General features: G+C 39.0%; 2 protein-coding genes and 1 long non-coding RNA gene across 5 annotated transcripts in view; 2 read left to right on the forward strand and 1 right to left on the reverse strand.

Moving 5' to 3' along the window:
• Positions 1–29101: 29101 nt before the first annotated feature.
• On the reverse strand, positions 29102–44147 carry fam204a (family with sequence similarity 204 member A). Of its 3 annotated transcripts, XM_080869241.1 has the most exons (8): positions 43796–44147; positions 43411–43504; positions 42516–42546; positions 42160–42265; positions 40553–40642; positions 30158–30267; positions 29876–29976; positions 29102–29837 (listed from the first exon to the last, which is right to left on the reverse strand). In XM_080869241.1, exons 1-7 carry the CDS (start codon positions 44009–44011, stop codon positions 29925–29927), a joined length of 699 nt encoding a protein of 232 aa, XP_080725367.1. In that variant the 5' UTR covers positions 44012–44147; the 3' UTR covers positions 29102–29837; positions 29876–29924. The 3 variants fall into 3 exon arrangements, with proteins under 3 accessions (XP_080725367.1, XP_080725368.1, XP_080725366.1); XM_080869242.1 differs by having other exon boundaries at positions 29102–29976; positions 42160–42262; XM_080869240.1 differs by having other exon boundaries at positions 29102–29976.
• A 100-nt stretch (positions 44148–44247) lies between these two features.
• Positions 44248–50051, forward strand: LOC308388220. Its single transcript, XR_013970064.1, has 3 exons — positions 44248–44412; positions 47723–47812; positions 48986–50051. It is a non-coding gene; the product is annotated as an uncharacterized lncRNA (long non-coding RNA).
• A 12821-nt stretch (positions 50052–62872) lies between these two features.
• pik3ap1 (phosphoinositide-3-kinase adaptor protein 1) overlaps positions 62873–72089 on the forward strand; it is an 11479-nt gene continuing 2262 nt past the window's right edge. Inside the window, exons 1-16 of the mRNA XM_080869324.1 lie at positions 62873–63407; positions 64196–64621; positions 64926–65170; positions 65380–65524; positions 65617–65759; positions 65855–65987; positions 66464–66660; positions 66751–66928; positions 67039–67101; positions 67193–67447; positions 67538–67594; positions 68731–68924; positions 69019–69091; positions 69274–69441; positions 70817–70884; positions 71707–71807. Coding sequence (XP_080725450.1) covers positions 63377–63407; positions 64196–64621; positions 64926–65170; positions 65380–65524; positions 65617–65759; positions 65855–65987; positions 66464–66660; positions 66751–66928; positions 67039–67101; positions 67193–67447; positions 67538–67594; positions 68731–68924; positions 69019–69091; positions 69274–69441; positions 70817–70884; positions 71707–71807 — 2477 coding nt within the window. The 5' untranslated portion in view covers positions 62873–63376. The remainder of the gene's footprint in view (positions 63408–64195; positions 64622–64925; positions 65171–65379; positions 65525–65616; positions 65760–65854; positions 65988–66463; positions 66661–66750; positions 66929–67038; positions 67102–67192; positions 67448–67537; positions 67595–68730; positions 68925–69018; positions 69092–69273; positions 69442–70816; positions 70885–71706; positions 71808–72089) is intronic.

Here is a 72089-nt window from a genome sequence, read left to right on the forward strand (position 1 = left end):
GCGTTGATGCCGGGCTGGCCTGAGCTTCACGGGCTCATCAATCTGGAGCGGCGTGTTCGCTGCTCGGGGGACACTTTATTGGTCTGAGACCTTCGCTCGGTCGTTACGCAGCTCCGCAGCTCTCCTCTCAAGCAGAGCATCCAGTCAAAACACATTCGGTAGACCTGGAAACAATAACAAATGGTCCAGATGCTCTAGCTTACTATCACTCTACTTTCCACTTTGAAGATGTTTGTAAGAGAGGATTGCACCCATGTACATTCAGCCACAGATGTGTGTGTATGTGTGTGTGTGGATGTGGCCAGCCCTTATGAAGACATTTTATTTTGTGCATGTTTCAGAACACTTAGGAAAATATTTTTTTTACATGATCACTTTTATAGTTTATAGTTAAAACAAGTTTTTTTTTGTATGTTTGAAATAATATTAGCATGTTAATAGCAGCACAGCTATACACATGCGTACCTAAGTGCACAGACACACACAGTCACACACACACACACGTCTCTCAACATGAAAGGCCGGGCATAGGAATAGTAAAAGCCCTCTTATGGAATGTTAGCGAGGCCTGTTGAAGTACTGATCCACAGCGGCAAACCGGCTCTTTTCTTCTGCTTCAGACTCAAGTGTTGTCCAGACTCCAGAGAATAGTCCCGTATGGTCTGAAGGGCTACATTTTCCTAACCTCCAAGGCCACCGCCGTGAAGGCGCCTCAAGAGAGCCTCTTTCGTGTCAAAGGGGGAAAGCCATTCAACTCGAGAACGGCCTCTGGCTTTTGATCAGTTCACAAGTTACAGTTTTACAGGGGAACTTTTTTTTCATGCAAATGGGAAATCTTCAAACACTGTGCGGAAATACATCTCTTTCGGATGTACCTTAATAGGTAGTGCTTTTAACATGGGAACTTTCACAGCCAAGGACTTGCTTGAAAGCCTCCTCGGAGTAGTGAAAAGCACGCTCATCGCCCAGGTGTAGATGGTCCCCTTTAAGAGCTTTTCTCCGTCCTGATTTTCCTCCAGCCAGCGGCTTTGTATGTTCACCGGAGACCCACATTGACTCCCAATTAAGGGATTAGGATAAAGATTATCGGAACCATTTTCAAAACACATAACATTTACTGGCTTTCCCACAGCACTTTGGATCACCACTCTCGTTTTGGCACACTTTAACTTTATTGTTATAGACGGAGCAGCTGTTTCAGAGCCCAGCGCGTTATTAAAACTGTTGATCTAATACTTGCAGCATCCAGGATAAACTGTTTTCATTCAATTTTGACCAGATTCTGTTTTTTATCAGCTTGTGTTTGTGCATAAATTATGTATGCCCTTTTACTCTTTTAGAATCCATACATAATCCTAATTTGAGACGCTCGTTATAGTGTGGGGTTGTGTAAATACAGTATGTGAGGGCTTTCCTAAGTGGGTTCACATTCAAAGGTGTTGGAATGTCAGGCTTCTATTAAAGTTCATGTTGCTGGAATATTGGGAAGAAGGGGGGGGGGGGGACTAAACTCTCGTCAAGGTCATGTTCCAGTGGAAAGAGCCAACAATGCCAGTGCTAATCCCTCCTCCTCCACCACGCTCTGACCCCATCCCATGGCTTGTAGGACTCTGTGGTGGGAGAGGACAAGAGGCCCAGTTTGTTCCTATACTCAGCCCAGCATTAGGCAGCCCAGAGCTCCTGGATTATCTGCCAATTAGCACCAATTGTGCCGGACGGCATTAATGTAATGTTCTATATTTTTTAATACCGTTTAATTTTTGCTCCTCTTCTCTCCCCTCCTTCTCTTTGGCCTAATCAAGATTGTCAGCACTCTCTTTTGCCTTTTCTCATTTAAAATAAAAGAGTTGGGGTTTAATTTGGCATTAAAGAGCGTAGAATATGCCTTGCCAGCAGAGCGTTTGTTGGAGGGGAGCGAGTTAGCCCAGGAAAGGGGGAGAGAGCGCGAGAGAAAGAAGGGAGAAAATCATTTTATGGGAGATACTGTGAAGGACTTGTTTGAACAGGCCGTGAGCCGCAGTGTCCTGCTATATTAGCGGGGAAGTCAGCTTTGTGCTGGAATAACGTGTTGCCTCACTATTGTGCCCCCTACGGTGGAAGGGTTTGGTGGGTTTGGATTAGGAGACTCCATTACATTACCCTAATAACTGGATAAAGCCGCCTCATCCAGTGCAACTGATCCTCAAGTATTAGCACTCACGGCTCGTTACAGCATTTCAGCAGCTGATCTGCAAGACAGTTGATTTCTCATTATAACCGACTGATAGAAACACACAGCTGCAAAAGATGGTGTCTGAGCGTGCCATGGTGTGCAACTTTCTTTCAAAGCAAATCGGTTATTTTTTTCTTTTATAGGAGAATTCCAGGGGACTATTACAGTCATTTTTCCACTGATTCAGATTGGCGTGGCAATAAACAAAGTCAACAAACCTCCCTTCAATTTAAGAGGTTAAATGATAATCTTTAGCCTGCTATGAGGGAATTTCCACAGAGAGGAATTTTATTGCCACAAAAAATGTTTTATAGTTTACACATAATTGACTCTATACTGCCTATAAAAGTAACTAATCATTATAAAGCAAGGTACTTTCACACAGCTTAATTATAAAGCTATTGCAGGTGTTAGGACATGTCTGAGGCTCGATTATGAGACAGGGTGTATTTTTATTGTCATCCTTTTTTTTTCTTTCAGAATAGTCTCATTTACCTGCCTTATATAAGCCGAGTTGTTTTCACACACACACACGATGAAAGAGGAAAAATAAAGACGAGAAGGCAGGGGGGGTGAAAATGAAAAAGTGAGAAAAAGAGGGTGTAAGGCGACGGCAAAACTGAGCGGTGAAAGACGGAATGAGGGAATTTTTATTAAAATGCTAAATTTTTTGTCATTTTTAGATCAAAGTGAATTGATGGAGAATGACCTTCATTACAACGTTTGAACATATAAAAAAAAAAAAAGTGCCAGCACGAGAATGTGGCAGAGGAGCGAACAGATTACATATAAAGCCCAGCTTCTTTGATGTTAACTGTCCAGCCCAATTAAGCCCGAGGACATGTGTGAATCCTGACGCTTTCATGGATGGATTCAGGTTGACCGTCTGTGTGCTGCAACCATACACCAACCTATCCCAGACATGCCGTATAAATTAAATCACTTTTTTTTAACCTGAATTTTTAAAACGTAAAAATAATTTTTTATCTCATTATTATTCAGGTAGTTTATGTCGGTTTCTAGTTAGAGAACATGGAATTATTAAATTAAAAGTAATAAACATTTAATAGGCGTCTAATTTAAGAATCCAAGCGGTTAGGATTTCCTTACGTGCACTCACTGTGTGTCCAGAGATCTAGCTGCTGCTGCGTGGGAGGAGCTCAGGTGAGGCCAGAGGCCACTGGTCATTAGCAATCCAGCTTCCCATCATAGTGTTAATATGGGGTCAGGCTGTGGACTAGAAATCCACAACCACAGCTGGCACATTCAGGAGCTTCACGGTTGCTGTTTTCACTACCCGAGTGAAAACAATCCTCCTGCTGTTCCCCCCTCAGTCTGCCGGGCTGACCTTGCCCTTGGGCCACACCACCGTACAACACCCCAGCTGTTGTCACTCTGCAGCCACAGAAAAAAGCCCCGCTACTTCGCCTGCCCTTCTCGCTGGGACGTTTTTCTTTGCTGTGGGCCCTTCCTGCAGGTGTGCTAAGGTCCTACCTCCCCCTGTTTGATTACAGCGCAGGCCAAACACCAGGGCTGTCCTCCGCCCCGGTCCTGCGGGTTTGATTCAGGGCCTCCAAATGCCTTTTAGATCCCTAATCCTAAACACTTAAGCCCTTCCTGATGGGTTCAGCTCCAGGTCCCGGCGATTTAACCAATCCAAATAGTGAGAGCACTGAGGGGTCGAGTTCGGCCGAGTTGCCTTTTGCCCTTTTTTTCTTTTAATTCAGTGTATTAACCCTTTCCCACTGATTGAAGATCAAGTGATGCAGTTGTAAAAACACAAGTGCCATTATTATATTTTTTGAAACTGTCACAGGCCGCCACACTTATTGTAGCACCAATGCTGCTCCTTGAATTCTCACAATTAAATCTCCTTTTTCCGCACTTCTTATTCAGTCAGAGTTGCTCTAAAGTATGAACACAGAAGAAACAGCTTCTTTAGCGAGCCTTGAAAAGACCCGTTTCTGAGCTCACCGAATTTTTTAAAAAGATATTAATGAATCTTGCGTCAGCCACAATGCAGCATAAACATGACCAAAACGAGCCACAGTAAATGTCTGAGTCCAAACGTTGGTTGAATCTTTCCATTTTCTCCAGTTTTCCTTTTGCTGTTTGAGTAAACAGGGCTGTCTGGGCCTCCACCTGTTTCAGGGTGCTTGAGAAATGGACTTTTCCTGAAAAGTCTATGACCTTTGACCCATCCATAGCAGGAAGAGGCTGCCAGCAGGCATATGCCCTCCTGTGTGGCCAACTGCCATTTAACCCCATAATTGTTACAAGGCAGCTCCTGCCTCGTCCAAAACTTGGTTTCCGGAAATCGCTCTTAAACAATCAAATAAATGCACATGCGGAGAATTTGCTGTGCCTAAGGCATTCAAATGGAGCTTGTAAAGCAGTGATTTCAGATTTGCTGGTTGGACTTGACACCTTTGAAAAGACACAAAACACTGATGAAAAATATCTTGGTGTTAATGAGTCAGAAATGTATATTTTAAAAAAGGAGATTTTGAATGTATTATTATTTCAGCCGCAGCAGTCATAATAAACTGAAGAAGAATTTGTTTTCTAAGTAAAAAAACTCGGGATTGTAATTTTATTTATGCAAACTAATACATTAATACAGTTCTTAAAGTGGGGAAATCTTTTCTTTTAGCAGGCAATTCACCAGTTAAGATCATTCCATTTTTGTTTGCTGTTGAATCACACTCAGCCCCAGGCTGTGTTGTAGATACAATATCCACTTTACCTTTATCATGCAGTGCTCTGGCCCATCAGGCTTCTATGTGGTTGGCTGCACTCGGTTATTTTTTCCATCCCTGCACATTTGCTTTTTGCTCGGCGCTCACCTCCAGACTCGGGCTTAGAGTGTTTCCCCCAGCAGCCTTTCTGATAGCGGTGCGCTCGGTGATTGCTTCCCAGGATCAGAGCGGCATGCAGCACGAGCAGGCGGCTCAGCATACCACACATGCTGCGAGATCAAAGGTCATTCTTGGAAGCCCGGGATTATGGGGGAGGTAAAATCATATTTTTTATCCCATCGTTTTGTTTTTGATCGCTCTATCTGACCCACCTCAACCCGCACTCCCATGTCACCTCTCACCATGGCCCTTGCACTCAGGTGTTAGTTTTCAAGAGGGGCTCCAGGTTGAAGGAGGGCTGAGGTTTGCTAATGTAGAAAACTACAGACAGATTGGATGCAACCTTGAGTAGCGGGTTTGGAAAGGGCTCTAAAGAGACTCCAAGGTCAGTGGATGTGGGAACTGCTGCTAGTCCCCTGGGTCTGATGGAAAAAGTGACCAAATCAAAGACGGCTCATGAGTGATCCGTTTACTGAGGTCATATCTATTTATTACAGCAGTGGGAGAGTATCATATGAGCAGCAGGTCTTTAAGGGAAGGACCAGTAATGACACCTGAGGTATGTCATCAGCAGGTGTGAATGACTTGTCATCTTGGAACTTGTTATCCAAGTGACTACAGATTACACAACTGACTTAAGACCCGTATTTACCTGTGTGTGTTTACACAGCACTACCGTCACATTACTTTGAGCGTGTGTGTGTGTGTGTATTTGTAAAGCAGTAGTCGCACTTCTTTTATTTTGGTATCAGCACACAGGACCTCCTCTAACTTTTAACTACAGAGAGCTGCAGCTCATTTGTGCGGCGCAGGGTGTGAAATTAACACAGAAAGCATTCCATTGTATTAATGTCAAATATGTTCAAATTTGTAAACAAATAAAGCAAATACACGGTGCGAGTGTGTCATTGACTCAGTCTAGTAATTTCAAGGCTATTGTAATAAATGTCATGGTGTTTTCCACCATTGTAAGGACACCCAACATCAAACACTTACAAAAAGAAGGTGTCTATTTAATTATTAAATCACAAAAATATTAGCCTATGTGTCACATAATGTCTCTGGGGTGTATTTGTTTTCTAAGCACTTTTTGAAATAATGTGTCTTCTACCCTGCATGCACTCATTCATCTTGCTGAATTAATTGTAATGTTTAGTAAATGCTGGATTTAAATATTTTACATTTGGGAGGTAAGAATTTATTTAAACACATTTATAGAGTATAGAAGAAAGTGAAGAGGAGTGAATATTAAAAAGTATTCTAGTTTACCTGCATCTTAGAATTAGAGTGAATAATCCAAAATACACCTAATGCAAACACAATAAGTGCATTTGAAACATTTAAATAAAAGTTCAAACATGTAAACAGAATTCAATGTTAAAAATAAAAACTTAAATAATGTGTATGAGAAAAATTAGTTAAATTTATTCAGTTAAGGAACTTACATTCAATTGTAAAAGGTTGTTATTTAGGCATAAATACACATATAAAAGGTTTCTGCTTAAAAAAAATTAATTAGAGGTTCAGAATGCCATAAAATGCACATTTGTTGTAGAAAGTAGCATATCTTTGTTTATTGTATATATTGAGGCAGCAGCTTAAGCTTAGTCAACTTTTTTCCTTTTACTTGAGACGTCTGATATTTGAAATTTTAAATACTTTTGCTTGGGAAAATGAGTGGAAGGAAAATTAAAAACAGGTTATAGCTAAAGGCGCTGGAAACACACGCAGTAGAGAGAATGACATTTTGGATTTTGCACTTATGCTACAAATAAGCATATTTCACCACAGTTCCCCTAACAAAATTAACAGACATGTCCTCTCAGCGGATCTTGTAATATTACTGTAAACTCACATAATGGGTGTCATTTTAATCTCTCAGAGCAGTTGTAAAATTCTGTGGATGAAAGAGGCGAGCTGAATGAGTAGTGGATGAAGAGACCCTGTGGAGAGCAAGCCGCTGCCCTCCATGTGATTCAAAATGCTCTGACAGAGTGGGAGAGGACCATTAAGTGGTGTGTTATTTACACATCATAAGCCAGTCTATTATATTGACACCCAGACGACCTAGTCCGCCAGTGTTCTGCGAGCGCCGCAGCCTCGCTCTGTGTTTGCTCTCAACACCAGCATGCTGATGGGGTGATTTTCTGATATGACATTCCAATGCTCTGGATTATGTGCAAGATCTTTTCGTCTGAAATAGTCCGAAAGCATTCATTACCCGCCGAGAAATGAGACAAAAGGTCAAGAAAGCGGTGCGACGGGGTGGAGCCACGTGAAGTGGAGGTGGGGTCTACAATCCAATTGGGGATTAAGTTATCTCTTATATCTCTTACTTACAATAAATCCACACGTCTCCATCAGAAATGTCTTGTTTAAACTGTAGAAGAGCATGAAGCAAATGTTTGACTTTATTTAAAATTCATTGTTCAGTATTACATTGCCGGCTGGGGTGAGTCCTGAGATTGCAGAGGTGAGCAGACGGGCTGCATATTTTTTATTCTGATCCAGGAATTGCAGAATTGCCATCCAGTTGTTGTCCTCCACACCGTTTTGCCATTTACCAATGGCATCAAAATATTTGACATCCTATAATGGGATCACATCCAGAGTAATTCCTGTAACTACTGTTGACATAGGTGCCCCAAGTAAAATAAATCTATTTTGTCCATTGATGTGAATGAACTCTCTGTGAACCATTTAAAGCATTAATGCAGATAAGGGAGAATACGTTCCCTTTAGCTCATTAGAATATGGCTACCACAGAGTTATTATTCTTGTAGGCGCCGCTGTGAGTGTTTTCAGATTTCAGTAACATCTCAATAAAACTGTAGGGACAGTGAAACAATTATCTGCTCAGGAATATATAGTTCAAAGCTTTCCTCGATAGGATATAAAAAGTGATTTAAAGACACTTTTGCAGAATATCAGAGGTATTGCAAGAGTTCTGCAAAGCCCGGTGACTGGCAAGAGAAATTATAGCTTCAATTTGTCTGCAATGATTTACAGAGCTCAAGAAAATAAGATTGCTGTTTATAGTCTTCACCGATCTCTCCCTCTCTGTCACACACACACTAGTCCAATACAGTAGCCTTTAAAAGTCGTCCTCACAGTCACTAGCGAGATGCAATTACGAGAGATTTTTTTTAACCCCCAAAATATTTGTTTAGTCATTTTCAGGACTGCAGGCACAAATTAGTGTACATCAGCACGAAATTCAAGAGAGATGGTGTTTTTAAAAACATGCATGCTTTCAATTTATGATCAGAGTAAGCCAGTCTTTTTCTTCTTCTTTTGAACAAATCATTACTGATTGTTAGCAGCGTGGCGCTGACTGTGTAATAATGCAAAGGAGGGAGAGCCTGTAATAATCAACTGCATTCAACTACATTTATTTATTTTCTTTTGCATTTTTTTTTACATTTTTTTGTTCCTTTCTTTCTTCTTTTTTTACAAACTGTAGGTTTGGAGATAATGGAGCAAAAACTCAGGAGTCAATCATGAGTAAAATAATAAGTCCTTGTTGTAGTGGATATCCCTGAGAGCCCAACAGAGTTTATGAGCCCCAGACTGCTGCACTGTAGACCAGAAGTGTGACAAGCATCCCAGTTCAGTCGGTGAACAAATTGCTAACCATAACAGATGAATAGCACTAATTGTTATTGTCATAAACGTCAAAAAAACAGGGTTTAAAATACACATTTTGATCCATTTGATTTAATTTGTTTTCATATGACAGATAGCTGACTTTTTTAAGTTTTAAAAAGTAAATGCAAAGTTGGTTTTTAAGGTTTATTCCCCTGCTATAGATTTCACTGTGCATGAATCAGGTCATGATCCTGGCAAGGTAGAGAGCTGTGGCACGGCAGCCCGTCTGTGTGTTTGTGTGATGTGTATATTAAATAAAAGGTGCACACCGACCAAAACTGAGCACAGGATTCAGCCTAAATTATAGCACATCTAAGTTGTACATTTAAGTAAATGATCACACCTGGTTAGGAAGTTCCTGAATCAAGCTTATTAAGTCATTTTGAGCTGGGTTTCTTTCCTTCATAAATCTACTGAAACATGTAATTTAGTGCCATTTATTGCTTTAGACTGTCTAAAACTTGAAGCTTAAAATATCAGTCATACACACACACACACAAAATAAGCCAAAAACTGGAGCGCTAAATTGCAAAACTATGTAGATAATTCATTATGCCCATTAAAATGCACAGCTACTGGAAACTGAGCTGAACTGAGCAACAGCACCAGCGGATGCTTTTCCAGCTGAACTTTTACTGCTGCTTTCCACGTCTAATATGTACCTAAGCATATGAGAAAAACATTAAATCCTGTTTGAGAATTATGCGGGCTGTAAAGAAACAGTAAAAACTAATGAGAAGTTGATAGGAATCTGTGGTAAACTTGGCAGACAATTTCCTCTCCTCGCCTCTGCCAGGAGTAGCGGCGGCAGCACCCATCAGAGCTGGAGGCATCCCACTGGGAAAGCCTCTCTGTGGTTATCATACCCCATCTAGTGGCTGCAGTGGGTTAAAGGAGAGAGGGGGAGGAGGAGGACAGTGTCAGCAGCATGTTTTAGATCTCAGCTAGCTGCACTCTCCGATAGATAGATGGATGAGTGGATGGACGGAAGATACAAAACAGTTCTGCTTTGATTGGAACTTATCTTTGATGCACTGCGCTGTAAAATTAAAAGAAAACAGGGACATAATTTGATTCGATTTGATTATATGACTGAGTATCTCATTAAGAAGAGCTTCAGTGTGGTCTAACAATATAGTAGTACGGCTCATAACCGTCCCGGGTGCAAATTGAATTTGATTTCGGGAACAAAAACGGCTTATAGAGGTGTTGAGACTGAAGCAGTACATGGTTCGTGTTACAGAGATATGAAACCATAAGAATGTGTGAAAGCAATGTCCTCTAGATCCCCCTCTTTTCACAAGCCTATTATCCAATTGAAAACTGATCTTCAGCGAACTCCCATTGTGTGCCTCTCTCAGAGAATAAATGCACCAAAATTGATCTCAGGTCTCTGAAGTGGGCCCGCGAAGCTGGAGTTTACAGATGGGACCATTTTATTCACTTCTGGTGGCAATTTCCAAACATGCAAAACTGAGAGCTCTCCACCACAACCTGCAAGCCAAATGCAGGAGTTCCACCTGCTTGATAACCTTGTTGGGGCACAATTTTCTCCCATGTGGAAAAAAAAAAAGGAGGAAAGAAAGAAAATGTAACAATGAAAACGTCAAACAATGTGTGTTCACAATTCGAGTCAGTACAGAGGGATCGTCTCGCCGAACAAGCAGCCGGCTCGAGGATCTGCTAATGTATTGTGACTCCTGCTGTCAGCAGTTCAGCTCTACGCTCTCTTCCTGTAATTTTCAGCCATCTCCACTGCACTGATACCATTTCAAGAGCCGTCTCACTATCACTCACAGTGAAGCTGTGGGGGCTGTTAACTGTTTGCTCTGGTTTTGATGTTTTACATTGTATGAAAGCAAAGAGAGATGCTTTTAAAAACACCTGTGTGGCCCAGCTGAATTAAAGATATTCATGTTGAAAGACTGTTTTGTGCTATATTTAATGTCTCCTCCATCCAGGCTCAATAATTAAAGGTACAGCCTGGGAATCCTTAACCCTGTCATGACTTTGTTTTTCAGTTGAAACATTGAGAAAGCTTCTATACATCACAGAAAGACATTTTCTTAAAAAGAAAAGCAATTATGTACTATATGTGCAATCAGAACCTGACTATACAGTATGTTTGTGAAGATGTGACCGTGAGCAATAAAAAGAAAAGGTCAAAACAACACCTTTGAGTAACCCAAAAAAATAGAATAGCATCTTAGGTTTAAAATGAAAACTGAAAAAGTGAGTAAAGCGTAAGAGAAAAGCACATGTGTAATACACGTTACAGCACACAGAAGGTTATTTTAAGCTTTTATTAATATCGTTTTGCATCAGTTTGAACTCTTAGCAGCTTATCTAACAACAGACACTGCAAATATATTAGCCTGCATACAAGTATTCGTTTCCACAAGTATAAGTAAATATCCTGAATATTACAAGACTTTTAAAGTCGATGACACTAGAATAGCATATAATGAATTAGTGACTCCACAAGGATCTATACTGGAACCCTTTATTGATTTATATAGGTCATTATGTTCCTGATTATTTAGTTTAGAAATTATTTTCTGATTATGCCAATAAAATTACCAATGTGAAAATGTGGACTACAGATTAGGTAAGGATGACTTCATCAATTAAAAAGTTGATTGATCTACCAACATCTTTGCTTTTACATGTGTGGATTGTGTTTATAATTTGTTTATAACTAAACTAAACAAAGCATTTGAGTTGTTTTCTTTTTTTTTTTAACTTATTGTATGAATTATCCTTATCAGATTTTGATCTATAATAATATTGTTTCATACCACATATACTTCTCTAACCTTCATAAAATTCATTTAATACTATATTTAAATAGATTATATAAAAGATTATATAATCATCTTTTGTAATCAAATACTATATAATATAACATAATGCATTGTTTTCTGTCAGGGTCTTATTTCATGCCATGCACTTGTCATGTGTCATGAGACACATGCATGACATCATATGTAGACTTCCCCTACTGTCTGACAAATTCAGAGTACCTTCCTTTTAGCAAAATAAAATTACTTGTTTAAAATGACACTTCTAATTATTCAAGCAAAATGTTATCCTATGTTCCACCTTCTCATGATAGCATTTGAAATAATCATCAGTCTGATTTAATCAGGATTGGGCTGAACAGTTGCTCTGATAGGTGAAAAGCTGTTGCAAGCCCTATTATATTAGCCTGTTTCAACCTATTTCCTGAGCATCCTTTTAATCAGGCCACTGCCTAACCACCATTTCATTTGTTCATCCAGCGGGTGATGCAATCCCTGAAGCCAAAGCTCTCTATTCATTAGATTGTTTTAATGTGCCTGAAAGCAGTTGTGCAAATAAACAATCCGTTACAGTGAAAAGAGAGGAATCCCTGCGTCTGCGCATTAACCCAGGAGGGACTACAATTCCAACTTGTGCCTTTTATCGTATTAATCCCAAGCAACGTCATTTTGCAGGTCCCAGAAAAGGACTTATAAATTGCACCTAATAGGCTTCAAATCAAGCACTAATTAAAACTGCATTAACCTTAATGAATCAGAAAAATTGAGACCCCAATTTATTGGAGTTGTGTTTATACAAGAGCTGGTTTCAATAATACATGACGCAAGCGCCTGTGTGGGATGAGCCTGTCTTCCTAATGCGAACCTCCTGTGAGTGTGTGCCTATGTGCGTGTGCATGCATCAGTGTGGTGGGTTTTGGCCCTCGTCATCATTACAGGCCTCGTTAGAGGTTAACTTTAGCAACATTCGGGCGTCTTTAGCGCCGCGGAAGGAGCCCGAGCCGCATGGTGCCAATCAGCGTCACAGGTGTTCATAATTGTCTGTCTAATTGCTTCATTACTGTTGAGGAGGCCTGAGCCCCGTCTGTGCTTCCATCACATCTGGATTTTGGGAAGCCCTCTCCAGCTCAAATGAGAAGCCTCTCCTGTGTTTTAACATGTATCTGCTTGTTGCTGTGATTTCCCAGGAGCTCGTCATTTATTTGTACGCCGATTCTGACTCAAGCGCCTTTAATGGAAATTCCCTTGGCTGGCGGAGTGGAGTGCTTATGGCAATTTGTTGACAGGGGAAACTCATTTGTTTTGAATGTATGTGAAAAATGTAAAGGAAAAGTAAAGCATGCAAATGATGCCTGTTGTAGTCTTTTGCGCCAGTGAAACACGAGGCGCTTTTTCCGTCCTCTTTGGAGTGTTTTTGTGTGTTATTCCAGTCAACTGTATGCTTAGAAGACCCCTGAGATTTCCCTCAAGAGACCTGCTGTCTTAATGAATCAAGCCTCTCCAACATGGGAAGGACCTGAGGGGGAAATCTGTGACTCTTTATTAGTGAGACTTCTGCAAACCTGCCAAACTCACCAAAGATCCTGCCACACTTGTCTTATGTCAGATTATTGACTAAAATTGAAAAAAACATTGTTTAACCTTTAAATAATCAAAATCACTCCATGTCTTTTTAGTTACTGGCTTTCTAAAGACTACAATCCTTCTCCCCGTAAGGAAACGGGCGATAGATTAGGGTGAGGTCACTGGCGTTAATGAGACATTTAACATGCCATTTGCAGGAAATCTTGCCGCAGATTTCCTCTCTGTCTCGCTCTCAGATAAGCTCTGGGACGCCCATGTGAAACAGTACGAGATGAAACCAAGTGTTGACCTCAAACCTCAAGCCACCTTTGCCCAACGACACAGGCTGTTATGTATCCAGCTCACATCAAGCCCGGGCCTGCACTGGCCAATTAACTTCCAGCCATATGGATTTCAACTGTGGCTTTTGGCAGATGTTTGTCCAACCCATCACTCAATTTGGTTCACGGGGGATTTGCTGTCACCTTTTGGGAATTTCGGAGAATTCTACCAGATTTTGATTATCAGTCTTCATCAGGTGGATTGGTGTTTTCCCAAAGGTGGAATTACGGCCCAGTGTGGCTATTATTTATGCATGAAAGTGAACTCAGTTGCCTGCAGTGCCAGCGATCACTCCTGGGAGTCCTTGCCTATGCTTACCTGTAAAATTTGTGTTCAGATTAGAAGAATATTTGTGAACTGATTGAATTATCTATTCAAATATATAAAGATTATTACCTATAAAGCATTTTAATGCCACAGTCTGTCTGTGACTACTGTCAGATGCATATGGGCATGCCATGACTTGATTTTCCCCGACAACAGTGCTAAAGGCTGCTGCTTCTTCACTCAGGCATGCTGAAGTCCTCAGAGAGCTTGCTGGTTTTTCATGTCACACTAAACACAACAAACCAGCCTTGATTTGTATCATGCTCCACTTCTTGCTGATGTTTTGTGATTACACACCAGAATCCAGCTTTTATGATGTAATTAGATGTGACATAATGGCTAACAATGAACAACTTATGTATACAGTCGTCTATCAGCCTCCTTTGTTGCTTATAATTCTTCAGCAAGACAAAAATATCCGTCAGTTCGCTCTTACAGGCCGTACGGTTTCCACCACCCCCCCAGCTACATCCTAGAGTCAACATTTCCTGCCACCGTCTGCTCCAAATTGACTCCACAGTGAGTATTTCAAGTACAAGTGGTGAAATGTTTCATGTTCTTTGCAGCTTATGTGCAACAGACTTGGCAGCAGCACAATAGCTATGGGAAGTGATTTATTTTCTTAAAGTAATTAAATGCCTACTTGATCATTTTTTCAGAGAAAATGTGAGAATGTGGCAAACAAATTAAAGGAGCACTCCATGACTAAACCTATCCCTAGGATTGGTGGAAACATCACAAGCGAAACAGGAGCCAAACCTTCTTAATCTACGTAGCTACATTTGGGAGTTTCTGAGGAAACAATTCAGAAACATGCATTCTATTTCTGTTTGCACCCGATTATTAATTTCAATTTATGTAACCCCACTTACTCCCACAGTTTAATTAATGATGCTTGTTATCAGCTGTGTTTAAGAGGTAATGGACAATGCTGAATTTTGAGTGTTTACAGCGCTGGAGAAAAAATCCTGCTTTACCCCTTTGTAATGGACTGCCAGCAAACAAGAGATTAACAGTGTTTGTCACTCTTCCTGCAGCTGTGTTATAATGCAAACCTAGGAGGGGGAGCAAGGCATTAAGCACATAACTTTGAAATAGTGACATGAAATACCTACCATGGTCAGAAGAACTGGCATGCCCCTCATTCACCTAATCCATACCATAATTCCTGATCTAATTAGAGGAAGGCTCAGTGCTAGCCCTGCCATAAAAGAACGAAGTACACAGACAGACTGTGTGCCCAGAGAAGGGAAGCCATGAGACATTAGTAAAGTAGAAAGAGAAAGGAGTATGGGTGGCAAAGAGGACAAACAAGCACACGTAGTTAACTGAACAGGTAACTCCAATTTAAAGTGTTGCTAATCTTCTTAAACTTTTACAGTAAAAGCTGTACAGAGATGCAAAACTATGTAAGCCTCTGTAAATTTCATTAATGATGGTAAAGAGCTTTTAGCCATAGAATTGTGCCAATAAGGAAACTGGATGGTAGAGCTAACGTTCTTGAGGTGCTAATGTCTTTATGAGCTAACAAACCTAGAAACAAAAAAAAGAAAAGAAAAATTAGGGTTTTTTTTGTTTGTTTTTTGTTTTTTTAAACTGTTAATCTACCGAAAAGTTCAACTAAATAAAATCTGGGTTTCTTTTTGTTTGTTTGTTTGTTTTTAGAATTTTCTTTATGACATAAAGAGGAGAAATACTTGTACTCATTTGTGCATTTACTGAGGAATTCCTGACCACTGGTTTTTCTAAAGCTTAATTTAGCTTTTGCATACCTGCGCTGGGCTACCTCAATTTCTCAATAATTTTACTAAAAAAACCACTAATCTCTTTGAGTTGTTATTCTCTCGCAGTCAATTCGAGAAAAATAAAGTTGCCAACCCCCATTCCCCCCCCCCCCCCAAAAAAAAAAAAACCAAGGAGCTGGAGCTGGATATGAGGAAAAAGCAGAACTGAACAGGTCAGTCAGATAACCCTAACCCTATCCCAGTCACATCTTTGTCAACATAACCCTAACCCCCTATTGCTAGCTGTGTTCACGCAATATGTTGTTGAGTTTCAAGGGAGGTGCATGTTAGATATTGGGTTTGTGGTTATGCAGTACCAACAGCATACATTTGACGCAACACTTCACTGTTAGGAGCTAAGTTAAGTAAGAGTCTCAGCAGGAAACTCAGGGGCTTAAAAATGAAGCCATTGCTGAAATCCCTTGATCGATGGCCACTTGACGCTGGCTCCAAAGGCAAGCCAAGATTCTGATGTTAAAATGCTAAATGTTATAGCAAATACAAACATGCTAATGGTACAAAAATGACTTTGGTAAATATAGATTATTGTTCCCTTTTTGACAACTGTATTGCTGGCATTGATTTTTCAACTCACTCATTTAAGTTATGTTAAGGCCTAAATTCAGCGACAAAGAAGTGTATCCGTAGCCTGTGCAGGTAGCTAGCTATCTGCTAGTGTTACATTATTCACGTCACTGTAAATTAAAGCTCTAAACTATTCTTTTAAAGCATTTTAATGCAATTATCAGGGAAATAATATGGATGCTATGTTTTTAATTAAGCCAACAGTAAGTATGTCCTCAATGAGTAAAATATAGAGCTAATTAGCAATAATCAAAGCCAGTTTGAGTTAGCCATATAGTCAACGGGTGCAGCTTGCTAACCAAGATAAGTAGTGTTAGCTCAAAACTTAGCACGCTCGGTTCAGAATCAAAATTGCATTTTATGTCAAGTTTGCACACAAACAAGGAATCTGTCTCCGTGTAATGGAGCAAAAAACAGAAACAGTGGTACAGAAATAGAATGCAAAATATATCATATTTACAGTATATATAATATATGCATCTCTATAGAAATATTAATATAATATAAAGTTAAAAATAAATACACATTAGAAATTATGGTTTCAAAAAAAAAACAAGATGGTGAGAGCGAAAATACCCAGACTGTTTTTGACAAATCAGCAGGTTATGTTACGATGGCTACATCAACATTAGACCCTGTCAACACGCACAAGAAACTTATGATTACTGATTACTGTCTTGTAACATCAAGGGTCTGTAACCTTTTCTAATTTTTTTTTGCATCAGTCTGTCCACTTTGTTACTTTTGTATGCTTCGAATTGGCCAACATTTTTTTATACACCTAGGGTTATATCACCACCTGTTCCTTTGGCTTGCTCTTGACAGCACCTAGCATTGTTTTTATTTGAGTTTTTTTTGTCGTTTTCACGTGTGTAATACACATCAGGTATCAGTATTGTTCATGTCATGCGTGCAAATGAGGAAGTAATAATGTAAACATAAACGTTTGTTTATATACAGGAAAAATTTATAGGGCAACTTAAATAAATAGTAAAATCAAATGAGTACAAAAGTACAACATATAAGAACAATGTTAATTATTCACTATACTAGTATTAGTGAATAATAATAGTAATAATAATAGTGAATAATTAAAAGTTAATGCAAATGTTTCCAATGGTGAAGAAAACTATTAACTATTAAGGATGCAAATTTAAATCGATTCTCTTTAAAGTTGATTAGCTGTCAGTGTGTAGTTTGTACTACACTCTAATAAATGTGTGACTGTAGTTCCACATTAGTATAGGTAAACTGATAAAGGGACAAAGACGTGTATAATGACTGGAGGAACAGCCTAAAAAGTATATTTACTAATTAACCCCATTTTTTCCCTCACATGACTGCAGTAGACAAAGTAATACAGTTCTGTTGTGACTGCTCCAGAAACCATATTTCTCAGTGCAGATTACTAATTAAATGGCGGACATTTCTAATTTGTACTCGTCATCTCACTCCTACAGGGCTCTGCGGACTATTACTCATACAGTAAAAAGTCCAGCTAAAAGTCAAACTGTTGCAAAGAGCATGACAACATAACACACGTGCTCAATCTTTGTTCGTGATGCCGAAACCGGCCCTGCTTGGCTTCAAAGTGTCTTTTTGAGGTCTCGGGCTGGACACTTGCTGCAGGTGCAGTGTTGGAAACACTGATGCAACACCAGAAATGGTCGACCCTGTTCCATACAGGAGGGGTGATGAGCAGCAAAGGACCAAAGTGAAGTCGCTGCTTCGTGTGTCTACCTGGTCAGACTAAATTCAAATTTCCAACATTTGTAGACCTTTCAAAACCAAACTGCATAAAACCAAGTGGTGAGATAAGATGCCTCCCCTGGGTACACGGGGGAAAGTAATAAAAATCACTCTGCTGGTCTGCCAGATACAGTAGGGCTACAATAAGTTAGCTGGGGATTACGCTGTTAAATAGCCGGAGGCTGTGCGTGTATCATCAGTCTGGATAACTGCACTATTGCATACTACACAATCGTGCATTGCCAGTAATGTAGTCTGTACTCTGAATTACATTCATGGGGATGTCAGTAAACTCCCCTGTGATGTATCTTTGTGTGTTAAGAAATGAAATACACTGATCCAGTAGTAAGATAGATGCGCTTACCAAGGTCAAGGAGGCTCCCCAGCGTAATTACACGACTACCAAACACAAAGGGCATTGTTATTGGACAAGTATAATGCCGCACATTACCAGAGCAACACAGCTGTTTCTATCAGCCAACACTAGCTCGGGAAGACATAGGGCGGGCATCAATTTAGCCTACTTATCTAAAGTCTCTAATTACTTGGTTTATTTGATAAACAGAACAAGGAGAATCCTTAAATGATTCTGCAAGATCCAAAGGGGATTAATTTCTTACTCCTTGAAAAAACAAATCACTGGTAGAATCCCTTATTTCACTCTTTAATCACGCATTAATTAGGAGCAATAGGGCACCAGTTACACTTGGCATTTGGTGAGATTGCAGGGGAAAAAAGAGCCTGCATTAGCCTCTCCAGAGGAGGAGGCAAGCACATCAGGCTAAGACAAAGATGACACAATCAGACAGAACAGCGGGAAGCGTAAGTTGGGAAAATGGGGATCTGAGCTTCTCAAGCCCCATTCCCACACAAACCACCCTTTCCTCAGGCAGAAACACTCACTGTATACTCGTCTGACGGTTAAGATTAAATAATTATGCCACTGTATTGTTTTGATTCAGATTTTTTTCACAATGTTGCTACTAAACATAACTGTTCTGATTGAATATTACCATTCACTGTAAAAGCAAGCATTGTTAAGTGTGAAGAAAACAACGTTGCATATCCCTACTGACCTTTAGTGGTAAGTTCTGTTGTTTTAGGCAAAACACCTTCTGATGTGAAATGGAAAAACACACAAAGGTGGTTCACACGTGAGTTTCAGGAAAGAAAAGCGAGAAATGAAAGATGAGAAACGATTTAGCCAGCTGTGGAATAACTGAAAAATTAACGCTGTTAAATAAGCCATTAAAAGCAATTAGAACATGTGACTAAACATGCAACGCCAAGTCACCGGAATGAGACACAGCAGTGCATGAACTTAACGTAAACGTCTGTAAGGGCATTAAAAATGTCTGGTTCTGAGCGTGTGGAAAGCGGTGAGGGTTAATCACGGGAGGCTTAAACTCTGGGAGGTTTAGCAGCAAAAGAATCGCACTCAAGGAGAAAAGACGGAATGCACTGTATGAAGCAGGGGCTAAACACCTCCGCTATGTTTACACGCATGGATTGACTTAATGAACGTCCAATTAAGGTCTGTTTGAGCTATGTTATTTACAACCAGCTGGCAAAAACAAAGCCACTATGTACCTGTTTAACTGCACTGGTTCCTAAACAGAACAAATCAAGTCTTCTTCTGCAGGTAATGGCAGTAAAAGCATTTATTTTTCTCTATTTTAAATGTAAAACACAGAAACTGATCTAAGTATTAAGTTATCTTTTGGATATGTGCGGCACGTCACAACAGACTTATGCAACAAGCAAGCGAGTATGTCCGTCTTCATGCAGCTCTTTAGTTCTTTAACATTTTGTCATTTTAAAAATTTGTTGGTTGGCAGAATGTTTGTAATGAATTATTTAGACTGAATGAACCAATTGTTGCAGTTTGTAAGGCTTAATATGTTCACACTCTTTTTTGATATAGGACTTCAGATGCTCTTCAGTGTTGGACTTCTTTTGTTGTATCTGTTTTTTTCCCTTTTTTGTATAATTAGAACAGTGTTTCCCAACCACTATGTGCCGCGAGAAATGATCAGGTGTGCCGTGGAAGATTATCTGGTTCCGTCTGATTAGTACTCTAAGTGACCAGCGTGAGAAACGGGCAGAACAATTACATTCTCTTCCACTAGAGGGCAGTGCAACTATCTGCTCTAATTAAATTGGTTGCTAACTGCCAGTAAAACAGAAGAAGACGAAGAAGAAATTACATAATAGTCATGCTGTGAGTGAGACAACACAGTGCTATAAATAGATAAATATTTGAAAAGAAAAAGTAGTCAATCTGACCCAGATGAAGGCCCTAGCATGAGAAGAAAGCAAAAAAGGTATACTGGGAACAAACCGAGCCAATTCCGCTGTACCTGGTCCATGGTGGAAAATTATCAGTATGCTTTTTGTGACATTTTTGTTTGGTGGTGTGCCGTTTGATTTTTCTAAAGTGAAATACATGCTGTGGCTTCAAAAGTTTGGGAACACTGAGCTAGGAAATGTTTCAGAGCCATGTTGTTGCAAAACATGGAGAATGTCGTTTAGCATGGTCTTGCTAAAATAAGCAAGAAAAACTATTTTCTGCATGATACATGTTGTTCCAAAGGCCAAGTTTCCTTTTTGTTTCTTAAATGGGCTCGGGCCCAGAGAAGGTCGTGGCATTTCTGAATATTGTTTGTTTTTGGGGTTTTTTTATTGCACTGTAGACTTTTAACTTTTACGATTTCATAGATGCAGTATAGTCGTGGCCATGATACTAAATATGCAGATGATGACGTCTTTATCAAAATTCTTTTCAGGGTGTACCCAATCATGCTAATGAAATCACACCAGGTATTTTTAAGCCTATTAAAAATACAGACTGTGAAAGTCTATATTACAGTGCTAGAAGCATTAGGTTTGCAAAGTGCAGGTTGGCTTTCTGTTGTTATGCCAAAACAACATACTTTGTTGGTCTAAAACAGCCTATAAAACTAGAGTAAGATTAACTAGATTACTGAACATGCCTCCTTAACAGCCGCAAACCTTTACATGTTGGCTTTGCACAACATGCTTATCCAGAAACCAAAGGCTGACAAAAAATTACATTCAAATCCCTGAACTTCTTACGCTGCAGCACCTCAACCAAACTGCTATTAAATGGCAATTATGTCTTCGCTTACATTTTTTTGACAACTCCTTATCTAAGATGAAAACCGTATCAAACTCAATGAACAAAATGGGGTGTAAAATGCATTTTGAAACCATTATGCTCTCACCCTGTTTTCGTATTTCACGAGCTTAAATAAAGAGGTAGCTTCTCAAGCAATCTCGGCCTTGTTTGTTTAACGTAATTACTACTTGTCCTCCCATCCTGCCGGCCCAGATGATGCATGAAAATTACCATTCCCCTACTTCAATCAAAGCAGGAAAAAGAAAAGGGAGAAAGGGGGGAACAGAGGCGAGCAGATGGGAGGGGGAGGCAGTGAGAGAGGAACTCTGTGAGACACACAGAGCTCCCTCCCTGCATGACAAGAAAGGGCACTGTCTCTGATTAATTAGCTGGAGTTGGTAATCAGTTTAATAAGACTGAAGTTGATGGTGAGAGGTCCCCTTTGGCAGAGCCACGCTAAGCTTAGCACTCTGTTCAGGGCCCTCGCTTTCTTCCACCAAGTAAACACGCAATGTCTATTTACATAAACAGTTGTTTCTTTTTTGTGGGGGGCTGTTTTTCCTTCCAAACCGCCTGAAAGCCCAACACCACCGCTTAAGTCATTCACAACAATGGCAGCGGGGATAGCAGACAAATTCATGAATTTTTCACCATATGAGAACTAATTAAATTGAGGCCTTTTTGAAATGAATATAGTGTGAGGTACTCACTAGCCCTACGCACACAAAGAGGCTATAATTCAGTGATTGAATTCTGGCTTGATAGCATTCAGTCTTTTACTATAGTGAGCTATACAGATGGCTGGGGTCCTTTTCATTCTTTTCTTTCTTAATGGCAAATCTCATTATGGCAGTTATCACTGTATGGAGAACAAGACGGGAACGATGGGCCACGAAGCTACACGGTGGAGGAATTTGGTACCTGTCTGCTGTTGAACATGATACTTAACTGTTAGGTCACTTAATGATGAGCATTTCAAATCAGAAATTGAAATTCATTAACAATATATGCAAAATACGTATTGTTAAAGCACATATGAACTGCTGTTAGACTTTTGTCCTTAATCATGTCAATAGGACATAAAAGCTAACACAGGTTATATCTACTGACCCTGAAGCAAAATTCAACATGTGCTTTTGTTTTTAGAGAATGATATTGCTGTCATACTAAATGAAAGCTGGCAGCAGGGCAACATAAATACCCCATTAGGCTCCAGGCACACAATCTCAGAGACCAGTTAGTAACCATCTTGCAACCACTTGCTGGCAGTTGCTGTGAAATCGATTTTTAAACACCCAGTCAAACCAGCCCAAAGACCTGTCAAGTGACACCCTGGCATCTGCTGGTTGCTAGGGAAAAGTCACTGATTGTGGGATGTGTCTGCAAACACTTACCACGTGCCAAGTGGTAGTGAAAATGTGACGAGAGCAATACAAACTGTAAACAGATTTGGTTTGCCTTCAAAGTAAAAGTTGCACCTTTTGAACTGTGTTGGTTGCAGCAGTAAAGTACAGCTTTTATTTTGAAGGTGAATGTTCTCTGCTTCTGGTGTGTGTCAAATTTCCAAGTTTCACTACAACATGGAGAATAAACTGCAGAATGTTTGCAGACAAGTCGGCACCTTTCATGCAACTGCAGCAGTCTGTTTTCAACCTAAGCAATCACAAGGAGGTTTTTAGGATGGCACTGTTTTTGCAACTCATCCAGTAACTGTTTACTGTTTGAGTTTGATACACTTTTTCCCCTAGCAACCATGTGTGACTGGGGTCATATACATATACAGAGGCAGTCCTGATGTTTCAGCATTTTCAGTCTTCATGCTAGCTTAAAACAATCTTGGCTTTAGTCTCAGAATGGACAGGCAAAGGAGTATTTTTGAGCTTCTTATCTCACCCTCAGCAAGAAAGTAAATAAGCCAACAATACTTTACATATACTTCTCTATGACTCTCAGATCCAACTGATCTTTCCCCCTCTGAAGATGTAAATCTTTAAAGATGTAATTCAACAATTCAGTTTACTGCAAACGTTACACGAAACGGGGTAAATAGTGAATTTGTTGGGGACTATTTTCAGTGGTGGACTAATCTGGATTTGGTGCTTTAGTGAGTATTTTTCAGCAGCAGGAAGGTGTATGCAGAGTACCCAAAATATACTATAGAGTATGTTTATTGTAATGAAGGAACAGTGTGGCTCACTGATGTATTTTTAATGGAGCACAGTGGAGCTCTGTGGCACAGAGGAATGAAGCCCTCGCTAGCAGCGTTAATTCATTGTTAGCTTTGCTGTTTGTGGGATTTGTTATTAGTGTGCAAATTTCACCTTCAGCAAAGTTTGGGTGAAATTTATGGAGAAAATTAAGAAGATTCCACAACATCTGTTGTGGAACAGTTCAGCGACATAAACTGAACCCCAGATGTAAACACGTTCCTCTATTAGTTCAACACGCGTTATCTTTCCACATTAATGTCAGTTTGAGATTAATAAAATCACTTGAAGCGAGATTGCCTTTATTTCTGAGTTCCTCAGTCAGTAGTGTTTTTTTATCCTCCCCTGCTCTCTGCACCTCATTCCTGCTGTCATGATTAAGACTGTTCTTTTCCCGTCCATTTGAAAATGTTTAAGATAAATTAATCATATGAAGCCTCTCACATGACATAACCTCTTTCAAAGTATAATTTTACTTTCTGAATTGTTCACTCTGTTACACTTAAATCTAATAAGTCATGACTTAGACAAGTCTTGGAATAAAAAACAAGCTGTTGCTGTCATGGCCCAGCAGTTTCTATCTAAAGTAAACTCTGAGGACCGAGCCTGTGATAAGCGAGCACCACATCACCCTGTGGCGTTAATGATCGTCCGCTGTTACAACACAAAGACAGTCAAGTAGCAGATAGAGCACAGAAATAATTTAAGCAGTGCTAAGTGGTCTATTGTCATTCAAATGATAAATTATGCTTGGCAGAGGTTTTAAAGTCACTTTTACAAAGCGTTGCTATTGTTTGTGTCGAGACAAGGTTTTAACGAGTCGGAATAAAGGGAATTACTTGGGAGAGTTTGGAGTTCCTTGGGGTTTGGACGCAAATTGGTTCCCTGCTCATCGGGCCTGCCCGGACTGTTAGACAAGCCTCCAACATGACAACACTGGTGCTCATAAAACACTGCACCGATGAGACAACAGTGCATAAATGAGGATCTGGAGTCAACATGACAGCTCGGGTTAGTCTTAAAGCTAGAGGTGACGAAAAGTTAAGGTGGAATTTGCCATAATGGGGGGGGGGGGAATGATTATTTTCACTAAAATGCACAGTGTACATTTTAGGCTATACTTGCAGTATTTTGTGAGCCATAACTCAGCTGTTATTAGCATCAGTTTTTAGATTACTATAATGGATATCTAATACAAGGAAGTAATTATACCGCTTTTTTTTAGTTCTACCACCAAACTGCTGTTTTACATGTTTAACAGTAAAGAGCTCTTCTAAAATATGTCACTACTAAACTAATCTATATTATGCTGTTCTGGTTTATTGTTGGCTATGCTAGATTGCTATATGTCATGTTATATGCTATACTATGCGGTAATTTTACTACTGTATATGCTATGCATAAATGCTACCTACTAACGTCATTAGTTACACCATGCTAGTACCATGCTGGACTCCTCACAACTGCCTAATTTCTTTGTGGCATAGATTCAGCTAGGTGCTGGTAACCTAACTTAGAGATTTTGGTCCAAATTGACATGATAGCATCCTGCAGTTGCTGCCAGATGATTTGAACCTCCACCACATCCCAAACATGCTGTGACTGAGTACAGTGACAGTGAGCACAATGAACTCATTGTCATGTTCAAAAAAACCAGATTGAGATCATTTGAGTTTTGTGACATAGCACGTTATTCTGCTGGCATCCATCAGAAGATGGGTACTCTGTGGTCATAAAGGGATGCACATGGTCAGATAGGCTGTGGTGCTTAAGTGATGCTCAGTTGGTACTTAGGGGCCCAAAGTATGCCAAGAAAACATCCCCCACATCACCAGCAGCCTGAACCTTTGATACAAGGAATGATGGATCCACACTTTCATTTTGTTTATGTCGAATTTGAGACTCATCAGATCAGGGAACATTTTTCCAATTTGCTATTGTACAGGATTGATGACCCATCTGAATTGTAGCTTCAGTTTCTTGTTTTTAGCTGACAGGAGTGGCCTTTACTACTGTAGCCTACGAACTGTAGAGAAAAGGAATGGTTATTCAAGTTACTGTTACTTCCTTTCAGCTCAAAACAGTCTGTCCATTGTCCTCTGACACCAACAAGGCATTTCTGTCTAGAGAGCTTCCACTCGCTGGATGTTGTCTCTTTCTCAGGCCATTATCAGTACACCCTAAAGACGGTTCATAGTAGATCAACAGCTTCTGAAATACTAATTTTTAACTCTCATTCTGACGCTCAGTTTGAAAATCAGCAGGCCGTCTTGACCACGTGTACAGGCCTAAATGGATTGAGTTGCTGCACAGTGATTGGCTGATTTCATTAATGGATAGTTTAACAGGTGTACCTAATAAAGTCAGTGAATGTATGCCAGGGGTGTCAAACTCACTGTAATTCATGGGCCACATATATGTAGAATCCAATTCAACCACACATAGGCGGGACCATATATATATATATATATATATATATATATATATATATTTTTTTTTTTTTAAACAAAAACAAAAAAGCGTTATTTCCATTCTTTTGGTGTAAAACGTTCACATGACTTCTGTGTATAAGGGTTAACTCTGCTGCTGTCTTGTGTTACTACAGTGTTACCAGTGTTAATTGATCACTAACAAGTTCAGAGTAGTTTAGAGTAGTAGTCCTCTAATCAAGCCTATGTTTGTAATTACCTGCTGTACTGTAGGTGCGTGTTCTTCATATAGGAATTCAGTAATAAATTACCACACAAACTGGAGCTAGTGAGGCCTTTCCTGAGACAAATCAAGGTAACGTTAATTACACCATTAACTTCATTTTCTCAGTTTAAATCCCCTCCGGCTGCTTTAGATCATGCTGTATCCTTTGTTAGGTCAGTGCAAGTTATACATTAAAGGCAAATTTATACACAATGACTTAAGGGGGAGTGTTGAATCACCACATGCTCACTGTTAAAATCAGACTACAATAAAAGCTTTTAACAGGTCAATATATCTGTATATGTTGCATGACATAACCTAACTGGTCAAAAACATAATTTCCTCCCCATTTTTCCAGGTACTTGTTCTGCTTAAGATGTCATTACCTCTGTTGGGACTGTTAAATGGTTCCATAAAGAAAAATGAAATATTCATTAACTTGGTTAATAATTCATTCAGATAAAATGCAATATGTGGTTTGCAGAATGAAGATGAATACGTAATGAGTGCATGCTCAGCATATTTGTGCGTGGGAATGTTTTTATTTCGCGATAGCAAAGGGAGAAAATTAATTGAAAGTTCACTTTCATTCTTTTGTTCTACAAGTCAGGCTAAATGATAAAATAGATGCTTTCGAAGCAGTTTTGAACTAAGAAACAATTAAGAGGGTGTATATGTAACCCACATAATATAGAATAGTTTTTAATTAGTGCAGAGTAAGTGCATTTAAACAGTTTTTATAAATCATAACTGTTAGCCTGACCTAATTCACACACTTTGAGAGAACTGTGCAGAGAACTTTGTTCTTTGCTGCCTGAAAATCGGAACCATAACCTCTGCTTATCATGTGACACGAGCCTGCAGAATGAAACAGCGCATTGATAATTTCATGAAAAGTTTGGTCACAGCTGAAAATTTTCCAGTCGCTACTCCAGATGTCACATCCAGCCTCCTTACTCTCCCGTCCACAAACAGCGGTTAAGTGTGTGCACGCTGCCTCGGTTAACAGGAGAGTGGTGAAGTGTTCCCACACCGCCTCACTGCAGTGTAAACACCGCTCATCCAAACACTGTCAAACTAATTTCCTCACACCACAGAGGTTCATTTTGGCTTTCGGATGAATCAATTCTTCCTCTAATTATCAATTGTGACACCCATAATCACTCTAAGAGTGTAGCGCTGAATAAATGGCATGTCTTTTGTGTTATAATTCTGTGCATCTTGACAAACATGACCCATTAAACAACCCTGTGGCCTTTTTCGAGAGCGACGATTACACTAATTAAAACTGCAAAACATCTGAGAGGGCTGCCGACGTGCCAGAATTAAGCAGGTCATTAAATCAGCCAAGGAATATGTCAACATCCACGCTGTCTGTCACTCCCACTGTGTTACTTTGGGAATAAGGTGTTGGGGAAAGGGGGGGCTTGTGTGCAAGAATACAATCATAACTGACGTGATATCAAATATAAAACCTGACACGTTACAGCTCTTCTGCTTTGGCTCAAGGCACAAAACAAAATAGGACATGAGGCACTAATAAACTAAAAAACAAAACACATCACACTTTGATAATAAAGATGTAAAACTCTTGGTTTGTTTGGTTTTTTTCCTTTTATGAAATGCCAAAGTGGTGTTTTGGCTCTCAGCTCCACTCCGTTTGGAAACTAATGGTTTCCAAATGGAGCTGAACTTTAAAAAAAATAAAAAAAATGTGTGAAACAAATCCCCCCAAAAACCGCTGCAGCTAAAATTTGATGTGAAAACAATTAACAACACACAAACAAAGCCGCCTTCCTCTGAGCTACACCGCGCTCTAGGTGTGAAGTGTTTTTCAGCGTGGCTAGCCTTTATCAGCAGCATCTCGGAGATCTCTCCTCCGAGTTAATCCTCTTCCAGCCGGCGATAGCAGCAAGCGATAGTCTTGTTACCAGCAACATATGTTCCCTTTCATACAACAGCAGCTTTCCAACCATTTAATGGGATTGTTGTTGTTGAGGGGTTTTTTTTTCTTTTCTTTCAAAGCCGGCTTTACACAACAGTTTTCCTAGAAGTGGTTCGACATGTGCCCAAGGAATTTGTCTCTGCGTTTCGCGACAAATCAGCCCAGGTCAGGGGCTAAGATTGGCCTCCAGTAAGAGACTACTGAAAACACCTCCTCAACATGATGGGAAAGTGGATTTTCCAGCTTAAAAGCAGACTCATCTCTGCTCAGGGCATTATGCTGCGTTCAAAGAGATTAATAAGTGAGATGCTATTGATACGTCGCTGCGCTGCTCTTGGATCAGCACCGGTCATGTTCACTGACATCAACTAGTTTTAAAATAAGGCTACATGAATACAAGTCCACGTACTGTGATGGTTTTTTGTTCTATAATCCTGTAGCAGCAAAAAAGGAGGCCGGTTTTCTTGGAGCGCTCTTATCTCTGGAAAGTTCTGCAATGTTTGTGAAATACGCAATAATCAGACCTGCATCCAGTAATTCCCTGTAATAAATGTCTCGCGCTTAAGCACTTATCCAAAAACTTTCAAAGGCCATACATTTTTTTTTTCTTCCTTCCTAATTCTGCTGCCGTTAATGAAGCATCTCTGATGTTTCCTCACTCTTCAGTCAAGATATATTTTTCATAGCATTCATCAAAGTGAAGAAATCCCATGTTGTACTTTGATGTGCTTAACACAGTTTTAACTTGTGTCTCATTACAGAGATAATTAATAGTTTAATTAGCACCAATTCCCGCCAACTGACAGCTTCTCTGACACAGTCACGTGACATGAGAGGATACAAAACAGTTGCCTGTTTTTTTAAAGTTCACCAAGTTCTCTCGAGCTCATATTTGGTTTTCTTTAGCTCAGGTGTTTTGCGTCATAATGACCTAAAAACTTTTATTGCTGATGTTTTGTTAAATTTACTCCATACCGATGCAGTGAGCCTATGAGAACGCGCCTCACCAGGGGACAAAGTGCTCAAATATGTGAAATGCAAACAACTTAGGTGGATTAATTTTTAATTCTCATTACCTTGAAGCAAAGCAGTCTTTTTTTTTCTTTTAAAGTGGTTTGGTTAAAAAAAAATAAAAAAAAATCAAGCTTTATGACTAAAAGTAATTATCTTTCTTCAGCTTTTTATTGTGCTTGCTGGTTGCAATTAACACTTCCTGGAATCTGAATGAGCATTTCAGAAGTGTTGAGTAGCTGCGGAGGCAAGCGCTGCAGATCAAAAAAAAAAAAAAAAAAAGCAGAAGAAGAAGAAGAAAAAAGATCAAAGTAAGAGGGAGAGGAACGGTTTTTAGACGAGTTTACAGATGCTGAAGAGAGCTCATCACACAATGAGCAGTGAGTGTATGCTTCGAGAAACAGCGTGCGCCTCTTGTTCAGGCTCCGAAACAATAGCGAGTCTCCCAGCATGGGCGAGGGCCAGCAGCAAAGCCTCTGCTTCGAACTTCCAGTTTACGACTGCTCACAACAGTTTACAGCAGCCAAATTTCATTTTCTACTCCCAAATCCTATCGCACATTATCCTGTACATTGCATTAGAGCTCTAATCTTTCCTTTCTCTTCCTCAGAAGAAGAAAAGAGCGCCTTCATGATTAACCCACTTTACAGCAATAAATAAACGCATCATCCAGTAATGTACACCAGATTTAATTTGAAGGGGGGGGGGGGCAGAACGCTCAAATCACTGAAATGTAATGAAAAATAACACAATGCAGACACCAGTGGGTGCCTTAGGAATTAATTTGAATGCTCCATCATTTTTTCCTCCTTTTTACTCTTTGGATTGGGTTTTTTTTTCATCTCAGCCAACTGCTGACTTTTCTCCTCTCCCATGCTGCTGCTGTAAAATCTTCAAAATATACAAAAAATTATAAGAAGAAACATGATCAGTCTGCCACACACACACACATATATATATATATGTATATATACACACACACACACACACACACACACACACACACACACACACACACACACACACACATAAAGTCTTGTTCTTCTTCCTCCGTGTTTTTCACATGTAGCCCATGTTGCTTTTGGTTTCCCACCGCCTCTTCGCCTCAAAGCTGCAAAACAGAAAAAAAAAAACTTTGAAGCTCTTATGAATACATTTTAGCCATCAACTTCAATCACACTAGCTAATTCAGGCTTCGGCAGCTCTATCTTAACTGTACTTGAACCCAGAGTGGTCGCGCATGGCAGAAATGATGGCAAGCATAAACATGAGACCAGAGACAGACGTCATACCCCCAGGCTATTTGCTTCTTCCTTTTCTGCGCTGCCCTCAAAGCTTCCTCTTCCTGTTTGCCTTGCACAAAGTCACGGCAATCAGCAGCTTGAGCGATTTTCACGGCCATCTATTTGGAGGCAGACAGAGGAGAGGCTCATTAGAGAATGAAAATCAGTCTGTGGCAAGAAAAAAGCCCCTTCTGACTGATGTGTGAGGGTGGCTTCTTGTCGAAGTCTCTGCTGCCTGCGATGCCTCCTCCACACCACAGCAAAACTGTCATTAAACCAAACGACACGTGAATGCCGTACAATCCTGCAGTCTAGCAAGTCTGGCGATATGTGACGTCAGGACTGAGTGCAACATATTTGACAGAATGTGACCACGAAAGCCTACATTATATATTTCATTCAGTAGGAATAAATGCTATTTTACATGTATGCAACAATAATTCTGCAGCAAACACCTGCTTATTTCTATGAATGAGATGTACAATATCTTACAAGTCATGAAGCATTTAAAAGAAAAAAAACTAAAAAATGAAGTCAATATGTGAGCAGCTCTTTTTAAAAGGTACATGGCAGACAGGTTGCCCCATCATAATGGAGAAAATCTGCTTCAACGTGTTCTGTTTTTATATATTATCCCAAAGCCTGCGTAGTCAGGTCTGTAGCAGGACTCGATGTTCCTGTTTTTACTGAGGATTTGAACCTTCCTTGATGTATCTGAGCAGCTAAAGCTTCTTACACACTTTCTAAATGGATGCTAAACTTGGAAGTAGGGACAACACCTGCTTAGATTACAAAGAAAAGTGGAAAAAATATCAATATCTGCTTGTTTTCTTTGTATTTTGTCAAAGAGTAGCGAATAAAGTCACTCGGCTCTCTCACATTTTAGATGATAGATTAAATGTGACATTTTTTCTTCGAGGACTGCAAAGAATTTTTAGATGTTGTAGAGAACTAAAAGCTGAATATTATGCACAGGTCTCTACAAATATTAACAAAAAGTGTAGTTTTATTTTTTTTGAACATGAGCACTGTTTCAATAAAATTCTCATCACTATATATTTGATGTATTTTAAGAGCTGTGTTTTTCAGCTTAGAGTTTACAGTCTTTCCCCCTCCATCCTCTCAATGCTGTTTCTTTTAGATCCTTTTTTTAATGTGCAAATGAAATACTAAACAAACAATGACAGACGATGTCAGCTGTGCTGCCTCCCCCCCTCCACTTCAAAAATGTTGCAAAGGCGTTTTCCACTCGTCTCCAATTGTAAAAGAGACTTTTTTTTTGGAGCAATGCAGGCAGTCCCTGAAATCAGAAGTGAAGAGAATGACCGTGACTGTAAGAGGCAAACATTCAAATCCCAGGGAAGGCATATGTGTGTATTGTGAAGCAGAATAATCCCAATAACCCCAGTCACACAGAAGCACAGGAAACAAAGGGAAAAATCCTGCCCCCTCTTTCACTCCTGAGATAGGTTTATTATTCAAGCAAAGGCAAACTTTGATAAACAACTTGGAACAATTTCACCAAACCTTTGGGTAATTCTTTGTAATATTCAGAGTACAATCAAGGGGGAAAGAAAGTCTTAAGGTAATGAAGAAATGTGCCACCACTGCGCCACTTGAAAAAAAAAAAAGACCTGCTGGAAAAAAATGTTTCAATTATAATTAAGTGGGATAAACTTTATTAGAAAGACTGAAACTAAAATATCTCCTAATGCATGCTGGGATTAAGCAGGTCAGAGCGAGCAGGCAGGAAAAATTAAACTCTAAAGGCTTTTTATCACCATATTTCAGGAACCAAGGGTGTAAAATGTTCTAATTTGGGATACATTAAAAGCCATAAAGGTCTTTCAAAAAGATTAATGGTACTTTGCTTGGATTTAAGATAAGGGCTCCGGCTGGCTGCAAGTACTGGGCTCCGGCTGGGCCCTCAAGGCATTCATCTATACAGTCACTGGAAGATTTGTGAGAGCGTCTGCATAACCTGAAGCGTACATACTATGACAGTTCTCCAGTTCTTTGCCATTTTTATAGGTTTTAAATTCCTCTAATCATGTTTTCTCCTCTTTTCTCCTCCCCTCTCCTCTTTAAGAGAGTTATAACAAGGAGGGGGGACGGTTGCTCAAACATTTGCAGTAGATTTGCGAGCAGATAAAACCACTTCAGGGTGTTCCCTGCTTCTTGGCAGAGCAGCGTAGGTGCTAAATGCTTCTGAGTGGCTCTGATGCATGCTGAGATTATAAACCACACATTTATTAAATTGTTGACAAATCTGAGAACAGCTCTTGCTCTCTGTGTTTGTAAAGGAAAAATAAAAAAGAAAGCCACACTGGCTCATTCTGGGAGCAAATCAAACGAAACTGCATGATGCTAAATGGTTTAATTTGGAGATTTACTGACAGAGCTTTTTCTTTTTGCCTACACGAGGATTACCCACATTAACCTGCTCTCCTGTGGGGTTGCATTTGAAATGCAAAAGGTCTTGAAAACACGCCTTCCTGAACATTCCAAAAGCAAAATTAAAACCCACTTCCATGGCCCTCATTTCCCCCTCTTTTAAATTCACAACACAGCTTTTACTACATTTAAAGCATTAAAGGTCTTTAATATTTTCCCTGTTTCTTTTTTTATATCTGTTTAGTCTACACTCCCTGATTGTCTTTGCTGGGGCTCAACATTAATGTCAACCAAGTTACCTAGGAGACAGAACAGATCAAAGAGACAAAAAAAAACCCCCTCAAATGTCTGATTAATCAAGCCTGCAAACAGCTTATTTCTTTTAGCCTGCATGCAAGTATGAAAATGAGATTCCGAGAGCAGTACATTGTGCAGATTTGTTCATTCTTATCTGAACAAAGCCAGCGGCAGCTTATTTCATGGATCACTGGCACTGTCAGCGCTGTGGCGCCGAGCAGGTGACGGCTCCTCTTTCTGTGGCGAGAACAAAATTAGCAAAAAGTCGGCACAAATTAGCCTCTCATATTTTCAGTAATATGACATTATTTTTCATTTACTTTTTTGATCCACTTTTCAGGATTTTTTCCTCCCCCCTCCCCTTGCGTGCATCTTAGTGCCAAATCCTTTCACATCACAGGCTGGGGAAAAATAAGAATGGAAGTACAAAGCGGGAATAAAGGCAGGAGACAGGAAAACCTCCTGCATTCTTTGTTTATGTGGCTCCTAAAAGGCAATTCTTCCCACTCCACCACATATTAATGTACAATTAAATGTCCATCACATGCATGTTTCCCGTGCCTCGTTTCTCTCTCCCTCTCTCTCCTGTGTGGCCTGTGTGCAGCCCTGCTAAAAACAAGGTTTATTCAGAGGATTAATTCTCTGACCTTTGGAAGATTTGAAGGCAAAAAATTCAGCCTGCACAATGCTGGCACTGCAGCAGCAGCAGCAGCAGCTTAAGGCCACTAGGAGGGTTAAGTCAATAGTGCCGTTTTCTGTTCATCCATGTTTGGGTCGTCATGGAGATTCAAGCAGAGACCCAAACATGGGGCCTTGATACAAAAAATAAATACGTCAAAATTTGCATTGCGTGTGTGGAAATCACGCACAAAGTTGCTCATAATAACGCTTTCACACTTTGTTTTCATTTGTGTGTCTGTTTTACGCTGCGTCCCTCCTTTTGTAGCACAGGGATCATAAAAACACTGTGGCAATTAACCAGCCAGTGCAAAAAGACAATAGCTGAATGGGAGATGAGAAAAATACGTCTCCATGTGGATAAAGTGTTAAAGCTCCTATTAACAATATGAAATAAATGATGGCTTTAAGGAAGAAATGGCCTTAAATCCATTCATAAATTTCCTATCCAGGAAGCCTCTTCCAATTAAAACGTGTGAGAGGTGGATTAACAAGGGCTATATGGCTTTGCCTCACTAAATCACCTCCCCGAGCTGCTCTGCTGCATTTGACGTGTAAACGATTAATGACCAGCCTAATTCCCTTATCACACTACCTTAATGCCTAAATAATGTGGCCTTAGTCAACTTTGGAAAGCAGGGCTATATAAGAAAGGAATGAATATCAGATTAGGCAGCTTGTGTGTTATTTCAGCATAATTTCTTAGGACTGAGGTGGAAGGGGGAAGAAATACGTGTCTCTGGCTTCTTAGCCTCAGCGTTGCAGCAGGACAGGGAAGGTCAAAAGATCGAGGGGTCAATCAGCACCACCCATATCGTATTCAAAAGAAAAGATTTTACGAGATTTTATTTAGTTAGTCCGTTATTTAAATCTCCAAGGTGAAACAATAGGTTGAGGTAAAATAAAAAATCCGACCCTAGAATCAGAGGTGCTCTCTTGCTGCTGTTTTTATTATCAAGTCGTCTACAGATTATTTACATGATTCACAGTAAGTCTAACTTGTACTAGGCCTTTGGAGGGCCAGGTCAACACCCAATGATAGTCAGTTTATTGTTACAGAACACAAAGGAAAAGATACTGTCATTATTTCTGAAAATGACTCAAAGTGATACAAATGACTTACACAAACTAAGATTTTTTTTTTCCAATATAAGAAATCAAATGTTACATAAGGAAATATAGCTTTTTATTATTAAAGATGCATCGAGTCTTTGCTCTACAGCTGCACTTTGTTAAAAAGGATACATTTGTTCATACCTGCTGGTTTGACTCCTGAAACAAATGATTATTTTGTTGATGTAAAAGACTGTTTTGTCCATCACTTGTCTTCAAATTGATTTCGTCCAACATAAAGCCAAAGGGCTGCTAATTGTACATACTGCTGAGCAGTTTAATCTATCAATACATTAGATTTTATAAAAAGAACTAGTGCAATGTGGAATTAGTTATCACCAATAAAAGATCTTTTGGCCATTTTTTGTTATTTGGGGTTTTCATTTACTTAGTTCAGAAAAACTCTGTGGTGAAGCCAGACTATAAAGTTGAAGGAAATTAAAATAATAGAGTAAAATATCTAATTTTTTTAATGTAAGCAGAATATGTTGTTACTGTTTTCCAATAGCAAACAAAGTAATTATGTAATGGACAAACTGCCATAGCTTTTCTTAGGAGCTTAACAGTGATCGTAGAAAAGGTAAATCACTGATTGTCAATGTCTAATAATGAAGGATAAACAATTACAATGTGTCACTGTTTTCATTATAATACAGTCAGAATATCATAGCACGCACCTTCATGCTGTTATATTCCCACTACAGTGTCAGTTTTCTTTGGGGCAGCCTCATTAGAGCTTTTTGTCATCTTGCCTCCTCTTTGACAAACAGAATTACACGGAAAGCTAAAAACAATGGCACTTCAGGGAAGGCACAGGAGAACAGCAATGTCTCCATTTCCTTTTCTAGTAATCTGATCCTAGATACATACAAGATGTCATCTTTAGGGAATAGACAAAAAAAAAAAATCTCTGAAAGTTCGTCTGCTTTGTGCCATTTCATTATCTCGCCTCCTCTGAGTAGGGTAGGCTTATTAGCAAGCTTTGAACTCACACTTAGAATAATATGCCATCAACAGTTTTATAAGCTAATTAGAAAAAAAACTGTTTAATTAATGAGTGACTGGCAATAAAATGGCAATCATGAAAAAAGAAACCAAGGGTGCTAAGCTTCCACTACCACCAATTAAGGCCTAATTACAAACAAATTATATATGTGTTTTGCTGTGGGCTTTAATTTAAAAAAAATGGCTTTAATTAAAAGAGAAAACATGCTAATTAATTAAACAGCACACAAATCTACATTGAAAAGTATGCTTTGTCTATCAAGTAATTAATGAAATACAATAATCCAAATGAGATTCCCAGGCATTTGATAAAAGCTTAGTACCCATTTCAAAATCCATTTCAAAATTAATGGGCGAAAATTTAATGTGAGTCATCCAGAGATACAATAAAAGTTCATTCAGTGATAAATTGCTTATGCTGAAGGAAAAATGAACAAAGAGGAGAGTTTCCCTGAACTCTCTGCGAGGTGGCCTGGGGGGGCTCGCAGGGGAGACGGAGTCAGACTCCTTCTCTGATGTGGGGCGGGGAAAGTCAAAATCTGATAAACCCTACTTTCCACAAAAGCGCCGCTCATTAATTTTTTGATTACAAACACAGGGCATGGCGGGGGGAAGGTGGCGAGAAGAAAAAAGGTGTTAAATAACATAAATATCATGAAACACTCTTAGTTCAGCTCTTTGTTTCAACTAAGCCACCATGTCTCCTCTGACAAAATGCCGCGCCACCTTTGTTTCACAGCGTTTAAGCGAGGCTTTCCAAAGGGTAGATTTCAAGGACAGTGGGGCTTTTCCTTTCAGCAGCTGCACTATTGAAATGCAAGCTAGAACATAATGAGGGATGTTATAACCATCCGCATGTTCAAAAGCTACAGAAACTATAAATGGCTCCAGTTAATACATATTCATATGGCTAATTACAATACAATCTATTAGGAGGGATTCATTTTTAAACAGTTTGGATGTAGCACGTTATTATTACTCAAAGTGGCATAACAAGAAAGCTCCACGACAAAAGGTCAATCCGGACTACATGTAGCAGTTCCGATATCCAATTAAATCACCAAATACCAGTATAGGCCTTAAAAGTTCAATGCCGGTCAGCCTCTGGTCTAAAACATACTGGGCCGTGCATAGTTTGTTGTTGGTGGTGGTTTTTCTGTTGCAGGGCATAGGCTGAAAAGAAAAACTGTCTTTTAAGACACCTTCTTTGTACTTGTGGCCATGTACATGGGGCTGCTTCCATCCTGATGGTGAGGCCAGCAGCAATGCAACATAGTTTTTCATTTTTCATATCCTTAAGCTCCTGCAAGTCATGAAATACACCCGACATCCATGTTTGTGGCAGACTACAGAGAGTTTCTGTTTTGAAATGTTAATGCCACTCTAATAACTGTGATGACAGCCATGGGGCAATAAAAGGCTAACACAACATGATGGTCTTTTGTAAAGAAATATACCCACTTACTGTATATGAAGCAAATGTACGGATACATTCAAAAACAGATCAGCGGCTCTGTTTAATAAAATAGATATTTCATTTTTCCTGTTGATTGAAGTACTACAATGAGAATGTGGATTAGTGCAACAAAGACAGTAGTTTACATTAGTGTCCGATTTAGAGTACAGTCATTATAGAATAAGTAGTCATTGTTCCGAAAATTGCATGGTTCTAATAACCCTTCAAAGGACTTAGAATAATTTGTAATAGTAAGCTGGCTACATGTCGAGAGGTGTGCCTGTCTCCCAACGAATGACACGCAGCATAGGTTCCAGGCTCCCACCCCTGCGGCCCTGAATTGAATCGTTAACAAGTAGGGTGGATAGAAAAGATGGATGGATATAAAATTTTTGAGTGTGATAACCTGATAGCTTAAATCATATTTATTTAGATATTGAAAGCACCTTATTATGGTGTCCCACAGGGATCAATCGTTGGTCCACTGCTCTTCCTGTTACATGTAAATCACAATCACACAAATTCCAGAAGTAATTTTGAATGTTTTGTGTGACGCTGATGATTTAATGGATGATTTAAGCTTTTGGGGGGTTTTGTCAACAGGTCAGACTCAAATCTGGGCCGCTGCAGTCTGACCATGTGAGCTAAAGTGGCACCCAGTCAAAAAGTAGAGTTAGATGTAGAAATTGAGTAGATTTCAGTACCTTATAGTCGTGTGAAAAAGTAAGTATAACACTTTGATTGCTTTGGTTTTACTGCATTTGATCCTGTTTGATACAGTGACTACAGATAAACATAAGATAACATAAGATTTTCTTTACTACTTATCAGTTATAATCTTTTCATACTAGCTCATTTACCAGGAACAGAAAAATCAATCTGCTAAATATGAGCTGCTGGATGCTATCAGGCCTCATGACATGCTTTGAGCCGTTTATAGTGTATGTGTCTGTCACTTCTTGTTATGCTAATTACAGAATTAATTAGCCCGTACGCAGCTTGCTGCAGAGTAAAATAATGTGCAGTAATCAAAGGATGGAGACCAAGTCTTAATTGGAGGACTTGCACCTTTTAATCTACTGAACTATTAAGACTACTTTAGAGGCAAGGAGATTTTTACATTGTTTTCTGTCTTCTAAAGCATGTGAAAAGAAATCTAAATGCGCTGAGGAGGATCAACAGGCATCTTTATGAGAAAAGAAACTGTCTGTATAATTTATTAAACTACATTAGGAAGCTTTGGAAATGCACTGTAGACAATAATAAAAATTTCTTTAGAGGGGTAATATGTTTATTTAAAAATCTGAGCATGTCTTCACGAATTAATCTAAAAACAAAGGCTTTCAGCTTTGAAACATATTTAAAAACCGTAATGAGAATAAAAACCCACAACCTGCAATATCCAAGCCGCGTGTCTTAGAAGTTTGACAGATGAAAGAAAACATATCTCAGAATTTATAAGGAGCCTTCAAAACAGGGTTTTACCAAATTGTTTTAATGTTTAGATTAAAAAAACGTAAGAAAGGAAGTAGAGCAAATGGAAATCATTAATTGACTTGTGGGAGCTCAAAACAGCAGAAACAAACATTTCCGTCTTACAAAAGAGGGGATTCTGACAGCAAGCTCTCTATCTTTCTTCTATTTCCCTTTGCTTTGAGGAGATAAGTGGGAATGCATTAGATTGAGGATGAAAATACTCTGAAACATTGTCATCCAACATGTACCAGCATTTTCTTTACAAAACAATGCCTAGAGGGACAAACAGGCCTCTTTAGTTCTTCACAGCTGTCGGAATGCTTTTGCATTTTTCGCGAAGAAAACCTGTTCCTATTCTTCGAGTGAAAAGCCTGCCACAATCATGTCAGGATGTTATGACCGTAAACAAATTAAACATCTAAGCAATTCCGTGCCAAATGAGCCACTCAATTATAACCTTGAAATTGATTCTGGCCACAGCGGAGATTATTGATCCTCTAAATGTTTGTCACAGTGCTCCCGTCAACGTGAACAGGAAGGCGGTAAACAAACACTCTGGTCCTAAATGCTATCTGAAATACAGGCTGCATTAATATACACTATAATCCTTTATAACTGATTCAGAATCCCTTAAACTTTCTGGCTTTTAGCTTCCATTTCTCTCCCATTTTTTTTTCTTTTTTAACTATGAGCAGGACTGCTTGTCTTTGTATTCGAAAGAAAACCTGTACAACTTTGCATCAGCTAGCATTTAGGGATTTAAAAATAGTCAAATCTATACTCTCTTGAAATGAAGTTATCACTGCCTAACAATGAATTGCGGCTGCCAAACTGCTGTCAGGTCCCATCACGGCTCTGGCAAGACACAAGGCAGGTGCCAGGGAGGCGAGAACCTCAGCTCAGGCTAAAACCAATCCACCAGCGCTCTAAGAGGCTTTCTGAAAGTACAGCACAGGTGCCACTCACAAGAGCTTTCATTTAACTCCCTCATATTCGATCACTCTGCTCGCAGTTAGAATGGAAATATGAAGGGGCTCTAATGCTTGCACACCAATGTCTATTACACAATGGAGATACTAGGTCACAAATGTAATGCTCACACAATTAGCACAGTTGATATTTTCATTTAGAAACCTCCTTATCCATTCAAGAGGTTCTGGTTGCAATTTGTTTTTCGATTACTTGCTTTAAATCGAATCATATCCAGATTTTTTTTAACGAAAGAAATCACATCATTTGCACCTCCTATGTTTCTTCTCCACAGCGAAGCCAGTAATGGCTCTAGCTGCCGTCCACTACGTGAACATGAGAGTAAAAGTTACATTTTTGAACACCACGTTTAAATAACTTTAATTTTTCTGTTGAGCAGCGTTAAATGGACGGCCCCTCCCACCTTATAACTCCAAATTGAAATCCTCAGATGCCAGGAAAACCTGAGCCTGTTCCATCTTTTTGTTGCCACTATTACAAAATGAAAATGCTCATGCGACGCTGTAAGCAAAATGCATCATAAAACAAAGAAGTTTAACTTTGATGCTCCGGCGGAGAAGTAACGCTGCAGCTGTATGTCTTTTTAACCACAATTATGTGTGTGTGGGCTACATTTTATGCTAAATTAGTTTCAAACCACTTGATCCTTGATGCCTGCCAAGGCGGTTAGTTACAAAACTTCAGGCACTGCATTTAGGGACATGTACACTTCAAAGGTATGAAACTCTTACCTGGAGAATGATTTAACAGTTGGCTTGAAAGCAATGTACCCTTCATTAAAAAGCAGAGCCAAAAGTCCTTTAGACACTGCCGCACTTCAAAACTAAGGGGAGGGCTTTCCATTAACTCAATGGAAAAGAGCTGCAGGACTGAATGGTGGATGTCTGCGTGTGTTTTTGTTCCTCTATGTCTTTGCAGCAGAAATGGCCATGGATCCATTAGCCTGATTTGTCACAGCGGGAGCACCCCAAAGATCTCTTATCAGCACAACGTACCTCTCGAGTGGCGAGTCTGTCGCTCATCTCCTCCGCCTTTGCAATGTCCCCTTCAGCTATGGCCCTCTCTATGCTCTTTTCTAGGCCGGACTGCAGAAGAGGGGAAAAAAAAAATCGTTTTTTTTTTTTTTTTTGAAATAGGGGTAGAGAGAAAAAAAAAATCAAAGAGTAACTTCAAAAGTCCCCAGGGCCTTATTTTTAATATGATTGCCATTACTACAAATATGTAGATTTCACTTCACAAATGAAAACCTTTTTGATTGGATATTAGTGGGGAAATCTTAGAAATGCTACAGGAGATTACCAAACATAAATGTGACTCTTTAATTACACATTTCCATTACAGGCCTAAGCAGAGGGGGGTGCCGAGAAGCCCCCGGTCACTGATGGCAAGGCAGTTCTGCTGTGATGAGACTATCTCAGCGAGCCGAGTACCAGATTTCTTCAGCCCCCCCAAATTTCATCATGGTGGAAAAAAAAGATACACTGGAAAGAAACTGCAATTATTAATGTGTCCCCTCTGATGTATTGTTGACTCACTGTAAAAGTACAGTAAAGTAAACATCAAGTTTTAAAACGCAGAATTTTATTAATTTTTTTGACTCCGATTGGTCAGCTCTGATTTAGTGCGCTCATTACAGTTCAATGTCCTGAACGTACCCGATCCGACTCGTGAACTCAGTTATCACCAGCAGTTTCTCACAAGCAGAATTCAAACGGACAGACGGTCATCGTTTATGCTGTGAACTGTGTTTAAGGTTAGGGTTTGGAGAAGCTGCTGCCAGATAAATAATCACATCTGGCAACTGTGATATAGTTTTTCCTCAATTACCTCACTTCAAATTGTTCGAAAGACTTGCCAGACTCGAAATAATATATTAATTACAAGGATCTGCATTTGAGTGATGAAAGAGAACCTCATTATGATAATGTGGCAAGTTCTGTTACATCCAGCTTGGCACCCCATTCAAAATGAGGCTAAATTCACAAAAAAAAAAAAAAAGAAAAAACCCTCAATCTTATGCTGCTGAGATAAATTAAGCACAAAATACTCCAAAATAATCATTAAAGGGATTTCACATTGAAATTAGAACAGTTCCCATTCATTGGTCAATCGTAATGTTCATCAAGCTTGCAAATATTTTTGCTTCATTAGCAATTTGCAATCGTTTTGCATTAAAGGTTTGGTCATCTTTAAGAGCTGAAATGCACTCAAATGGAAGAAAGTTCAGTTTTACATTTTTGTCTTTGTTCCAGCTGCAGTCACAGAGGCTGTAACCATCTCATCTTCTGCCAAGCAACACTTGGATTTTCAGTCTTTTTGCAGGTGAAGAAAAAAATCCTACATCTCACTTGAATCTTAACCACGCTAGAAAGCAGATTCACCCTAATCTTATCACTAAACGTAGCTGAGCATAATCCCCAATGTACTTCTCAATGTCAGGTTGAGTTATTATAAAGGTCCCCCTAATCCACATGTCATATCACGTAAAACAATGAGACGGTACAGTGGCAACGAAACACAAAGGATGTGAAGGTGTTTCTAACAGCTAAGACAGACACAGTATTAAACCTCAGAAGATAAGTTGGAAGGCAGTCTTTGTTACCTTCGGAGGGGGTTTGGAACATGCAGGGGGATGAAATCGATCATTTACACCAAAATACTGCTTAAGCTCATCCCAGTGCTTCTCCCGCTCCTCTTGACGCTCTCTGCTGACAGAGAAAATGTCTGTTAATGCTCATGTAGACCAGCATTGCAATAAGACATATATCGTGTCCATCTTTTTATTAACTTGACTGTATTTCTTTTGTTACCCTTCTAATCAGATCTATGTGTTTTTCATACTTTGTGGCGACAGCATTTTGTAAGGAATTTGCCCGTAAGGATAGTTTGACAAACAGGAAAGGAAACATCCTTCACTTTACCTGACTATTCATAGTCTGTAATGTTGTGTAACAGTACCTTGTTTCTGCAGGTTCCCCACTTTCTGCTCCTGTGAAATTACACGCACAAGACAAACAAGTTAATGATACGTAGGTTTCTTCTGTATGAGTCTGCCTGTCAAGTTCACTTTACATCAATGGCCACGTACAGTCCACTTTGATCTTAAGTGGGCCAAACCAGTGAAATTCCCCTTTATGTAGTAGTTTAACTGCATAAGCAATACCTGAGCTATCTCAATATAAGAAAAAGAAGTGCAATTTCAACATAGTGCAATTACACTGTCGTTTAATTGTTTAACATCATTACATTGGGGGAGTACGAATGATTTCGGGAGAAGTCTTTATCAGTAGACCGAGCTGTCAAAATGTATGACAATATAGTTAAAATGTACATCTTCCTTCAGATTTTCCAAAGACATCCAGTAGGCTGGACTGGAATCTTTGTCTGGCCCCCGGGCCTTATGTTTGGCACCCCTGATATTACTTCAGTTGTTAGCTATACCATGTGTACCAATAAGTTGCTCGACTACCTTTAAGGTAAGTTTCTATCAAATACAAAGGTTTATTTTCTTACAAATTGACCAATATTTTGTCCACTGGAAAAATGTGCAAACAATTAGAGCCTGACTGATGAACTAGTTGGCCAATATTATCAACCAATCTATCACTAGCCTATCACAAATATATCAGTATTATAAATACATTTTGCTATAAAAGGTGCTTATTTTATAAACACTGTCTTCACACAGTATGTCCAGCAGAGCTACTCAAGTTTCACTTCTTCCAAAATGCTCTGCAGTATCTGCAGCACCTGCAGCAGAGCAGAGTAAGGTACTAATATTGGCCAATATATTGATATTGGAACTATTGAATTACAAAAACTCCCCCATCTGTTGGATGTAGAACTACATTACCTTTCTTTCGCTTTCTTCTTTTCCTTTTTCTTCTGTCTTCTGTGACCTTTAATATCCTTATATCATCTTTCTTCCTCCGCAGATCCTGGAATTTCTTAAAGACACATACAAAGTGAATACAGCATCACTGCTCTTGATTCTTTTCTGCTGCAGCTGTACAGATGTGACATACGAAGAGGGCTTCAAAACCCTGCTTTTCTCACTTCAGATGAACCGTTAGCTTAAGTCTGAGCTGGGCTGGGGGTACTGCAGCAATAGTAAATGTAAACTTAGAGATAGTTAGCGTGAAGCTAACTTTCAGAGTTAGCTTCATTTATACAGGCATCACTAAAACCAAAGAGGTTAGCCTGTACCTAGAATGAAAAATAAGATCAATACAACATACTTGCCACATTTCTTGGGATATGCCAGGCATACTGCATGTCGGAGAGTCACTGGCTGCAGTGTGAGTCGATTGTGACTCCTCCAGCGAGCATGTGTTTTTAGCAGAGCCCTTTTCAAATTCCCTCTTCTCGTCTTCTAAATCGCCCGGCTTGTCCTCCTCGTCATCTGAACTGAGGTCGTCTTCGGTTAAACCACTGGGCAGGAGTCCGCTGTACATAACGAATCAGTAGATTATATTCAGCATATACGGGTAATTTATGATTGCACTGTATTTTAAACGGTCCGTAATAGGTAAACTACAGATTTCCACAACAGTTGTTAGGAACGACTGTCATTTCCGGGTAAACACTGCGATGCTGCCTGCTAAATGGCACCGATTGGCTGATCGCAAACAGCGCTGAGCACAACGTCCAATCAGCGTTGTTGCTAAACAGTGGAGCACGAGGACTAAAAGCAACCTCTTATTGGCTGCATTGGTAGGAACTTTTAAGAAGTTCAGGTTTTATTTAACATATTCCTTAATATTTTCCTAGTATTCGGGTAAGGAGGTATTTTAGCTCCGAAGGAGCTCAAGCTTTACAGAAAAGTGAAACAGCTGCTGGACCGTTTCTAATTGAGGTGAGCCGGGCTACTGACAGGTCCGTGAATTACCAGGAATCATTCAAATGTTAACCTATATTTGTGTTATGTTCTCTGTGAGATAAGCTTCATTCTCTGACCAATAGTTCGCAATTTGCTTAAAGTGCTTTGGGCATTACATTATTATTAGAATGATTAGCATGCAAATCTTGTATAGCCCCCGGCACTGGCAGAGGCATCTAGCCTTAAATTGCTCTTTCACACTCATTCTCATTAGACTCTCTTTGGTTGCATCTTATTGCAAGGCCCATAATATACATAAATTACAGTCTGTATTTTCTGTGCTATGCAAGTGTAGCATAATGGGGAAGACCAGTGACACTGATGTGTATGTAAAACGGCCTAAAACCAGTGCTCAGGTAAGCCAGACATTAAAAGGGAAACACACCTTAAGTTTAAACATAAGTATTGCGTGCTGTACTGGAGGAGAGCTACAGGACCTCCGTTTTTCTTTCTTCAGTCAATTACCTCAAACTTCAAATGTTTATAAGCCACACATAAACATTTCCTCAATTAAAATGATGTAGTGTAAAATTATCACTTTTTCAATAATTAACTGCTGAATCTATGGAAATACATTATAGAAAATGTAGTTGAGTAATTGGGGGGGGGGGGGGGGGGGGGGGGATTCAATAGAAAATGTCAAGTATTCTCTCGCTCCACTTTCTGAAGTCTGTTGTTTTCTCTTAAACACACATTTCTTGGGTTAGTGAGCCTGTACATGGTTTTATATTCAGGGTTTAGGTATTGAGAGTGTGCATATTTTATGAGCTATAAGCTATGTTTTCAAAAAATAATTGGTAAGTTGTTCAGTAAGAGTGTTGTGCTATTAATGTAATATGAAAAAAAAAGTAAAAGATGGGGACCTTGCTCTCTCCTTGACCTTCCTGCAGCCTAAGATGAGAGATGTTACTTAGTTTGCTTTTGCTAAATGAAGTGCACATTAAAGCTGACTGATAAGGCTTATACTATATTGAATGTCATGGAAAACGTGAAAAAAATTCTCTATCTCATCCTCGGAAATATGCAACCATTAACTGGCATCGCTCACTCAGCATAATCGCTGCGTTAATTACATGTGTGACAAGCTGATGCGCACATCAGTGTCTGAAGGTAAATGAGAGTCACAAAGTCCTGTTAATACTAAACAAATTTGGCATTGCAGGTCTGAATCATTTCCTTATTGATTACTAGACTTTGTGTTCTATTTCACACTTGAATTAATGTCTCTCAGCTTTCCCACCACCCACCTCTCTCTCTCTCTAGCTGACTCCCTCTCCTTGTTTCCATCTCTCCCTGGCATGTGCTCCAGTTCATTATTTCTGTCATTTCTTGGTAATTTGGAGTTGGCTGTTTAAAACTTAGAGCCTCTTATTAAGTTTTGGCCATGGTGGATAAGAGGCAGGACTGTAAGAGCACAGAGATAAACTAATCATCTTAAAACCCTAATTATTAGTATCTTACTGTGACAGACTGTTTTTGCGAGGCAGCCAAATTGAGCCTCAAATGAGGAAAGGCATATCTGTGGAAGTGGTAATAATTTTAAGTCATCTCGATCTGGCTTGGTGTGGCAGAATTCATTAGTGCAGATTAGCACTGTGTGTACAAAGTAAATGAGATATCTAATAGCAAACGTGGAGGTCTGGGGACTCTTAATTTCCTCCCCAGTATGAGCGATGATGTTAAGAGGTGATTATATATATATTTTAACACTGTGTAGATTTGTCTGCTCCTTAGCCAAGCAGTTACACTAAACAGTGCCACTAAACTGTCGACCTCTCACCTCGCTCTGTACTTCAGCTGCAGAAAGGTGACAAAAATGAACCCCAAATCAGATTACACTGTGTTACTCTGATGCAGAGGCAAGCTGTTTTTTTCTGTGAGGATATGAAGGGAGTTAATTATGTGTGTAAGGAGAAGGTTGGGGAAAAAATAATAAGATTACAAAGAATAATTTGCTGATATAATTACACCAAAATTGGGTACACACAATCGTAAAATACATGTATTGCTTGACCTGGGTTAGCCAGTGAAATAAATCCTCCTTCTATAGCCTTTGTTAATTTGTTTTTATCATCTCCAAGTGGTGTTTGTGCAGGCAGTTCAATTTGCATGTGTAATTCCACTGTGCAAATTGACAACAAGTAGATAATTCGAGGAAATAGGCTGGTTGCAGGCCCCTGCTATCTTCCCATGCCTATTCATTTTGAGGAACCGCTGAGGCATGAAACTCATACATCAACTATTTCCTGACAACGCTTAGGCTTATTGTCCCCTAAAATGTCATTACAGCCATTATTTATGAAGCTAATTCATTTATTAAACCATATTTACTCTGACAGAATTTGTCACATTCTATCCATATCCTGAGCATTGCTTTTGAACATTGTCTCACAATGAGTATGTGCGAACACGTACGGCCTCACAAAGTTTTGTATCAGCCCAATTTGCCTCCATAATAGTTGGAATATTGCGACAGGAGTTCTGCGGTTTTTTGACTTTTAAGGGAAACTTTGCTAGAAGCTCGTACCGTGTGTCACAGAAGTCCTCTAAAAAGTACTTTGGTAATAGCTGACATCCCGCTTTGTGTTTTTGTCCTAATAGAGACGAGACTGCATAAACGTAATCAGATGGAATATTTTAGTAGCATTGATAAATCTGCCCTCTGACAGCCCCCTTCTTAAATGAGTATGTATTAGTCACTTTTAATGCATTGCAGTAAGGCTGAAGAGTTCTTACGTCAAGCCTCCTGGCCTGTTGCTGCTGACTTATGGATCTGTCAGTTTAGCGCCGCGTACTTCATGACAGTGTGGATAATTTGCAATTGTGAGCAATGAAGTAACACATAGGGGGGTCATAAATTTTAATGTTACATGTTCTCCCTGGATAATTCCGTCACACCATTCTCTCGTATCTCTTCCTTTGGACTTACCTGTCACCCAAAAGCACTTATCACAGCAGTGGCGATGAGTTGTGTTTGAACTGTTTTACAATATTGATTTGGAGGCATGACATTTTAATTAATACTGGGTGTTAGCTGTCATATAGGCCGCCAGCCTCATTGGTTAGAGTATGAGACAGGCGAGGTAGGGGCAACGGAGATAAGACTAAAGCACTTACAGTGAAAAGGCTGTAAAAAGGGATCAATGTGGAAAGAGAGAGACAGTCATGGGTTGAATTTAAGGTAGAAAAAACAGTAATATCTGCGCTCACTGTATTTCTGTCAAGGTCTATTCTCTCGCCAATAACACAAATCAGTGAGACACAGCGTGCCTTCTGTCTTCCACAGGTTGCAGAGTACATCGTGTTATTGGGAGTCTGTGTTGCCAGCAAACCCAGAGAGAGTCTGCGTGCTGAGAGACGACCAGGGGGAAATTAGGTAACTTTGTAGCACTCCATTGAACAGCAATAAGCTTTTAGGGCTTAGCAAGCATAAACACATTAAACTGATGAGATTCATCAGCACTCTTGTGTCAAATCTATCGTGCCCAAAGGCAGAGCTCAGCAGCAGCAAAGTGCAGAGAAAGAGAAGGGTTGGCGACAAACCAGTGCTGTTTCCTCTGGATGTTTGCTGGTTTATCCAAACAGAGTCAGGTGATCAGCTGGAACCTCAGAGTTTGATAATGATACACAGTGCTACCCCTGGAAGAGCAGAAATGTTTAGCCATTGTAGGGTCAGAACATTGGCTCGAATGATCAAAAGATTTATTTTTTTATGTTAATTCACCAGTTTACTATTTCATCATTAATTAGTCAGTTAATTACAAATGAAATACAGGGATTGGATCAAATATGAAAAAAAAAGTAGTAAAGTGTTTGCAAAAACCACCAGATACCAAAGTAGTTTCTTAAATTTGTTTACTTAAATTTACGATAAACCTTGCTGGTCAGAAATATTTCACACCAAAGAGTGCATACGCCAAATTTACAGCAACAAATACAAATACAGGTTGTTATATACCATGCAGATAAGAGCTGAACAAGAAACTACCTATCCATGTTCGTGTTTTTTTTACAGATGTATGATATTGTGAGTTTCCCTATGTACAGTACAAATACTGCATGTAAAATTTTGGTTTTCAGCTTAAAGCTTTGGTAAAAGAACAAAATATTGAGTATAATTAAATCTGTGTATGAACTATGTAATGACTAAAAAAATAATTATTTGCAAAAAAAAATCAAGTTAAATTCATAAAGCTTTACGAAATGACAAAAAAGATACATTTGCAACGTTAAGGTTGTGTTTCTAGCTGAATGAGACTTATCAGTTCACTCATTTCAGGGCAATAGTTGTTATAGATGTGCACCAGATTCAAACCTAGTTGGAACTGAATGCTGAACAGCATAGCGCTAAACATTAGCACATGTTCATTTGCAGCTAGTTCACCATATTTGGTATTTAATTGGTGTAATCTCAGAGCTGCAAAGCTGGAGGACCTTATGCTGATAAAATGATACATTTAAATTGAAATATTTCTTCTCAAAGGTAAGAAGGCCCTTCAACTTTATTTCACCATTTATCTGTTGTCTGTTCTTTTCCAAATCATTATAGCCTCTTGCCTTCTGGATAGTTTCACTGGAGGCAGCCAGATCGGCATGAAATTAGCTCGGTTTGAATCTTTATATGGTCCAATCAGATGAGCTGAGATTTAATCTTTGCTGGCCTGCCCTACCAGAGTCCGACCCCTCAGATGAAATGGACTACATATTCATAGGTTCACTTGCATGGTTGATTATAGCAGCATAAATGGAAGGTACAACCTCTCTTCTGTTTTTCTTTATTCCAATTTTCCTCTGTCTGAGAGTGAAGACTGAATATTAAATGTGCATTCCCCCTCACTGAATATGAGCAAATCACAATTTATGCAAACACACAGTGCACATCTGATCTCATTTTTGAAGTTGTGTCTTTTTTAAATATCCACATTTTAAAATCTACTGTATAATACACATAGAAGTGAGCGTTGTATTTATATCGAAATAGTTAGCATGCTCTCAGAGCTATTTACCCTGACATAAAATAATGTCTTGAAATAATGGGGGAATATTACCTGATGAATTAATTATGATGATAGCATCTAGGGTAGGAGGCTTAAATGCCATCTTAAATTACATGCAAACATTAGAAAACTTTCAACTTGTCTCATTTGCATGAAAGAGGCAAAACTATGCATAAATATAAAGGCTTCCATGGTGAAGGAGACCTATACTCACCAGGATGTAGAAATTAGAAATGACAGACACGATGATAGCATATGTATAAAAGCCTGTATGTATGTTTTTAAGTGTCTCATACATATGCATATATACACATACATATCACAAAGGTTATCGCTTATTATTTTAAAACTAAATTTGTTTTCCTAATGACGCTGTGGCAATTTTCCTATTGCTATGTTTGAATGTCAGAAGTGATTGTTTCCTGCACAGTTCTCAAATTTTAATTGACTTATTGCACAAATGGCAATTTAGAAACAGGAAATTAAAGTGGTTATTTCCCAGATAACAAATGAACTGAATCAAAATACTGATGTAACTCATTGCATTGTTTCGTTATGTGCACTGTGCAACAAAGTCGGATAAAAACATGTAAAAGAGGTTTGGTGGACGAGATCTGATGGGAGGATGTCTACCTAAGAATACACTGGAAATCCAACATATGAAGTGATTTCTAATCATGTTGTTTTCTAAATATGCCCTGCTGGTCTTCTTTTGTCATAATAAAATAAGGGTTTTGTTGGCAATTTTTTGGTCCAAGTCAATCTCTTTTACCTTTAGCTTCTCAAGCAGCTCTTCTACATTTGCTTATTGAAGCCACATGTGCTTCATTGTTAGAATATTTTAGATGCCTTGTATTTGTGTTACAGTAAAGAATGAATTCTTTCTTCTCTTTGTCTCTTTCCTTTTTTCCTCTTTCTTCCTCCCTTCCTTCACAAAAGAGTTCAGTACTAATTACGCTCACACACACCTGCAGTAAGTTCACAGGTAAGCTCTCCATCACGGCATCATGGCAAAAAAAGCCCCCATATTGTGGAAATCTCCTTCTCCTTGGAGAAAGAGAAGAGGAGAGAAAGTGGAAGAAGGAATGCCTTGCCTTCCTCATTACACTGCTGTCATTTACTCTTCATCCCCCGTACTCTTTAGTGGCATTAAGACGGGATGTAAATTTGACAGTTAACGCTGTTAGAAAATGGCTAGTTCAAGAAGGGCAGGAATTAGAGATGGGCATTAGGCGCTGATAAGCTCCTTTCCTCTGCCGCGGCGGCTGCTTAACATTCATGGGAAAGTCATCATCAAACAACGTTATCACAGCTCTGTTGACGGCTGAGGAACATCATCACTATGATAATTTTTTTTATAGCTGTGAGCCAAAAAAGCACTCTTTTATTTCAGCGGTTTGTTAATGAGATAGGAGCTTGTTGGTATGGGCAAATGCAAACTTGCCACTCTCCAGCATTTGTTTGAGTCCCCCCCACCAAACCTCCTCCTCCTCCCATGACTCCTGCTGCACACCCCCACTCCCCCTCCACACTGTTTAATGTTGCAGCGAAGAGGGGGGGGGGCATTTTTATGTACTCCTTTCGAAGTGCTCTGTGTACATTGCTGAAGGAGGGCCTTTATGTGTACCTTTGCAGATCAGTCGCTCAAAGAGAGGAAAACACGGTTATATCAACAAACACTCTCTCCTAACAGCCCTGTAGCTGGCACCTGTCACTCACCTGGGATTTAGCCATAGATCTGAATAGAGGGAGAATTTCGATAGTTATTGAAGCTGTGTAAACTCCCAGCAGCAATAACATATGACCAACCCTCCTATTAATGATGAAAAGGCTACTTAAAACTGTTGGATCTTGGGGCCTTTGGTAATTACAACTGTAAATCATTTCCATTGTTTCTTTCTATGTATTTATTGAGCTCCTAACAGTTCAGTTATGAGTAAGCTCAGATGATGATTTTTTTGTTTTGTTTTGGGTTTTTTGTGCTCAGCTACCAGTGGAGCAATGCACATGTGTGCTAGCTGCCAAAGCTAAGCAGCTTTCTTATGGATAGGGATAGAAACTGTGGGCTGTAGATACCAGAATCAGATTTTGGCTTTATCATTGTTTGTGTTTGTGGAGTGGGTTAAGAGAGATTTAATCTTTAGAAATCCTTACTGAGGGAGTTGAAAAATCATCTCTAGTTTGCTCTAATTACTTCTAAAAGTTTTGTTTGCACTGTAGTTAGCATGCAAAGGTGCGGTGATGTATAATGTAGTTGTAAAAGTTTATTAGGAAAGCTCAGATTTCAGAGAATAACTGTGATAAACAACATACAGCTTGGTCTTGGCTTTTGTGAGATGCCAATTTAGGTATTTACTGTGAACGTGACCCAATATTATTCTGAGTGGAGACAAAACAGAAAACGTACATGCATATGTAACACTGGTAGTTGGATATTAAGTATGTCACTACTTTTCAGTGTTTTACCTGATTCAGAAATGTCTGCATGTATGACTGCAAAATTCGCATAGATGACACACTGTCAGTGTGTTTTAGTTCTCTCCAGGTGACGAGAACTTACTTTATGTGGAAAGAGCTGCAGTGCCTATTCAAGAAATGACATATATTCTGGCATCCAGCAGGAACATCTCAAAGCCAGGCAGAAGAAAGCAGTAGCAAACTGCCTGTCTAGGTGACACAGTGGAGCTTCAGGTAATCATTATGGCAGATGTAAAAGTCAACACTTTCTGGCATAGAATTACACTAGACAGAGATTCTTGCATAAAATTTCACCATGCTGACTAAAATTCTTTGCTCTGAGGTGCCGTAGTGTTAAAAATGGCTTCTTTTTTTCTTTTTCTTTTTTTACACCAACTTCGTTATGAGAGTTGCATGGTGCTTCAGCCAATGAGACTTTGGCTAATGATGGGCAGAGTGACACTGTTATTGCATGATTTATATTTGGAAAGCTGTGCAAGAACTCAAAAAAATGTCCTCTCTCAGTATATTACAAATAGTACTGATTTTGGCAGTGTATGTACTTTTAATTGTATAAATAGGTTATGAATAAGTCATGAAGATAGCTTTTTATATTTAGGACAAGTACAAATGACATGAAACCACCAAATAAACCCAAAGTGCAAAACACTAATTAATTGTGCAAATAAACGATCATTACTGCATCATTACTTGCTCACAGATGTTTTGATTCCAGTCTGAAAAGAAAGAAAAAAAACAGCTTAATGTTGGCGTTTGGTGAAATGTTGTTTATTCATTAATGTCTTTGTTTAGAAGGTGAATGAACTGAACTGCATTTTATTCCACTCTAATGAGTTTCATTGAACGATTGGTGTGAGAACTGACAAAGCCGCAGTGTATCTTTGTGTAGGTCAGCTTGTGCAGTTTGGAGCGGTTTTATTTTTCCGTGGAAAAATGAGTACGACGCAAATAAATCACAGATGTTTTGCAGTCTCTGGTGTCTCCGTCTTGAGACAATTGCAAAGCATTACGCGGGCCCTTTGTCAAGTTCATTCAGCAGCCCTGTGTGCTGTAAACCACCATTGCTTTGTGTGTAGCTGTGTTACTTTGTGCCACTTTTCAAATGTGGATAGATCTGTGTTAGCAACCCAGAACCACACAGAAAATAGATTTAATATTATAATCCAATGGGATTTGTTCCTTTGTGCTTTCTAATGTAAAAAATATATATCGCTAGATTAAATGAACCTTACAGTCGTTTCATATACTTAAATGTTTGTCATTGTCAAACCATTCAGAGCGACACACTTGCTGTCGGTGTACCAAAATTTTCACATGAAACCAAGAAAAAAACTCTAAAAGAAACATTTAGAGCTGCGTTGGAGGAGCTGGGGTTGAGTCTTTGGCTCGCTCGCTTGTAAACTCCTCATAACTAAGATACAGTTTGGGTTTCCTTATTTATGATAATGAAATGTAATTCCACCCTTTACTGACATGCAGCGCTCTTATACTCAGTAAATTATTCCCTTTTTACCCTTACCTCCATATTTTGAAGCCATTACTTAATCACATTGTCAAAATCCCCATTCCCTCTCATCAATCCCACACTGAGCTTTATTTGTGATCCTCTCTTTCTTTTGCCCTCACTCATTTTATTCACTCCATTTCTCTCGTTCAGTTTTGCTGCACATTGGTGTTTATTTTTTTCGAGGTTGACTGGATTACCCCTGCCGAAATAGCTGTTACTCAGATTTTAGGTCATCTACAAAATCCATTAGGGGGAAAATAACCCTGTTTTTTTTTTCCTACCATGCATATTGCTCTGCTGTTTCTCATCTTTTGGCTCCAGAGTTTTACAGTGATATAAGTCATCTCCCACAGTTTTGTCACCTTAGAAATTTAAGGTTATTGTGCTATCAAAGACAAATGTTTTTTTAAGAGAACAAGGCTATGTGATATATTAACAGCTCTAGCTCTTGTTCAGTATGGATACTGAAGTGTTTCACATTATTATCAATAACAGAAGCGCTGTATGAGAGCCAGCTGTAGCAGTTCTCATAATTCATAATATATTAATTTATAATTAGCCGGTTTAATGAAAGTGATATCGCAATATTAGTTATTAGGTGTACAGTTTCAACAGAAACAAATCTGCTCATTCAGTACAATAAAAGTGGCCACATGAAAGAAATAAAGTGAAGAAGCAAAGAGTATTGAAGCTAACGAAGTGTATTACACACTTATTAAAGTAATTTTCACTTTGCCTCCCAGACCTGGCCAAAAACACTTTCAAAATCTCATTGTACTCCAAGGTAGGCTATGCAGAGGTTTTTTCCCCCCCCTTGTTAACTTTGAAGTAAGCTCAAAAACGTATAGGTAGACAGGGGTGGCATCAAATAATCAGCAACTTCAAAAAGCATGCTGCCACTTAGCACTCCTAAAGCTAATGTCCCCAAGACATTCAGAATGGAAATTATTCAAACTCATTTAGTGGCAGCAAATTGGTCTAAGTTCAATCAGAAAACAGACTGACACTGAACAAGAAGTGCAGCCTAATTATACTTGTTTGTCAAATGAAAATTTCATTTGGGCAGAAATGAAACCTTCGAGCAACTTCTTTTAAGGTGAGCTCCTAGTTGTATTATCAGCTAAATGCAGTAAAATCCATAATCATACGATGATAATGAAAATGGAGCCAATGTTAACATTCAGGCTTCCAATGCCCCGGGCATATGGCGATAAAAATTAAGTACCATAGTCCTCTGCCAGGCACGCTGACACCCGGGCTGGTCTTTAGCCTCTTAGATGCGTTTTTGCATTTTAAAAACTTTATCAAAGCACTGTTGCAATGTGGAAAATGTCAACGTGAAATGCACTGAAGGCAAATTGGAATTTCATTAATAGTAAAATTATTGCTTTTGACTGATGTATTACTATGCTTGTTAAAAGCTAGAGAGTGGAACGCTCGTCTGTCTGGTCGGCAGCCTTGCCTCTTCTTGTCCCGTGCGATTTGCTTAAAGTTAGAGATCTACTTTTCTACTCAAAATGGAAACATGAAGTTGCTAAAGTTGAAGTGAAGAATATCTAGTTGAAGACACCCATTTATGGCGTGATCGCTAATTCTGCTAACCAGAATACACCAAAGATAGTGAGCTTATTCAAGAGAGAGAAAAGGGGACAAAGTCTTTGTGGTGTTAGATACCTTCGACATTTATATCGAGGTAGTTTCATACTTGCTCTGTCTGTCCCTGCTTAAACATGGAGGTGATGCTAACCTGCCGATTGACCAACACAATGTGGATTTGTGCTGTAGAGCAGTGAGGTGTCTTCTCATTGTTAAGTGTGGTGACATCTAATCTCCACTATAGAGAGGAGGCCCTTGGGATCGCTGTGTGGATTGGAATCACAGGTAAATAGGCCTAACCTGGTGTGAAGGTATCAGTTCACTGAGACTTGTGCTCATTCATGAAGCAGTAGTGTTTATTGATTTACCCTGTAATCCTCTCAGTGTCAATGTCGTCATTGACGGAAGCAAAATGGCGTGCTAGGTGGAGTGCATTTTTTGACAGCCAAACAAGACAACAGATTAGTTGGAACAGAATAGATGTCATTAATGCTTTCCCATGTGACACTTAGTAGACCAGAAATATGTGTTTTAAAAATGGTAAATAACATAATGAGTCAGCTGCTGTGCATCTCTGGTGTAAAAAATGCAGACTATCTATTGCAATACAGCAAAAACACTGAGACAATAAGCTAACTGGCTTCAAAATTAAGTAATTGTAGTTGATGAGTGTTTCTTTACGAGCTTTCTGTTTGCAAATTTGAGTCATGAGTCTTCATTGCGTCTGCTTTGTTTCTCTGTTACTCAGCATCTGTCTCACACACATGACTTTTAGTGTTTTTCTTACACTCGGGAAGAATACATATGAAATGCTATAACAAAATATTAAAATGTTACTAAAGGGATATCATAACCACAACAGTATGAGCCATACTTTTTTTAGTCTGCTGTACAAATATGAAAAACTAAGTGTTTGGTTGTGTTGCATTCACACGTCACCGTATAATGCATTAAAAACAAGCAAGTGCCACAATCCAATATAATAATATTTCTTTTATCAAAATGTGTCAAAAACAATGTTGTCTGTCATAAGCTATGGTTGCCGTTAACTATAAATTCCTGGAAGTCACATCCTCCCGTGGACCCTCTCATGGTGTGGAGGTCACTCTGTTGTTTTTTTGTGCTGGTCACAAATATGTCACGCAGTGTGGACAAGGCATAAAAAGGCTTTGACTATATCAGTTTACAGTGCCGTATATTTTATTTATTTTAAATCTTTGTGTCAGATATTTTAAAAATGGCATGCTATTACTAGTGGCAATCAAAGCGCGGTATATTATAACTACTATTTTGAATCAGTCTGATAATTGTGTAATATACCAGTGCAGCACACGGTAAAGCATGTCGCGTTCCCTTTCTTCGATAACATCTACTTTTCACCATCGCATACCGGTTACACTGCTACCTGGTACAGTGTGCAGCTTTTGGTAATTTCAAATAATTCCAATCTGTAAAATGTTGTCACTCTTTTCATCTAGTCTAATGACAGTATTAATTGGATTTGTAATGATGTTTTAGACAAACCTATTTCACCAGACATCTTTCAGGCAATGGCCTTCGTGATAACGATGAATAGTACATGTCTGGCATACAGTAGCCGTGGAGCCCGCACTGAGGCATTTCATAGTATTTGTAGTGGAACTCTGACCTCTTGTGCTTTATTGTGGAAGTGCAGACTCTTTGTGCTATTCTCACACTGCTGGTAATAACAGACTCTGTCATGCAATATCTTTGTAAGTAGGAACTTATATTTAAGAAATTAAATCTTCTTAGAGGCCCCTTTCACAGCTCCTCTATATGTAGCACTTTAGGGACCCCTCAGGTGACATCCAGAAAACTACCATAATAGTCCCAGGCACAGGTTTGGTGATATTTTGAAAGGTCCTAAGAAATGATCCACAAGGATCCATTTATAGGCTGTTCACACTGGAACTGTGAAGGAACCTTTATAAGTTTCTGAAAGGGTACTTGAGAGTGCTGCTTAACCCAGGCTACTGTACCAGCTGTAACTGAACAAATTTGCAGTCAATGTCATCATCAAATCTGTATTTAAGTAACATTTTCCTGCTGCCTTATGGTCCTACTTTTTTCCACTATTTTGTTCATGACCTTTGCTGTCTAACATCCCCAGCAGCCACCCTCCAGTGCACACAGTTAAAGCAAAATGCCATTAAATATTCCTAATATCCCTTAATCCTTCAACAGTACGGCTCTAACTCTTGTCATATGCAACGAAACAGTGTAACTTTTTTCTAAGCCCTGCCTCTCAGTGTTATACGTGGTCAGTAGCAAAACAATGGGAGTCAATGATAGTCTCTCAGAGGCCATAGATAACATTTGGACACAGATCAGTTTGATGCACTTAAAAATCCACCAATTTACACATGGAGCATGTCACACAACAAAAGGTCTAACATTTTAAACAGAAGGAATTGTGTCAAAAAATAAGACTGAAGTAATACATCAGGTTGTTGCTTTGAACAAAAAGGAGCAAAGTAGACTGTTAGCTGACCCGGTCATCTGTTGATTGCAAGCAATTCAAGAAATGAGTTTAATGGAGGTTTCATGATCAACATGAGGTAATGTGGAAAATGATGTGGAAACATTTGTTACAGCTGGTAGTTTGAATCACATAGACATCGGCAACAGAGTTATTTCTTACTATAAAACAGTCACATTAAACTCTTTTTGATTATTTTATCACCACAAAATTAATTAAAATATTATTTATTAAATATCTGAAATATGAAGAAAATTCATTTTACCAGTAAAAGCAAGTATAATGTCATCCAGTGACATTTTTATATCAATTTCAACTTTAAACTTCTGGCATAAAATTAACTGTAATGTACGCTTTATTAACTTTGTTTAACCCGTGATAGATTCTTCTTTGAGTTGCCTTTAAAGAAGCTTTAATAATATCAACACAACAAACCAGTTACATTCTCCAAATTCTTCTCTTATCTTTTGTCTCTTTGCAATTTGAAACCCTTTCTGTAAAAGTGTTGCTCTCTAAAGGCACTCACCGAATTATAAAAGTTCATCTAGAGTATCTCTGCTAGAATATTTCCTTCCTTTGAACCGTCACTGTACAGATATTGAGAAACGTGCTTAAAAAATGTGGGTTTTTATGTTTTCGTGCTGAGTTCTTGTTTCTTGACCAACTGAGTTCATGTTCATCTTTATTCCTTTGCTGTCACCCGAGATCTATAAATTTCAAGCTTTAAAGTTGCTATAAGAAAAGTAAAGACATTCATGGACTCCTGCATAACGTGTTTGCCATTTTTGATTCATCTTACGAATCCATCTTTGTCAGCCCGATGAATCCTAATGAAGCACAAATCTGTCACATTTACTCCACAATGAGGGCAGCTGGCAAACTTTCTCAGGAAAATGAAACTATTATCTTCAACTACACACGCACAGGGCTCAATATAAATAAATAAAGTCACACTTATCTAGTGGCCAGCGTGATTACTGTAGCCAGCGCTGACATCCAAATTGACTGTCTTATCACGTTGAAGTGATTTCAGCTGAGTACAGACTGTAGATGAAAGCAAAATGATCTTTTAAATACTAGTTAAAGATGGCCGCTCGATAAGTTGTTCCACAACAGTTTTGATCAATGAAGCATGCATTCAATATATTGCCTATTTAGATATGTGAGATAAACTTAACTGGTCTTGTAAATGATTCACAAATTGTGTTTCCTTCAGCACGAGGTAATGACTTCAAGGCCTCGTTGAATTCTTAATTTTAGGACATATTGTAATTGCTTCGGGAGAATTATGGCAAGTTTAAAAGATGTGTTTTGAACATATATATCTTGCAGTATTTTTTCAAATTAAAACTACATATATTCATATTATTATTTGAATATTATGATATTTAAAATATATACAATTATTCCATGTAAAGTGTCTATTAAATTACAAACACAAATGTTGACTGCTGGTCAAATAATTGAAAATGGACCTTTAGGTAATATTTCAGAAGAAAGCTTTGACTACTTCATGTCTTAAAGCCTATGAATTGAATTTGTTGTGCTCTCCCACGACAAAGCCTGTCAGGTTGGAGCTCCGGCTGTGGAAAATGTCAAAGCTATTTTCCTCTTTACTAGTCAATGCAATGCTTGTTTAATAGTAATTGGAATCTTATCCCGCTGTTTGCTCATCATTTCCAGCGCCTAGTTATTCCACACCTAAACTCCATTTAAGTTTTTAATAACATTTTAGAATAGTTCCCATTCAGGTAAACAGAATCTGATTACCTTGATGGATTGAAAATGTATGTCTGACGGTAGTTTATTTGATTTATTTATTCAGGGGACCTCAAATGGAGGGGACTTTAACCGAGGCAAACAAACGGTTTCCCATACCTCTCCCAAGAACACTGAAGTTTACAGAAACCTAGATTTTTATTTTCTCAGCCTGCTCGCTTCTCTTTTCAGCTGTGGAAAGCGAAAGGAAATAATGTTAGCTAGATCTGATGTGTTTATTCGAGACTTTTTTATTTTTTTGTTAGCACATTATTGTAGCTGCATAAACTAAAGAGGTAAGTCATTCCAGACAAAGTCTCCACAATCCACCTGTTAAAGACACAAAAAAATGCTAAAAACTGAATACGTGTGCGCACCGTGCCAGAAGCCAATAAGCAAGACTCTAAAACTATTCTGTGATAGTTTTGGATTTCTCTCCCTCCATAAGCCTCTCATTGTGTTAGAGGACCTGCTTTGTACAAGTGCCTGCCAGCTGCTTACCAAATGAGGTTATAGTGTTTCCCTATCAACTGTAAATTTCAATAATTTGTTGGAGGGGCCTCTCACTGTCAGTTTTTATCATATTATCAATGACGACTCAATTTTCCTCTGCCACTCCATCTCAAGCACTGACCCCTGGCCCTATTACAGTCCTGTAATGAAGTGCAATGGAGTGGTAATTGGTCCACATTATACCAGATCAGGTAACATTAGACTTATTTTCTTATCACAATGAGCCCTGCTGGTGACTCTGAATGAGAAACCAAACACAGTTTCTTTCTTATGCAGGCTATCATCCAAATAACTTTTCAGCTAGAGACCCTTTCCCCATTTCAGTTTTCCATTTCAAGATTGCGCTCCCTGTCCTCAGACTGCGCTTTGTTTTCCCGCTTCCTCTATTTTAAAAGTCTCCCAAACAGCGTCTGAGGCAGTGCAGATATGAGGTAGAGCTTTCCCGAGATGGGGAAGTACAGTAAACGAGACGGTAACATGACCGTTATGTCTGCAATATTAGATGTACAGTGGTCTGCCTCCCCCTCACTCACTCCCCTCTGCTTCAGCATCCTATCTTGGAGTTCTTAGTGCTCTCTAACTCTGGTTCTGACTTTTTTAATGTTGTTTTATACATCTTTATGAACACTGAAAATTCAGTGTTCGAACTTTAAAAGTGTGCTGCCATTAATATTAAGTCTACGTTTCATCATTCATTAAAAAACAGCATATTGGAAATGCTAACTTTCCACCCAGGAGACAGATTATATAGATTTCACTGAAATCAGATGCAATTTGATATCAGTTTTCTTTTACCTATTGCAATAATTCATATTCCAAAAGTCTTTTAATTGATTAATGCATAAAATTAATTTAACTAAGAAGAAATTAATATGTTGTGTTTTCCTGTTAATGGTCAAGCACCCTGTTATTGTTAATCTATTGTAGACAGGAGTCAGACACACTGAAAAATTCACTGTTAGCTTGGTCAGTATTAAGCTGGTCTGACTTACTCAGTGCCAGTGCAGCAGAGTATCACTCAGCTGTTGGTCCACGTCTGAACTTTTGTGCTACGAGAGGCAGGTCTGTGCTGTGGCTGACGCACTCTCTGTAGCAGGGTTGCTCTTTGCGCTGAAAACACACACAGGACTAAAAAGACAGGATATTGGATAACAAGGTTAAAACATAAGAGCAAAAATATTCTCTTATTAAACTCAGGCTGCAGGGATTTGATTTGAGCCACCTAATAGATAGTGGTTTCAAGGGAGCCCAAACAAAAGGTAACGGGCCGGTCATGCTTATGGTAGCTAATGGCAGATTTAAAAGAAATTAGGGGACTCTTTTTCTACAGGAAATTGAACTTAAATACGGGTCATGGATCACCCTGCTCTTCACCGGCAGCTTCAGAAGTCAGAAAGTGAACTTTTGCTGTGGCCATTATAAGGTCTGCATCGCAGGAAGAGGCTAGAGCTGAAATAAACCTGACCGTATTGTTGGAGAATAGCAGTGTGAATTGATTTTGTCAATGAAATAATGTCTAGACAGGTGAAGACACTCTTGCTGACTGATTCTGTAATTACAATTAAAGCAACAACTCAGTGTGACCTATTTGTATGTGGGTTGGCCACCCTAGAGCCTGAACCTCAGCAATATTAAAGCAATGTGGAGTCATATGGACTTTAAATCTTGTTAGTGTTGTACACACTCTTGTTTCTGCCTTCTACACTGAATTACTGTTTCTGTTTGCACATTTCAGTAAATACCTGAAAACCTGAAGTGTACCCTGCGACACTTTTAAGCATGCATGAAAGACGTTTTACAGGAAAAAAGAAAAAAAATTTAACTTCTATACATATCACCTGCATAATCTGTTGAGTCTCTTTTTGTTTGTGTAATTAACTAATTTTAATCTTATTTTTTATAGGTCAGTGAATTCAGATTGCTGATACTGAATCATTTTTATCTCCACATTGGCAGTTCAAGGCCAGGTGCAGTTATTTTCATATCTATAAAATGTGGTGCATTACAAACAGTGAATATTTAGTCTGCAGCTGACCCCAGTCTATCTTAATAATAGTTTTTAAATCTTATGTACATGTTTGTATAATGTGCCTCACATTTATTTATTTATGAAAATATACATAATTTCACATTTTTATTTTGGATTCACTGTCAAACTTTTTTTTCAAATTGATCCACCAATGGTCTTATGACTGCAAATATCCCTGCCAAATAAGAAGCATATAGCAAATAAACATTATTGTTAAAGGCTCATACAGCTATTTATTTTATTTTTTTGATTGTCTGTATATGGAAACTATCTCTATGACTTATGCCAAACTCACCACAGTCTTTTTAACCAAGTACATATCCATGCCTATAGGCAAAATGATAGGTGGACAACAATCTAATGTTAAGTTAGTGTATTCTGCCCTCTAGTGGTTGTGTCAGTGTGGTGCCATGTGTTGCAAATAGTTGACATTTACGAGGGAACTGAAACTTCAAATACTGAGTAACAGTTACACCAAACATGTGATTCATTATGATCAGTGACTGATTCACGTTTGTCATGTGCTTTCTGTTTTACTTAAGAAATATTTAGCATGTGGCTGTATGAGGATGTACCCTGTGTGTGTCAGCATTTGAGCGCACAAGTAATTTTGTAAGGCTGAATTGTGTTAGAACTTCACATTCATCCTTCACATGTCTGTGTAATGACGCCAGCAATGAAAGCTTTCAGTTTTGCACTTTCAGTGTTGCTTTAAGGTGTCACAGCATCACAGAACAACACATTTTTAAGGTGTGCATCACTTTTTGCAGAAGTTGTCACTTTAGTCTTATGCATGTTAAAGTTAACTGCAACACAGAAACGATGTGTTTACAGTAGTAAGTCTTACTAGTAAGTAAGTTTTATTGGCCACAAATGTATAGCTACTCTTTTGAGGTAAGCATGTTCATTTATAAGAATTGTAATTTTACACAATCACTCTGACCTTAAAACTCTCTAGATAGACAGCACCTTGGTAAGGAAGTGAAAAAACAGAAGAAGGATGTGGCTCATAACAGGTGAATTGATGTTTTCCTGTGTGTGTGTGTGTTTGTGTGCGTGTGCGTTTGTGTGCGTGGGTGTACAGTCTTCACGAAAACCAAGAACAAAGGCGAATCTAAAGCGTCGCCTACATAAAAGACATCAAGTGGTTTTGTGTCGTTTCTGCACGTCGCAAAATTCAACACATCAAATTCTTAGCTAAGCCCTCGTTATCTTCATTTGTGTTTCATCTATAGAATATTTTTGCTGTTTACAACATACAGATATACACAAAGCAGCCAAAAACAAATGTAACTGCCGACATGTTGCACATTCTGTCATGACAGTGGTGCGTTTCTCACTTCTTCAACTGTTTCAGGAAGTAGGGCAGAGTCACCAAAATCAGGAAACTAAGTGTTGCTATTAATACTGCTGAGCAACGAGCTGTAGCTGGTGAAAGCTAATGTAGTCTCAGCTGATGAGAAGAGAAGCATCAGTAAACTTCATCGAATTGAAGAGAAACATTTGGGCAAATGATGATCCTTTTGAGGTGATTTATTTATTTGATTTGAGGCTTCAAGACCATGGGAGAACCCATCTCAAGCACTGAATCAGGTAATACGACCCGTCGTGTGTACCTTTTTTTTCACCAGCTAGTTAGTGCTACAGTTTACAAGATGTACTGAAACCTTCATTATTAACACATAGTTTACTCTTTTGCATTGTTTGACTTTGAAATGATGTGTTCATTTAAATTGAGTTTCATTTACCAGAAAATTCAAGGCAAACTGTTTTCTCCGCTTTAAAAAGAGGAAGCAAGCATCTTAGGCATCCTGTATGGTTGATTTGAATTAATGTAGTATTTCCAACACATGTAAAGTTAAATCATTCATGTTATCGGTCCTTTAATAAAACGATGTAAGGGCTCACTGCCCTGTCGTTAGTGAGCTGCTCCGATGAAGCGAATGCTTGTGTGGGTGCTCTTTCCTAGGTAGCGTGTACAGAGGTGAGCTTGACCTGATTAAACACTGTAATGAGTCAAACAAAATTACTCTGACCAGTGTTGACACAGCGCAATGTTTGCACAACGTCTTGTTGGCTCTGCAGTGAAATATCAAACAGATCAGACATTCATTCCCCAGCCACAGTCACCTTGACATTCCACAGCCGGACAGCTGGTACGTTGTGGAGCATTTCCACGGCAATCACAATCTGCTGCAACAAGGAACTCAGCACATAATATTGCTAGTGTCATGTCATTAGTGTATTTTGAGCAGAACGTTGATTCACTGTGTGCAGTCAGGCTGGGTCAGCAGGTTTTATGCTTTGGATACCTGCTTTGGAGAGTGTTTGCATACATCTCTTGAGCGTACAATCACACTGTAATGCGTTGTGTTTTTCAGCACATCCTGAATCCTTCTCAAGATATGAGCTGTTAATTCTGCACACCACTGAGGCACAGGAATGGGCGTCATATTTGCACCAGATTTTGAAAAGTTCTCGCAAATTCCACAAAAGATCAATTTTGCTATATGCCATCAGCACAGCCGATGAGCTCCACGGATATAATTTTGAATATTTCCAAAGCTGCAAGAGCATCGTGCTGCTCCTCACAGGGGTTTTCCTTGACATCCTCTGTGACCACGAACTACAGGAGGCACTTCAGAGAATTCTCTATCCTCCTCACCGAGTGGTGGCCTTTTTATGTGGTGTGTCTGAGGACGAACTATTGACAAAGATTTTCCAAGACTGGCCAAGCTGGAGGAAGCTCTACGCAGAGGATGAGCCTGGTGTTTATGTTTCTACCATTTTGGAAGCATTAGCCAACAGTATGTAAAATGTTCTCTTTTGTACAGTGTTTTCGATGCCCAGGAAGCAAACATAATTAATTCAGTTTTTACTGCACCCACAAAGAATAGGATATTAAATAAAATAACAATTGTCAATTATCTTAAAGCTGGAACATAAAACAGAAACTCTCAGTGAGAAAGTTGGATGTGCTGTAGTGAAACTTTCTGAATAACTAAAAGAAGGCGATTTCATCTAGACAGATGTTAAAATTGTGCAATTTGTAGAAATTTAAAGGGAAAATAAAGATGTTTGTAATACATTCGATTTCTTTTTAATTTAAAGGCAGAAAAGTGGAGCTTGAACGTGAGAGTGAAGTTCCTGTAGCCCTAGACGATGTGTACGTCTTACCAGTTTTAGATGAAAATCCTAGCACTGATGAAACAGAGGATGTGGTGACAAAAGAGTATGAAGAAAATGTCCCGAAGGATGAAGAGCCTGCGAACGCAGTAATATCAGCAAGTCAGGAAATAACTTCACCCACGCACATCACCTGTCTCACTGTGCAACCAAACAGAGTTCTGTGCGGGGTAAGTAATTGCACAAGAGCTGCATCAAATGTAATGTTTGTTTGGTTCATTGAAATAAATCCAGTTTTCTGTATTACATTGTATGACAGGTACACAGAGAAACATTTACACTGATCTTCTAGTGTTTAGCGGAGCTAAAGGAAGTTCTTGATATCAGTAAAATGTCACCAACACGCCAATTTTATTCCAGTTTTCCATTTTTCTTTTAGAAACAGGAGACACTTTTTATCATTTTCAAAAAGAAAATAGATGATCAGTCGGATCCAGAGGTGGAGTTTTCATCTGAAAATGTACCTGCAAAAAGGGTGCCAGGCACCGTGGAGAATGAATACACCATAAGTGTTACTGCACCTGGCAAGTATCTGTAGGAAGTCACAGGACTTTTATGTTGAAAGCTTTAATCTGAAATCACCGTAATTGTTAATTTGCTCTTTATTTTCATTTAGATATGCATGCTGGAATTGTGTCCCTCACTATGTACACTGGCCAGTCCTCTGTCAGCCTGACTCCTGTTACGTATTATACCAGCATGGGTGAAGTCAGTCGGTATCTTGAAAATGCTACAGATCCTGTTAACTTCATCAGCCAGGTGAGACATTATTTAGCGCTTTAAATAGCATCGTTGTGCTAGATTAATGTTGTAAAAGCTTGTGTAAGCTTTATTTATTTATTTTGAACATCCAGGCATTCAACATAACAGCCAATGCAACAGAATCACTGGACAGCATGTTGTCCGACTCTTTAAAATCCAAGATCCCTTCAACTGGTCTTCAGCTGTTTGGAATCAGACAGATTGAGGAAGACAATATGTCAGCATGTAAGTTTAACACATGATTTTATTGGTGTTGGGCGAGTCAGCTAAAAAAATTTGTAGAAGACTTCCTGTTATCGCACATACATTATATGGTGAAAAGTTCTGGGCCACCTACATGTTACACTTACAGGAGGTGCTCAGTCATGGAAACCCACCCATAAAGCTCCTGGCGCAGTTTGTGGCCAGATGTTAATGCCAGTGGAGGCTTGGAACTTACCGCTACTCACCGCTGCTTTAGATAGCTACAAACGCTGGTGACTTATAAATACACTGTAGGCCTTAGCTCTCAGCCACCCTGCTCTACATCTTTACGTGGTCCACCACTTTGAGGCGAATTTGCTGTGGTTCCCAAATACTTCCACTTTGCAATAACACCATTAACAGTTCTCATTTAAATTCAAAGATTATGATAAAAAGCAGAAAGTGTGAGCAGCTGATATATAACTGGTTCTATCTGTTTGCCTTTTTGTGGGCTTCAGATCAGCGGAATGAGGAGCTTCCTACTTTACTCCACTTTGCAGCCAAGTATGGCCTGAAGAAGCTGACCACCGTTCTGCTTCAGTGTCCTGGAGCTTTGCAGGCTTACAGTGTGATGAACAAGAATGGAGACTACCCAAACACGCTTGCAGAGAAGAGTGGTTTTAATGATCTCAGGCAGTTCATGGATGAATTTGTTGTAAGTCCACAGAGAAAATCTTTTCAATTCTTTGCATTTTCACGAATTGTACTTAGCGTCTGGTTGTCTTTTGCATTTAAACAAATCCAGGAGACTGCAGACTTGCTCAAGTCTCACTTTGAGGACACTATCAACACAGACGAGAGTGCAGAGGTATATGAGTTGATGTCCACTAACTCTCAAGATATCATGATGAAATACTCGGGTTGCTCAGAGGATATATATGAGTCGATGCTGGGGATCAACCCTGAATGTGCAGAGGATTTTTGTAAGTATCGCATTATTTTATTTATTGTTCCAACAATAATTCATACAGCAAAACTGGGAGCAGCAGATGATGATGGTGCTGTATTGTTTCTTTCTGGTGGGGGTTTCAAGATGAGGTGATGACTGCAGTAGATGAGAACCCTGAGGAAGCTATGCTTCGGAAGTTCTTTCAAGGTATACATTTGAAGTTTTAAATAATTTCCTTAAATAATATTGCATCCTATATGGCATTGAGTGCTTCATGTGGTTACACTCTTACCTTTAGCAAAACCAAATGCCACTGAAGTCAAGAAGGACAATGAACCTCTTCAAAGTGAGGAAGAGGAAAAAGTTGATCATAATAGCTTAGATGAAATTGAGGAAGAGGAAGACCCATACAACCTCTGTCCAGAGGATATCTACGATACTGTGGATGCAAATAGTACTTACAACCCAGTAGTCCTGAACCGTCCACCAGCCCCTATCCCCAGGCCTGAGCTTAACACTGAGCTTGAAAAGTCTACGACGTACATTTCTAGAGGTATGGTGCAGTCTGATTTTTATTTATTACGTTATATTTTTTTTATATCACAAATGTGTCAAAAATATGTAACTTTTATTTTTTTGATAGTATTTTCAGATAAAGGTACATCTGAGAATAAAGCAAAGGACATGGGATATCATGCAGGTAAATCCCAATAAAAATAATTTTCTTTTCATTTAATCATTATAGTCTGTTATGCTTCTGTTTTCTCTTTTTTTTCACTTATATAAAGCTAGTTTAGAACTGGTCATGGTTTCATTTGGTAAACCCATTTTGAAAAAGTGCCTTTATTTTATCTGCATCTTGATTACTTATCATCAGTCTTGTACAGTGCTGTAGCATGTTTCTGTGAGGCACAGGGCTTTTAATACTACCACATTGGTCAAAACCAGTAACCTTTGTAGTTGACTCAGTGGTTACAGCTAACTGCGTTGGGGGAATTTTTGGTGTCAGAGTGGGTAGGTGACTGAGAACAAATGTTCATGTGATCTTCTGACATTAATAGGCCCTTTTCACAGCAGACACTTAAATGTGATACGGGAAGAGCAAAAATGTACGTGGCCCGTACGGCAGAAGCGTTCTTGTTTTTCGCTCCTCATTTGAATATTTAACTTTAAATGGTAAAAATGAAAGTGAAGTTGAAACCTTGAGCAAACCCCAGCTGACAGGAAGTAAGGTGCAGCCTGGACTAGTTACCAGTTCATTGCACATTTACAGCCAGCTTAGAGTTGCCTATTTACATAACATGCGTGTATCTGGTAGCCCCCAGAGGCTCTGGGCGCTCATACAGACACAGGAAGAACATGTAACGTCTGAATCCTGAACTTTCTTGCAGTGAGGCAACAGTCCACTACTGTCACTGACATGTCAATTACATCTTCTGGTATTATCGTCTTGTATTATTATACTGCATTACGATTGGTTAGCTGTGTGCACTGATTATGGGTCTGATTTTAAACTGGTTTGCTCATCATAAATAAAAATACAGTACTGTTATTGAACTATTGTCATCAACACATAACAAGAGGTCTTATTTTTGTTTTTGTGATTTTTTAGTTTTTAGGATTTAGTAGTTGTTTATATTTACATCAGAAATGTAAAGACATTTAAAATTTAAAATAATAAAAAATATTAGTGCGCTTGCTCTCGCACCCATATTACCATTATACATCAAACTATTGTAAGACTTTCATGAAACTAATACAATATTTTATGTTCCAAAGGTTTTTGCTTATAAATTAATAATAGAATAAATTATACACTATTTTCCTCCCATTCAGCTCGGCCTGTAGTGGAAGCCCCCACGCCTGCATATGATCCTTACGCTGGGATGAAGACCCCTGGGCAGAGGCAGCTCATATCTCTGCAAGAGAGGGTAAAAGTAGGAGAAATTACTGTGGACGAAGCAGTCCAAGAGTTTAAGGCTTGGCAGGTTGATCATGAGCGGAGGGCAAACTCCATACGCTATCAGCAGGTAGATCTAATGTTCAAACTTTGTGGTTTTCTAAGAAGTTGATTGTTGGTTAAGCAATAAAAGTAATGCCTGTGTTTCCTTTTTCTTACTTGAGAAAAATCTGGAGACATTACGAAACAGCATCACCAGACGCCATAAAGAGAGAGAGAAGACAGGAAAGGAACTTGGTAAAATTATTTATGTTCTCATTTGGAATCAGATCAGGTTCACGCAGATTTATCACATTGTATACCTTCCACTGTTTATACGCTGATACTGTTAGGATTCATTGGTGACAAACACATATTGAAAAATAACATGCCATTGCTGTCAAAAACGCTTATCTTTTTAATCTGGTCTTTTCCCGTAGAGTATGAGATAAGTGCACCCCTTCAGAGAAACTCATTCTGGGGCACTAGTGTCTCATTAGAGTGTGCTGTGTATGAGTCGACACCCAGAGCGACGGCTCAGCCTCCTCCTGTGGCTCAGGTTATCCAGAGAGGCAGCTGGAAGACAGGTAGCACATCCAGCACATCGAGTGAGTCCAAATGCTTATCTTTACTTTCTGCTTTTATCAAGTACTAAACAAAAAGACTTAAAGCTTTCAGTCTTTCTTTGTGTGGCTTTCTTTGCAACTCCATTAGAGTACAGATTGGGAGAAATGTAAATTATACACATATGTAAGTCACTGAAAAAGTGATGTGCTTGTAGTCTGACTTCCTGCCTCCACTTTTGAGTTGGAGAGAGAGGTACGTTTGAGCGCCAGATCTGATCATTCTGTCTTTTCTATGCGTCAATTTTAGCTGTGGTTCAAGGAAAAAGTGCTAGATGGGATCATTAGAATATTCACATGGATGGTACGAGGCAGTGTTACTAATAAACCCGCGTTTAATTAGAGCTTGGACAGAGCAGACCTTGCTGAAAAATTATTTATGTCAAAACAGAAATTCAACACATCAGTCACAGTTTTTCAAAGAAAAGAAAGGGTGCCGTGTTTGCTCTGTGGGTAAGCAGGCAACCACTTGCTGCACAGCAAGAGAGCCGCGGCGCAGGTTTGAGTCCGACCCGTGGCCCTGCTGTGTGTTTTCTCCTGTTGCGGGCAAATAAATGCAAAATTTATTTTAGTCTCACATTTTTTTTAAATCTTAATTGAGATCTCATTTTAAAAGTTTTCAATAAAAAAGCAAGAAATAAAGTAGTCAGATTATAGCTTGAAATATTAGGTTAATTGTAATAAACAGACTTTTTCTGTATGATAAAGTTACATGACTCTAGTGATTTTGTTACTGCTTAATGTTACTTAATGTTCTCGAATGTCAGTGTATGTATTTTATTTTACTTTGTTATTATTATTTCCCATCTTTGTAGTTTTGTTATACATAAAGGATGAGACGTTTTGTGAAACTTTATTTGTGTTTTTACACGTCGCACCAGCAGTTATAATTCAGTCATAATGTTTTACGAAGAAAACCATTTTTTAGTTTGTTTAATTAGCCCACAAATGCAAAAGTATTTTAAGGTTTAAATTAATGTTTAATTTTGCTGTAGTAGATGTTTTATTCTTCTGTTTTTTTTTTTAAAAAAGCAAACATTTGCACATAAATTTCAAAAGGGGCAAGCAGTTTCCTTTCAAAAACACTGATAACATTAACGGATTTAAAGAATGGCTTGCTATACTGCTTCATGATTACTTTAAGTCTGTAATGGTGGTATGCATATGAGCTGCGTCTCTGTCTTGCTCTGATTGTTCATACACCTTCTTGCAGACATCTTGTATAATAGTGTCAAGGCCTAAAACATATTTTACCCACATTTAGCGAAGTGGTCTTACAACATAATTCACCACAAGCACTAACCTCAGAGATACTCGGAATCATGTGTTTTATTTTTGCTGTGCTTCTTCTTGTCATCAGGCACCGAAAGCAACAGACTCAGCACGCACAGCACCTTTAGCTACAGCAGCGGTACAGAACCTGACGAGGTGAGCTTGATTTAACAATAGGTACAAGTGCATCTTCAAGGCACGTGGAAACTGAAGGGTTCACACAGAAATGCATTTGCATGAGTTATAGCTAGCTGTTTCTTCCTTCTTACTCTTTATAACCCAAATTAAAACTTCCCTTTCTCTTATGATGCTGCATGTGTCTGATGTCTATACAACATGACTGCATGCGCAGTAGAGAGGTAGAAAAAAAGAGGTAGAAAGTCTAGTGTTTAGTTTTGTTTTATTTTGCTCTCTTACTTCAGCTTTTCATTTCCTAAAATACCTTCCAGACAATATTTAAATGTAAGTTCTGTAAATGTGTGTTCTTTACTGAAGCAGATTCTATATCATTTTCATTAGCGTTTACTGTCTGTCATCATGATTGAAGAAAAAGTACAGAGCTGAAGGAGATTTGGGGCACGGGCAGACAAAGAATCTCTTAGATTTTGGTGCAAATTCTGTCCTTCTTTTAATTGCAAGATGGGTAAGATGAGTATTCCCTGTCTGTTGTTAAAAGACTCAAACTGCACGACCCATCGTGGAAGCTTGACTGACACTGCTTAATGACTTCCTCAGGGTGTAATTAAAACAATGATCTTTTATTCTCCAGACCAACAAAACAACAACTGTCATCTTTGTGTGTTTAGCTGAAAATTTGGGAGTTCTTGACAGTTTCAGTAGATGAATTGCTTAAACCAATAACTGTGACAATGTTAGCTTTTTCATTAACTGACTCAGCTGTTAAACTAGAGCTTTAGGCTGTTTTATTTTGAAGTATTTCAAGTGTGGCCACATATATATGTCATTGTATTTTTAAAGGACTCAATAGAAAGTTTCCCTCCTCCACCACGACCGCCACGGCCAGGCAGTGCTGCACCTTCCATTCCTCCACCCAGGATTCCTCCACGGAACCCAGAAAGGTCAGTCTAGAGAACAGCGATTCAGATTACTGAAGTGAAAGCAGAACCATGCAGTACTGAGCACTATGCGACATCAGGTATAGGAAAAAACAACGCAAAGTAGCAAATACACTGTACGATTATGTGACGGTGCCTAGCAGCAATCATAACTGTGTTAGAATATCGTTAGCTTCATAGCATAAGTGCCTAAGTCATTGACTTAGTCAAATGACTTAGGCAATTATGCTATGAAGCTAACGATATGACAGAAAGACTGGGAGCACGTAAAAAAAAATCTATCAG

This window comes from Rhamphochromis sp. 'chilingali', assembly GCF_963969265.1.
Source record: "Rhamphochromis sp. 'chilingali' genome assembly, chromosome: 20".
Taxonomy (NCBI): Eukaryota; Metazoa; Chordata; class Actinopteri; order Cichliformes; family Cichlidae; genus Rhamphochromis; species Rhamphochromis sp. 'chilingali'.

Coding starts and splice junctions, on each gene's coding strand:
- fam204a (XM_080869241.1), bottom strand. CDS start 44,011: ATGTACAGCGGACTCCTGCCCAGTGGTTTAACCGAAGACGACCTCAGT. Junction 42,266..42,515: donor GGGGAACCTGCAGAAACAAG/GTACTGTTACAC, acceptor TTTCTCTGTCAG/CAGAGAGCGTCAAGAGGAGC. Junction 40,643..42,159: donor GTTCCAAACCCCCTCCGAAG/GTAACAAAGACT, acceptor CCTCTTCTGCAG/TCCGGCCTAGAAAAGAGCAT.